This window comes from Arachis stenosperma, chromosome 1, assembly GCF_014773155.1.
Source record: "Arachis stenosperma cultivar V10309 chromosome 1, arast.V10309.gnm1.PFL2, whole genome shotgun sequence".
Classification (NCBI taxonomy): Eukaryota; Viridiplantae; Streptophyta; class Magnoliopsida; order Fabales; family Fabaceae; genus Arachis; species Arachis stenosperma.
Window position 1 is genome coordinate 129,128,312 of NC_080377.1, and position 72,089 is coordinate 129,200,400.

At 33.8% G+C, this 72,089-nt stretch overlaps 4 protein-coding genes, 1 non-coding gene and 1 pseudogene across 5 annotated transcripts; 3 read left to right on the top strand and 3 right to left on the bottom strand.

The window, feature by feature from the left end:
* The first annotated feature begins 8,225 nt into the window (after positions 1–8,225).
* LOC130934699 (pentatricopeptide repeat-containing protein At1g59720, chloroplastic/mitochondrial-like) lies at positions 8,226–9,737 on the top strand (annotated as a pseudogene).
* A 6,033-nt stretch (positions 9,738–15,770) lies between these two features.
* Positions 15,771–17,300, top strand: LOC130934708 (phosphoribosylaminoimidazole-succinocarboxamide synthase, chloroplastic-like). Its single transcript, XM_057864252.1, has 4 exons — positions 15,771–16,084; positions 16,299–16,353; positions 16,449–16,578; positions 17,173–17,300. Exons 1-4 carry the CDS (start codon positions 15,771–15,773, stop codon positions 17,298–17,300), a joined length of 627 nt encoding a protein of 208 aa, XP_057720235.1.
* A 3,785-nt stretch (positions 17,301–21,085) lies between these two features.
* Positions 21,086–23,563, top strand: LOC130961964 (pentatricopeptide repeat-containing protein At1g08070, chloroplastic). Its single transcript, XM_057888022.1, has one exon. It carries the CDS (start codon positions 21,161–21,163, stop codon positions 23,405–23,407), a length of 2,247 nt encoding a protein of 748 aa, XP_057744005.1. The 5' UTR covers positions 21,086–21,160; the 3' UTR covers positions 23,408–23,563.
* LOC130961974 (early nodulin-93-like) lies at positions 23,419–24,290 on the bottom strand. The gene is made up of 3 exons (XM_057888032.1): positions 24,111–24,290; positions 23,935–23,996; positions 23,419–23,837 (listed from the first exon to the last, which is right to left on the bottom strand). Exons 1-3 carry the CDS (start codon positions 24,208–24,210, stop codon positions 23,673–23,675), a joined length of 327 nt encoding a protein of 108 aa, XP_057744015.1. The 5' UTR covers positions 24,211–24,290; the 3' UTR covers positions 23,419–23,672.
* A 3,576-nt stretch (positions 24,291–27,866) lies between these two features.
* LOC130947122 (early nodulin-93-like) lies at positions 27,867–28,532 on the bottom strand. Its single transcript, XM_057875916.1, has 3 exons — positions 28,391–28,532; positions 28,195–28,256; positions 27,867–28,100 (listed from the first exon to the last, which is right to left on the bottom strand). The coding sequence occupies exons 1-3, from the start codon at positions 28,485–28,487 to the stop codon at positions 27,930–27,932; spliced, it is 330 nt and encodes a 109-aa protein (XP_057731899.1). The 5' UTR covers positions 28,488–28,532; the 3' UTR covers positions 27,867–27,929.
* Positions 28,533–45,878: 17,346 nt separating this feature from the next.
* On the bottom strand, positions 45,879–45,986 carry LOC130950608 (small nucleolar RNA R71). The gene has a single exon (XR_009073668.1). It is a non-coding gene; the product is annotated as a small nucleolar RNA R71 (small nucleolar RNA).
* Between the last annotated feature and the right edge of the window lie 26,103 nt (positions 45,987–72,089).

Here is a 72,089-nt window from a genome sequence, read left to right on the forward strand (position 1 = left end):
AGACTTTGGTGAGAATGGACAAGTCATATAGGTTTCTAAAAAGTGCTACAGTGGAATCAGAGTCCCTTGGACCTCTAAACTGGAATTTTATATGCAAGAGGGTAAGAAACGGATCTAGCAGCATAAACCTTAAAAATATATTTGCCTCCTCCACATCTCTCTATCTTTATTCTTCATAAATATCTGATGAAACTGTAAGCACAGATGAACACTACTCGAAGTTCAAGTTCATTGGTCTTTTTTGTATTAAAAAAATAATAAAATAAAGATGACATAAACCTCTTATCCCCAGATTCTTTAACTAGAAACTGTGTTGCTTTGATAGGCAATTCATGAAGGATATTTCATTGACTTGAAGCACGTTTCCAGAACTAGAAAGCAATGGATTTTAAGCATTTAAGTTCTAAGCTGAACTCCCTTTTCTTCATTTTTATTTTATATTTTTTGTCTTTAATATTTAGCAAAAGTTTCAAAAATACTCTTAAATTTTATTTTGTTTTAATTTTGATTTGTATCAAATATATCCTCGACGGCTAAATTTTTAAAAAATTTAAGACCAATCTAACAATAATGCATAAAAATTATACTTGATTTGCTTATATTGAGAGTTGTTCTTATGAAATTATTGAATTGGTCTTAAATTTTTTGAAAAATTAGTCGTCAAGAGTATATTTGATGCAAATCGAAAACTTTTAGGACAAAATTAAAACAAAATAAAACTTAGGAATATTTTTAAAACTTTTGTCAAATTTCAAAAACAAAAAATATACTTTACTAGTTATTTTCAGTCATGTTCTTGCAGTGTGGAAATGAATGAATTATTTAATTTCATTTCTCTACTCTGTGGATGAAAGAGTGAAAATAAAGATGAAAGAACAAGTGGGTGGTGAAATAAAAACTTTTTCCTTCTAGTATTCGCTTTCAAACTCTACCGGAAAAAAACTGGTTAATATAAAATTTAAATTACATACAATTATTTTTTCTTGTTCTTCATAATCCTTTTCTTCTCTAAAACAAAAGTAGCATATATCTTAACAGCTACGGGAAAAGAAAAGATATGTTCATGAGTTGAAAATTCCTGAATATTGTCACTCATATTTTTATAATGTTATTTGTCTTCCTACAAATTTATATAAATGTACAAAGAAAAAATTACGTGTAAATTGTAGAATAATCTTATAAAAATAGAAATAACAATATTCTCGCCCATTTAATTAACTGTTAGTAAAAATACCCACCGGAACTAGGCTGTGGTTAATTTTAAGGAGTAACGTCGGTGAATTTTAAACAAGATGGAATGCTTTCAACATATATCTATTTAATGTACTTGACTATAATTAGGAATCATATTGCTAATAAATTATAATTTAAATGACATAATTTTTTTAACTTATTTAAAGATCACAGATTGAAGTCTTATTATATCATTAATTTTAAAAAAAAAATTATCTAATAAAAATATCTGGATACTGACATGGCATGTATGGGCAAAGTGGCAGATAAGCGGAATCCTGATTGGCAACCGTGCTGGCGGGGTGGCCCTGGATTCGATAAGAATGTATCCTAATCTCACTTTCACTAGTTTTTAACATGACAAGATCAGTATTTCGCATATTTAAAAAAAAATATATATGGCTGCAATTCACGTTATAACCATTAAATATAAATATATATTAAGTTATATAAAATATATGAGTTTAATTTTATTGTATTGTATTGTATAATCAATTTTTTTAGATGATCAATTACATATAATTAAATACATATATAAAATTATTTTATATTACTGTACATTAAAATTAAATTCTTTTTATATAATCAATAAAAAATTTAAATGACATGAAATAAAACCTTAGACTGGCAGTTATCACCGCCACTTTAGTTTTATTCTGAATTCCGAATTCTCTCTCAACGCGTGGAACTATTCTCTAGAGGGGCCATGCCATGCCCAATGCTAATGCCAATGGCAATTCCAACACTGTTCAATAATACCCTAAAAAAGAAGAGAATCCAACGCTGCTTCTAAAGTATAGCCGTTCCTTTTGGATTTTCAACAACACCAACCACCACCACCACAAACTAAGCATATATTATACATACATTAATCTATGTTGTTGTTTACATATTATTAAAACGAACAATCCATGTATGTGAGCCATCTTAGTTCATGGAAACTACTTGATAAGCCACCACTTGACAACGAACTCTTCAGGATTTTGTTTTTTTTTTTCAAAGTCACATCAAGACTTTAGTACAAGTGGGAACTTTTTAATGGTTGATAATTGCCATATTTTGTGTGTTTCGTTTTAGAATAAGCCTGCTACATACATGATTTGTTATTTCATGCACGTGTTTATAAAGTTTAAGGGGTTTTAATTTGCCTCGGGTTTTAGTTAAGACCTCTTAAAAAGTTTAAATATTCCAAGTTAAATTAATAGTAAGTTGTATATGAAGATCACTCATTCTTTAAATTAGTCTTTAAAAAATTTTGTTAGTCATTTTAGTTCTTAAAAGATAAAATAGAAGTCAAATTAATCATTTCGTTAGTTAGATGATAACGGCTGATGACGTGGCAGGTTAATGCCACGTGTCACAATATAATTGGTTGACGTGTGACACCTAGCATGCCACGTATTACTTGACGTATAAAAAATATTTATAATCAAAATAGTTTCTGAAAATTTAGACGCAAGTCATTTTCATCCTTAAAATTTTAAAAATTAATCAAATTAATCCTTATATAAATTTCTTTTATTTATCTTCATAATATTAAACTTGAAGTATTTTTTATAATACTAATTTTAATATTATTCCTTAATAAATAATTTTTTTACATAAAATAATAAAAATAATTAAATTATTATAAAGTTATTTTGTCATTTATATTTTAAATTTTATATTTTCAAATTGTTATTTTTTTATAACAAAATTTTTTTATTTAAACGAATTTATCAAATTATTGTTGATTAGATATTTAAAAATTTAATATTTTAAAATTTACTATATAATATAATATTTATTTATTTTAAAATTTAAATCTTTTAAATTTCTTAAAATTATAATTTTTATTATTATTTAATATATATGGTAAAATTCAATAATTAAAAAATCGATTTGTGGGATCACTTGTTAAATCTTAATATTTTAATACATTTTTTTAAAATAACTATTATATTTATAGAGTGAGATATAAAAGATTAAAATATTTAAAATAACTATTATATTTATTTAGTGAAAATCAAAATAGTTTTAATATTTTGGATTTCACTAAATAAATATAGTAGTTATTTTAAATGTTCTAATCTTTTATATCTCACTAAATAAATATAGTAGTTATTTTTTAAAATAACTATAAACTTAAAATATTAAATTTTTATAAACTCGTTTAGATAAAAAAATATCACTATAAAAAATTATAATTTGAAAATATAAAATTTAAAATACAAATAACAAATTAACTTTATAATAATTTAATTATTTTTATTATTTTATGTAGAAAAATTTTATTTATTAAGGTCTAAAAAATAATATTAAAATTAGTACTATCAAAAAATACTTCAAATTTAATATTATGAAGAAAAAATAAAAGAAATTTATATAAGAACTAATTTGATTCATTTTTAAAATTTTAAGGATGAAAATAACTTATGTTTAAACTTTTATGGACTATTTTGATTATAAATAACTTTTTTTACACGTCAAGTAACACGTGGCATGTTAGGTGTTACTGACCTGACACGTCAACCAATCATCTTGTGACATGTGGTATTAACCTACCACGTCATCGTGTCTAGGGCTGGCAATGGGTACGGTAGGGTAGGGTTTGGACTCTACCCTAACCCTATCCGCGGGTTGAAAACTTTCTTAAAACTCTACCCTACCCTACCCGCAGGTTGAGAATCTCTCAATCCTAACCCTACCAGCACCCTAAGCCCTACCTTATCCGCAGAAAAATAAAAATTTTTTAAGCAAATATAAAATTCAACCATTTCAAATTTTATATATATTAATAAAATAGAAAATAAATAACTAACTTCAAATTAAAATTAAAAATAATAAAATCTTAAAGAAATTCAACATAAAATTACAAATAATATGATCATTAACTAATTTAGTGGTTATTTCAAATTTTTATAAGAGAAAGATTGTGAGTTTAACACTCACTTTCTTCACTACATACATAACTTTTATATATATATATATATATATATATATATATATATATATATTAAGGGTGCGGGTAGGGTAGGGTATACCCTAAACCCGTATCATATCTTACTCGCAGGCAAATTTGTACCCTACGGGTAGGGTAGACAATCCTAGCCAAACAGGTTGGTATGGGTTGGGTACCCGCGGGTAGGGTATATATTACCAGCCTATTCGTGTTACGTGGCACTTAACGTGACACGTCATCATGCCGTTATCATCTAACTAACAAAGGAATCAATTTGACTTACGTTTTATCTTTTAAGGACTAATATAACTAAAAAAAATTTTGAGGACTAATTTAAAGAATGAATGATCTTTCAGGACGAATTTGGCTATTAATTCATTTCAAGTTGGATAATTGGTAATGAGTAATTAGTATTAATTAATATACTATAATTAGAAATTAATTTTTTTTATTTCCAATTTCTCTTATTCATAAATAATAACTCATTCTTTAAAACAAAAGTCAATTTTCTAATACGATAAAATTAATTTTCAAATAAAGTGGTAGACAAATTCGAATTGATGAGTCAAAATTAGAAAAATAAGTTAGTTCGTATTTTAAATAAGTTAAGAAAATATCAAATTTAACTTGATTCGTCAAAGTTAACAAATTAGACAAGTCAACTTATTTATTTTTAAATATTATTGTATAATTTAATTTTAACAATTTTTTTTATTTAAGATTTTGTTTGATATCCATACAAATAAAAAAAATTATTATACATCTATATATTTTTAAAGTAAATTATCTAAAGTTTAAAAAACTAGTTAACAAGAAAGAGATTTTATATACTAAAAGAGACTTTTGAAAAAAAAACAAAAGAAAGTAGCCAATCCAAATATATTTAACTCGCGAATTATTTGAACGGAAATAAATCAATTGTTTTCAAACAAGTTGTAATTTTATTAAGAGAAAAGCATAAATTGACTCTGACTTTTTGGTTTGCGAATATTTAAATTTCTGAAAATTTAAAAATATATTTAAATTATTGATCTCTTTAAAATTTGGATACATTGATTTTTGGGTTTAATTTGTCCCATTTTAAAAAATCTTTTACTTGTATATTTGTATTAACCAGATCAGTATAATAAAAGTCAGGTTTGATTTTTTCATTGAATCTGACCTACCCAAATAAATACAAAGGATCAATATGTCCAAATTTTAAAACTTTCAAATTCTTGAGAACTTAAGTGTTCGTAAATAAAAAAATTATGAATTTATTTATCCTTTTCTCTTTTATTAATTTGACGCGCATATTTTTAGGCATGATATGAGCCAACTCATTACTCATGAACCACGGTTCGTTTTCACGGCTCTAATATGCGTTTGATCTCCATATGCCTTCACTTAATTAATACCTTTTATTATACCAGGAGAATTGAGTTCTTTTTAAATTAAAGAAAGCTTCAATTATATGTAGGGCTGCACACGGATCGGATCGGATCGGATATGGCCTAAAATTCTATCCGATCCGCACTATATTCATCGGATCGGATCGGATACGATATCCGCAATTTTTTAGGCCGGATCCGATCCGATTCGATCCGATCCGCATACTTGCGGATCGGATCGGATCGGATATCGGGTATATCTGCATAATTAAAAAAATTATTTTAAAATTTTGTTTGGCCTTTTTACAAAAATTTTTTTTTCAGAAAATTCATTTTTGATCTGTTTAAGCCTATTTACTCCTAGAATATTATCAATAATAGTTCTTTTGAATAACAAAAACAAAATAATAACACAAGATTTAAGTTTAATTATTCTAAGTTGAAGTACAGCATAAAAAATTAAAAACAAAATATCATAAAATTCATAAAATAACATACTAAAATTCATATCACATTAGGGTTTACTGTCTTAAACTATGCTATTTATATGTGATGTGCGGATATGCGGATTTGCGGATCAGATCCGCGGATATCACTGCCGAATCCGCAATCTGATCCGACCATAATGCGGATCGGATCCAATCCGATCCGATAACTCTGCGGATCGGATAATATCCGTAAAATTCGGATCGGATGCGGATAATTATCGCGGATATGCGGATATTATCCGATCTATGTGCAGCCCTAATTATATGCTACATTTCCCCTGCTTTAGCAATATGTTTTGTAAAATTATAAAGAGGTGGTGTATGACAGGGGCGGAGCTAGATAAAATATTAGAGGGGGGCCAAAAATATTTATCCAATAAACTAAGACTAAAATAAAATTTTAAGGGGGGGCTAAACTAAAATTTACATATAATTTACATGTAAAAAATTAAAATTAGGGGGGCCATCGCCCCCCTTTCCCACCACCTAGCTTCGCCCCTGGTGTATGAGGCCATGAAAAATAGGAGGGAAAAATAATAAAAACAAACATATATATAAATATAGTAGGGGACTACTTGAAGCAAAGGAGCAATGTTGAGAAACAATATATTATAGAATAAAGGAGCAACATGTGACTCATAAAAAGAAGATATTCGTTTGTCAACAATCATTCTCAACTCGCGCTAAAAAATAAAAAGTAAAAATAAAAAAAAAACAAACTCTGTTACAAAAGGTGCGAGACTCTTTATTGGATCAAACAAGGGTTTTAAGGAGATCATTTTACAATGAGGAATTCATTCTACTCTTCATCATCATTATCGGTGCTCTTGCTAACTATAGCTACTGCGCTTAAAGTGTGACTAAGTCTTCCATTCTTCATGTTCATACGTTATGTAGATCATCACCTCGAGAGAAAATATTTGGATTTATATTTTAACAAAATGCGTTTTAAAGTTTTATCACTTATTCAATTTTTTTAGATGAAATTGTAACTTACTTCCAGATGTCTACTGCTACTAATACAAAGTGATCATATTGATTAATTAGCCTCTGCAGGGAGATAAGTATTTGGTGCATATGATAGGAGTAGGGTTTTTTTTATAAGACAATTATTTTGGTGTCCTCCGAAAATTAAAGGATAAGTTAATTGCGTGAAAAATTTAAGTTAAATTCTTTAAAGTTGTGATAATTACATGCGTTAAAAGTGAACGTAATAAACCTATTATGCAATTATAGCAAATTTTACCTTGTAGTTTTGGGAAATATGGGAGCAATTGCCAACATATAGTTTCAAAGGATTTTTAAAAAAAATGAGGTTGAAATCGATGCATACATTATTTGAAAGTGTCTTTGAAAGACTGATATGGCTTAAAAATGAGATCAAATTGAGGTAAAATAAAAATAATATAAAAAAGAAAATAAATAAAAATGAAATTACCATTTTAAAAGTGTCTTTGAAAGACTGAAATGGTGTTTGCTACGGTACGATAATAAATTTATACGTACCGATACATTTAAAATATGGACAAATAATAATAAAACATGTGGAATTTATTTTTCACGTAACATTTAATTTTTTCTTTTTTAAATATATAGTATATCACCACTTTTACTAAAATACCCTTTTAATTAAATAAAATAAAAAATATTTATTTATTTAATTTTATAAAAAGACTTAAACATCCTTTCTTTATTTGATTAGACACAAATATCATTTTAAATTAATCAAATTTTAGAATTCAATTAATCCTAATTTTAAAATTTCAACTTTCAAATAATTAAAACAACAAAACAAAAACATATTAAAAAAACAAAAAAATCAAAATTGCTCTTCTTCTGTGTTAAACATATTAAAAAACAAAAAATCAAAATTGTTCTTCGTCTAGATTTAAAATATTCTCGTTCAACCTCTGAAGATTTCAGTCTTCTTCATCTTCTTCTCTCCTCTTCCTATCCTCTCTCTCTCTCTGCTCTTGAATCTCTCATCTGTCGCGCACAGTGCGACGCCATCGTTTTGCTGAGATGCCCTAGCCAATTACCCAACCCAACAACCTTAGCTCCACACAACGGCTAAACGCGAACCCATTCCTCCCATCACCCTCGAGCTCCTCCTTCGTCTCTCCCTCATCGATCTCACTCCCTCACCTCCGTCCATCTCCCGCCGCCGTCGCCGCAGACCAAAAACACAAGTCCATGGAACTTTACAAAGCAATGTTAATGATGGAACGAGAACAACAAAGTGCAGCGGTTATTCCTGATAATTACACATACCCTTTTGTATTAAAGGCATGTGCTTACTTGTTCTTTCTTTCTGAAGGGAAACAGGTGCATGCTCATGTATTGAAACTTGGGTTTGAATCGGATACTCATATTTGTAACAGTTTGATTCATTTTTATGCAACTTGTGGGTTTCTAGACTTGGCACACAAGGTGTTCGAGAAAATGTCCGAAAGAAGTGAGGTTTCATGGAACATCATGATTGACTCTTATGCAAGTGCTGGTGAGTATGACACTGCATTGAGAATGTTCTGTGAGATGCAGAGGATTCATGATCCTGACGGTTACACCATGCAAAGTGTGATTAGTTCCTGTGCTGGATTGGGTGCTTTGTCTTTGGGTTTGTGGGCTCATGCTTATGTCTTGAAAAGGAGTGACAAGAACATGATTGGTGATGTTTTGGTTAACACTAGCTTGTTGGATATGTATTGCAAGTGTGGCTTAGTGGGATTTGCAAAACAAGTCTTTGAAAGCATGCCTTGTAGAGATGTGAATTCATGGAATTCAATGATTTTGGGGCTTGCCATGCATGGCATGGCTGAGGAGGCGTTGGATTACTATGCAAGAATGGTGAAGGTAAAGGGACTCGTGCCGAATTCAATCACTTTTGTTGGTGTCTTGAGTGCATGTAATCACAGGGGAATGGTTAATGAAGGGGTTATGTCTTTTGACATAATGACCAGGGAGTACAAAATTGAGCCAAGATTAGAGCATTACGGATGCCTCGTTGATCTTTTCGCTCGAGCCGGACGCATTGAAGAGGCTATGAACTTGGTTTCAGAAATGCCTATGAAACCGGATGACGTGATCTGGAAGAGTCTGTTGGATGCTTGTTGCAAGCAACATGCAAGTCTTGAGCTAAGTGAAGAATTGGCCAAGAAAGTGTTTGAGTCAGAGGGAAGTGCTACATATAGTAGTGGTGCTTATGTGCTATTGTCAAGAATCTATGCTTCAGCTAGCATGTGGAATGATGTTGGATTGCTTAGAAAACTAATGACTAATAAGGGTGTGAATAAAGAACCTGGTTGTAGTTTGGTAGAGATTGATGGTGTCACTCATGAATTTTTTGCTGGGACACTACATCCTCAAAGTGAAGATATATACAAGTTTATGAGTGAAATTGAGGAGAAGCTAGAAGCAACCGGGTATGTACCTGATTATTCAGGTGCACCTTTAGTTGATGAGGTTAATGAGGGAAAAAAGAATACTATGAGGTTGCATAGTGAGAGATTAGCTATAGCTTTTGGATTACTAAGGTCAAGACCAGGCATGCCAATAAGAGTGTTCTAGAATCTTAGAGTGTGTAATGATTGTCACAGTGTTACAAGATTACTATCAAGAATTTATAATGTAGAGATAATTATGAGAGATCGTGCACGGTTCCATCATTTTAAAGAGGGAAACTGTTCTTGTAAGGATTATTGGTGACGAAAAATATGCACAATCATATATAAATGAAAAATCTATGGTGAACTAATATATCGTTAAAAAAATTTATTGGCCCGGGTTTGATGTTATGGATTTCTTAAAATTTCATGTGACAACAGAGAATCCTATCTTCACAGTAATTATTATAATCATAAATCTCTCTGGATATTAAAAGCGACACGAATGATGAATGATTTGGTTCAACTAATAATAGCCAGCTAGTTGATACCAGTGAAACTGCCGGCCACATGCATTCCATTGACACAAATTCAACGGACAAACAGTAACATAAATTGGTTTGAATATTTTTTTTGGTGACTAATTGGTTTGAATGTTTGATATAACATTGTACCAGAGAATTGAATTTTATTTTTTTTTTAGGTTCAAATTGTAACTTTACGCTCATTGATAAATTTAGTTTGCATCTCTCTGTTTTGTTTTGTTCTGTCATTTGTGAATTAGAATCTCACCCAATAAGACATACACACATAAACAGAACCTTTTCTATTAGAAAAATAAGCCTGTTTATAAGTATTGTAATAAATAAAAAAAAAATCTATACAAAAGCATACACTAACACTGATACACCTAAGAATAGCATAGTCAAAGAAAATTTACCCCAATACAAATGAAATGAAATAAATGAAACAATAGTAGTGCACATGAAGAATTGACTAAGTTATAACTATAGCTCAAATACATAGGAAGCCCAAAAACAACGACTACCAGAAGAAGGGGACAATATGCTGATATGATCCTAGCCAATGCAAAATTTAGGGCACCTCTTGAAGATGTAAATTAATGAATTGTCTTTTTCAACGCAATGAGATGGTCTAGTGCAGCATCTTAAATGCTTTCACATGTATATTGATATTTGAACCCGCTTGGATCTCTAAGTACTGCCCTTGCATTAATGTTGATTCAAGACTCCACAATCTCGCTACTCAAGTAAACCTTGTGCTCAAATCTTTGCACTGGAATGGCATAATAGAAAAATAAAAGTTAGGGAAATAATTGAAGTATAATGCGCAAATATCAAATCATGTTATATAATTCTTTTGGATTAATGTATCAATTATTCTCACATTTCTATGATGAATTTCCAAAGTTATCCTCCACTCAGATTAACAAGTACAATAGACATAAAAAACAAGTACAATAAAAGTACATCAGAAAAAAGAAGAAGAAACCACACCTCATCATATTACAGCTAAGCATGTGAAGACGGGATAACAGCAATTTCAGAGACTTTTTAATGTTTGATTACTAAAGTGCTTCTTAAATAATCTAAAATTGCAGGAAGAGTAATAATAAATATATAATAGTTTATATGAATAGCTGAATAACGTGAAGATTAATATATATACACGTACCATACAAGGAGTTACAGAAAGCTAGGAAGTACCTGCACTGTGTGATAGGCACTGCACCAGGATCTTGAAAAAACTGCTTATCATCCCGAAGATCTACACAAGTCGCATATTGGTTGTCAAGAAATCCCAAGCAAGTTAATAATGACATCTTTACAATGAAAGCATTAAATACATATAATTAAGTTAGCACTATATATGAGAGAAGACAAATTCCAAAAGAAACTATATGAAAAATTGAGACCAGAGACAAATTTCAGAATAGAAATTCTACTTTTGTTATTAACTATCAGAAATGGAAATTCTAACGAGTCAATAAGAAAAGAACTTATGGAAACACCACTCCACCACGGCAAATTACGCAATTTTCTAGATCAGCAACATAATAGATGTCACAAAATTTGATACCTTCTATCTCCAATATGTAACAATACAAGGCTATGGGATCAAAGGCATACAGATCACTACAACTTAGTGAGGAAATGAAATATATTTCACACATCAACAAACAAATTACTAGGATCAACAAACAAAATTTCGATACCCAATTTAAAAAAGAAACTAAAAGTTAATTCCTAAAGTGGGTCACAAGATTTACATCCTTAATCATCACAGGACCAACCTCAGAGAAGTCCAAGCATGGTGGTAGAATCTCTTTAGAAGCATGGATTGAGCCATACTAAACCAATAGGAGCAGTTTTAACATGGCAGGAGCAATTTTACCATGGCAAGTTCATCTTCCACTCAATGAACAATTTATTAAATCAACCACAGGAAAACACAATATAACAATCAAAAGGTAGAGTACAACACCAAACAATAATTTATCAAATTAACATTAAAGATCAATTAACTGAAATCAAATAACAAGAACAATTAACATTTTAAACTACAGCAAACTAACAACAAATAAGAACTAGAAAACATACTAACCATGAAAACAACAATAAAAAACAATAGCTGAATAATTAATACAAGAAAGAACAAGAAGAAGGAAAAATCACCGTAGGATGGAGCGTTCTGAAATTCAAACAGTACAGGGAAAAGGAGCTTTAAATCGCGACGGAGATGGCTGAATGGAGGCAGACAATGGCGAACAGAGGCTCGAACACGCGACGTAGAGGACTGAACAGAGGGCTAAGCAGCTCGAACAAGGTTGGCCAAAAAGGGCAGAACAAGGGTTGGCCAAAAACAGACGCAGAAGCTTGGCCAAAAAGGAGGCGGATGCGCGGCGAACAAGGGCGACGTTGCGCCGAAGCTGTAGCAGCGGCGGTGGCTGGACGTTGAGGACGGCGACGAGAGATGGCTGCTTCGGTGCTTCCTCCAAGCTGCGTTCGAGTTCTCTTCTGTCTTCTCTGCGTTCTTCAGTGTTTCGTTCAGAGGCCAAAGAGAGGGAAGTGAGGGAGTGAGGAGGAGCTCGATGAGAGGAAGGAGGAGAGCGCTGAGTGACACTGTGAGAGAGGAGAGGCCAAGAAGTGCTGCGCATTTTGGTTACTGGTTAGGGTTCCTCTAACCAACGGCACCGTTTTGAGCAAAGTTTAGAAAATTGGTCGGGTCCCGGTTCGGTTCGACCGAATGGTTTTTGACCGGTTCGACGGTCCAACGACGATTTTTGAATCTTTCGGTTTTGATATATGACTGATTCGTTTTTTATACCGGTTCACGGTTTGAACGGTTTTCAGAATCTTGGTCTGAATTGCTTATTTCTTCGGTTTACGATTTGACCGGTTCGACCAGTCGATTCGAACCATTTTCAGAGCTTTGCATTTTTTTCTTATTCCAAAAATCCGGCCAGGTGACGGTTCAGTTTGACCGACCAGTTCTTGGCCGGTTCGACGGTTTAATTTTTGAAATTGGGGGTTTTAACATTTGTCCGAGTTGTTTTTTTAGCGATTCATAGTTCAATCGGTTCAACCGGTCGGTCCGAACTGATTTTCAGAAGATATTAACCATTCTTTCATGTTGTTTTTATTTTAAAATGCTTAATATATTTTAGTATCAATTTTCAATTAAGCTTACAACAGAAGTGGTTTAAGGAATCTAAATGCTAGAGTGAAAATTAAACTTCACCAAAATCCAACTAAAATCGACGAAAGACAGAAAAATTAATTTTCAACAAGAGTCCATAAAAATATAGTGCATAATAATTTTTAAGTAAAAGATGAAACTAACAAGTCTTAGTAGTTAATAAACTAAACATGATTACATGACAATTACGATTATTTAATTTTTGTTTGACTCCTTTTGTTTATACTTACATTAATTCCTGGTAGCAGATTCAATGACATTACGCAGCATCAAGTTGTGGGCCTTAGAATCAAATCCAACGCGAGTCGCATCCTTGTACCATCATTAACATGAAAATAAATATTTTAGGTTACCAACAAACCATACACATTAGCAATTGAAGTACTATCTTTTTTAGCAAAAGAAAATTACATTTATTGTATAACTATACGTCTTCCTGTAGCTTGTCATCCAGGTTGCCACCCATACCTCACAATCATTACTGTGTTAATAAGACGCAGTTAGCTTTTGCAGATAAAAATTTGAAAGAGGAAAATACAAATACAGATATTCCTTACAAGCCAAGAGCTTGTTCTCCTTTTCTAGCATATCCACAAATGAAATCAAGTATTCTTGGCCTGAACGGAGTGTTGTATTTATAGAACGAGTCATACTTAAGTATATCTTCCAAATATTTTGCCTATTTATATAGGAAAAAATTAAATAAAGGCCGATATTTGAAACCTAAAAAAAATGTCATAAAAGTGAAAATGGGGAAGTTGATTACCAGCTTTACTATACTCGATCTCTTTTGCTCTTTATCTGTAGCAATCGGTATGGAGTCTAGCAGAATTGTTTGATGATTGCACAAATAAAAAACAACAGATATCATTGTGTGTTGTTCTCGTTGACAGGTAAAAAAATCTAGTACCAACTTTCACGTATTAGAATATTACTAGATACAATTTTTTTTTAAAAAATTAAAGGTATAGATCAGTTCATAAAGATAAATGCCAAAGTATATAGGTAGTTGGTGATATGTTATGCTTTCTTATTCAATGACTACTTGTTATGTTGATACCTCAACTTGGAAACAACACTAGATCCCGTTTATGGCTTGCTCAGCAAGAAGAATCTGTTGCTAAGAGAGCTCTCTTACAACAGATGAACGCAACGCTGCCTAAGATTAAACTGAAAAGGTCATCTTGCAAGGTTCAGGTTCATGTTCAGTTAGCATAATACCACAGAATGATCAACATTTTCTATCTCAACATTCTTTTAAATTGATAATCCTTTATCTCCTGACATTTCTAAATTAGAATATGAGGTGTTAAGTGATCTTGTTAACCCTCAAAGTCAAAATTTAATATTTAGATATTCTTTTTACTATTTAACTTTTGAGTTTGTATTTTGATAAGATCATATGAATTTGGTTGATGATTTTTTGTGTAGTGTTTTAAATTTGGAAGATATTTTAGGAGTTTATTTATAATTTATTTATTATTTTATTCTATAGCGATTTTTTCGGTTGAACTATCGGTTGGACCGATTGGATCGTAAACCAATAAACCAGTTAGAGCGTTTGATGATCGGTTCGATTTTTAGAACCTTATTTACAAGTATAAAATAACGGATTTGGATTCTCTAAAGTTTGAATTTCACTTTAGAGAGTAAGTGTGATCTCTCACCATTTATTTTATAGGTGGGGCCAAGAGTAAATATGAGAGAGAAACCATTCAAAGGTAGAAGATCATACTTTACCCTCTAAAGTAAAAATTCAAAATTTAGAGAATCCAAATCCTAAAAGAAAAAGTCTAGGGAGCCAATGGCCTAAGCGTACAATGTGTACAATGGAGGTTTAAGAAGTATTAGAGATATGACCATTAGTGTTACATTGTCCTGTCAGGTTTAATTTTTTATTGAGATGTTTATTATCCTTGGTATCCGGATAGTTATCCTTGGTATCGGATGGTTATTCTAGCTAGTATGGTGATGTTCATTTTATTCATGGACCAAAAATTTAGCCCATTGTACACATTGTACACTTAAGCCATGGCTCCCTAGCACTACCCATCCTAAAATAACAATTGTTGTTTTCAGAAATCAAAATCCCCTCCTCGATAGATACCCTTTGGCCCTTTCTCCCTCTGAAAACTTGGAAAGAAGTATAGAACTCAAAAACCCATCCCTAAACCCTCTTCGATACCCAGCCCCATCCCACTTCATCGCCGAACCCTTGCCGCCTGGTGGAACTGCCGTTGTCGCCATCACTTCTCATTCTTCCGTCGCGCCACTTCCTTTCCTCCCTCGCCGCCGGTAAGCGCTGCTGCTTCAATATATTTTTTGCTTGTTTTGTAATAATGCTGATTCTGAGTTGCTGAGATAATGATACTGAATTAATGATTTTGTTAATTTTTGCTTATTCTGAGTTGCTTATTCTGAAATAATATTGTTGCCGGATTTTTGATTTTCTAATTTCATGAGTTAATTTTATTGATGGTTAATTTATTTAATTTGTTGAATGCCGGTGCGATTCTAAATTCAATTTAATTTTCATTCTGAGTTTCGAATTGGATTCAATTTAGTTTTTGTTGCTTATGCGTTGAAAAAGTGGCATTATTCTTTGCAATAAACGGTACCTGAAGCCTGCAGTGCGATGAGTGAATCCATGTTTATGGCTGCTGTGTTAAACCCTCCCAAAACCCCCTTCAAAATCAACCTCACACCCGCTCTTCCGCCTCCCCCAACCTCTTCCGCACTCACTTTCAAACCAAACAACAACTTCCCCACACTCTCCGCCGCCGCACAACCACAACAACAAGAACACGCCGCTCTGCTCGACACTCTTCGCAACAGCACACACAAGAACCAAGTGCTCCAATCCATCAGAACCACCTCCCTCTTCAACTGCCTCTCCGAAACAAATCTTCACCATACGGTTCTCGCCCTCACCTCCAAACCAGGGGAAAGGTGCATTTTCCTTCTTTAATCCCTCTTCAATTTATCTACTCATTAATACAAATAATGGAAGTCGAGATTTCTAGTAAAATTGCAACAGTAATATAAAGCAGAAAAATTGTACTAAAAAAATCATTTGAAAAATTGATGAATTTGGTTACTTGTGGTCTTATGGCACAGGTTAGAGACATATATGATAGTGGAGAGTACCTTGTTTTGGTTACAGTGATTGCCAGAGTGCATTTGATAGAATCCTTGCTTCAATTCCCTTCAAGGGACAGGTTTTGTGTTCTTATTCTCTAACCTTGTTCTTTGTATGAACAGTTTACTTGGTTGATCATGGATCACACTCAATGTTCTTTATTCCCACTTGCAGGTTCTTAACCAGACAAGCTTGTGGTGGTTTGAGAGAACCCAGCATATAACTGCTAATGCCGTTGCGTCCACTCCTGATCCTAATGTTACCATAGCAAAGAAATGTTCTGTTATCCCTGTTGAGTTTATTGGTGAGTATTTTGTTAATTGGTATTTCGGATTGATGCTTGCATACACATTTTATCAAATGATTTCAATGGCTATGAATTGGCATATATGTTTGGTATAGGTTGTAGAGGAGGAGTTAGTTTGCTGGAAATAGCTTGAAAAGTACGATAGAAATAGAATATTTCCCCGGAGCAACTGGGATAAAAGTAAACATTGCATTTATCATTAAGTGCTCTAAGTTTATTCATGCTACCCAAACTTCAACATGCTATGCTCATTCTTTATTCATGTTGCTATCAATATTATCAAAATATTTTCTTTACAAAAGCGGAGATGAGGATTCTAGAAACTGTTTGTTGACACTTTATTCATGCTGGTTGGTTTACCTCTCAAACTCAGGTCATGAATGAGTCTCAAGCGAGAAACAAGAATGAAGAGATAATAGCAAAGGTCACAAACTGGAGCACCCCTAAGAGCACACCCCTCTGAAAGCCTCTTAGGTGAGGCTGCTCACAGCCACACCTAAGTTCTCCAAATTGGAAGAAAACTTGGCAAGCAGAAAGAAGGTAAACTTCCACAAAATGGTTCTGGATTGACAACTGTTAACTCCATTCTAGGTCCTGATTCACCTTCATCTCAAGCTCTGATAAACGCTGCAAAAGAATGGAACTCACCGGCAAGATATCCTACGGAAATGAAGGGGAAAAGAGGAAAGCCAAGAGCAGACCATATTGGATACAATTAGTATGTTGCTCATCAGTGGATCTTCAGAGAAAGCAAAAAACTGCCATACGATGGTTATGGTTATAGTTATAGTTATTTCAGCTATTTGGGGTATTGTCTGCTTCTAGAGTTGAGATACATCTTTTGATCATGCGTCTCATTCTATTGAACTAGGTAGCCTCCTAGAAGTTTGGTTGTATATTTGAAGCATGTTCAGTTGCCGTTACTGTTTATGTTATTTTAATGTATCATTATCATGGCTTTGGTGCCTTGTTATATATTGAAAATTAAGAAATCGTTGTGATCTTGTGAGCTTTACAAGTAGGGAGGATTTTAGTCCAATATGTAAGGACTCAACTTTTTATTATTGTTGTGTTTTGAACTTCCATCCAAAAACTGTTAGACGATTTGAAGTACATAAATAAATAATACTGTCGATAAAAGCTCGCTATTTGGTCCATAAAAATACATGTGAAGCAGAAGAAAATAAATTCATAATCATATCCTTTTTCTTCATATGTGCAACTGATATAAGAATAATCCAATGTATATACATGTAAGCAGAAGAACATCTCAACCTTGTGAACATTGAACCATTATGTTCTAAATCCAGAAGTTCATTAATCATTTAATTGCACGTATAACATTGTAGTTTGGAGCTTATGGTCACCATCTCCCCGCAATTTTCTTACTACCGAAAAGTAAAAAGTTTCTCCATTGCCAATCAAGCATGCATTCAATCTTATAACAGGGAATATCGACATGATTGATCTCACATATAGATAAAACTGATAAACTACAGACAGATACATAAGAACAAACAATGTTATTCAATCAACTTAACACAGAATCACTTGGTCGCAGAATCACTTGTTATTATTCTCATCAAACTCATTGTGCTATTTTACAAATGTCTTCATATTCCATAGCTTTGAGTACCCTGCCATCATAGGCACCTCTCTCTATCTGCACCTTTGCACAAAAATGATCCGTATCTACTCCCAAAAGTTTCGCAGTTGATCCACAATGCACCATTGACAATTTTTACACGGCCCCGACTTGTGGAATCACAGTTTCAAGCTCTTCCTGCTCGACTCTCAGCACATGCTTGCTTCAAGCATCTCAAATTCCCCAACATATTTGTCAATCACCTTTCTCACCACACTCTTTTTCTTGTAGTACCCCTTCTCTGCCAAGGCCTTGCTCATAAATTGCAGGCTATTAGATGCTTTCAAGTTTCAATAAAATTCCAAACTTTTTCACAATTGGATTTTCTATTAAAGGAAAACAGTCCTATAAATCACAATCACACATAGGATTGTGAACTACACATCATCACAATTTGTTCAGATGCTTAGCATCAAAATATCAACCACATCAAACACACATTTCTGCTCTGTGGTCATACAACATTCATTTTGTAATAGAAGTCACAACTAATCTTTGCAACCAATACTCATCGTTTCAGGATTTGTGTCCAAATTCTACATATCAATGATTTTGCCCCTACAGGAAACCAAGAAGGGCATGAAAAGCCTGCTTTATTAATCTACAAGAGTTAACAAAACCAAGGAAAGTTCATTAGCATTACTAACAATCCGACATCTTATTTGATGAAAACACTCTTGCTTCTGCTTGAGAAGAGAGGTAGCTACAAAAACTTGTAGCTTGACACTACTGCAGTTAGCACCTATCAAATGATGGAGAAAAGACTAATATAGATGAAAATATTTGTTTCCAGCCCCCACTAATTGCTGCTCTAGCACTCCTACAATACAAAGTGAATAAACAGATCGAACCAAATTTACATCCAAACAAAATACAAAAATGATATTTGCTAAGAAGTTCATCCAGATAAAACCAGGCATTACTATGTATTATCATCCTAAATTTCTAGATAATACTAACTGATGAATGCCACTACGAGCAAATAAATATTTAAGACAAATATTTTGACTACAGTTCAATCTAGTCAAAATTGAAAAATATATTTAACAAGTTTGAATTTATACCTTGCTGTATAAGGTGGTTAGATCAAGCTCATCAAAGAGAAGGTATCCAGCCAATAGGACATAGAGGATAACCCCACAGGACCAAACATCTGCCACAGCACCATTGTAACCCTTGTGACTGAGTACCTAAGCTCACAAATTCAAAAAACAGAACCCAACATAAGAATAGTTAGTATTTGCACATGACTGAAATTGAAATTTAACCAAACATCAAGCACTGCTGTGTTTTACCTCAGGGGCTACATAGTTTGGAGTGCCCCAAGTTGTCCGAAGGAGACTCACACCCTAAAGAAATTCACCAAGGTCATTGGTATCAATTCATCTACATGTACGGAAGTCATACATGAAAACTACTAGATAACAATCTCACCTGTTCTGGTAATGCGCTTAAACTAATATGAAATTTTTATATTGCCTTGTGAATCAAGTAAAAGATTCTCTGGCTGCACAAGGAGAAAACAAAAATTTAGAAGGAATCATGATTAGGATGAGCACAAAATTTCCTGAACCAACTCAACACCACCAACCTTCAAATCTCTGTGATAGACTCCCTTGCTGTGGCAATAATCTACGCCATAAGCTGTTAGAAATATCTTCTAGCTTCAGCCTCACTAAGACGTCCATGATGTATCTGCAAAATTATCTATATTCATCATCACCAATATCATATATGGTAATTAAGCAAATATATGGCAAAGAGGGACCCTCTTACGCTACTCACAATTTTATCGAATAATTCACCACCTGTAATGAACTCCAATATGATAAAACAGTAAGATTCACAGATTAATTAACACTTATTCAACAATTATTCAACCCATAACAAGTTCACAAATTAACTAACAACAATTATTCAATAATTGTTATAAAAAAAATACCTATAAGCTAGAAGTCCTAGAACAGAGCAGATCCTGAGTAAGAGGGGGACAAGAGGGGGCAAGGGCACGACCGGAGGGATGACAGGTGGAACAGATAGCGCCGGTGACGATGGAATAGAGCTGCGCGACGGTGCTTTCAAAGCTGAAACAGTAGCTGCACGATGGTGGAACAGAGCTGCACGATAACGACGGTGGCTTCGAAGCTCGTTTCGGCGACGGCGGCGGGAGATGAACGGAGGTGAGGGAGTGAGATCGATGACGGAGAGAGGAAGGAGGAGCTCGAGGGTGATGGGAGGGATGAGTTCGCGATTAGGTTGTGTGGAGTTAAGGTTGCTGGGTTGAGTAATTGGCTAGGACATCCCAGCAAAACGATGGCGTCTTGTGTGCAACGTACACTGAGACAGATGAGAGAGATAAAGAGGATATGAAGAGGAGAAAAGATGGAGAAGACTGAAATCTTCAGAGGCATGAACGAAAAGGTTTTGAATCCAGATGAAGAACAATTTTTTTTTTTTTTTTTTAATATGTTTTTTATTTTGTTGTTTTAATTATTTGAAACTATAAAATTAAGATTAATTGAATTTTAAAATTTGATTAATTTAAAAGGATATTTTTGTCTAATCAAATAAAAAAAAAGAATGTTTAAGACTTTTTATAAAATTAAATAAATAAATATTTTTTATTTTTATTTAATTAAAAGGGTATTTTAATAAAAGTGGTGATATATTATATATTTAAAAAAGAAAAAATTAAATGCTGACGTGGAAAATAAATTCCACATGTCTTATTGTTATTTGTCCATATTTTAACGTATCGGTACGTATAAATTTATCATCGTACCGTAGCAAACACCATAATAATAAGGGTAATAATATCCATATCCATGAGGCGCTAACTACCAACCTCTCCAACCACATTCCAAACTGCAAATAACTAACTCCTTATGCTTTTGCCGCCAACGGTTGCAGCGTCAGCCACCACCACCGCCAACAATGCTTCTCTCTTCACTTCCCTCTCTTCCTCCTGCTCCTGCTCCTTCTTATTCTTCTTCTTCTTCCATTCTCCACTTTCTTCCCAGCTCCACCGACCCTCCCTACACGCTCCTGGAGAACCACCCATCCCTGATTCTCCTCTCCCAATGCGAAAGCATCCACACCCTGAAGCAAGTCCACTGCCACGTCATCAAAACTGGTCTCCACAACACTCTCTTCGCCCTCAGCAAACTCATTCACTTCTGCGCCCTCTCCCCCTCCGGCGACCTCTCCTACGCTCTCTCCCTCTTCCGCTCCGCCCCCCAACAACCCAACCCCTTCATCTTCAACACCCTTATTCGCGCCCATTCCCTTACCCCTTCCCCTCTCCATTCCCTCAACACCTTCTCCGAAATGATCGCTTCTGGTGTTCAACCCAATTCCCACACTTTCCCTTCCATTTTCAAGTCTTGCGCCAAATCCAAGGCTCCCCGTGAAGGGAAACAGCTCCACTCGCAAGTCATCAAGCTTGGCCTTCAATCTGATCCCCATGTGCACACCTCGGTTATTGCTATGTACGCTAAAGTTGGTGAATTGGGTGATGCAAGGAAGGTGTTTGATAAAAGTCCTCTAAGAGATGCTGTTTCTTTTACGGCTTTGGTTACTGGGTATGTCTCGGAGGGTCGTGTGGATGATGCTAGAACTCTCTTTGATGAAATCCCCAGGAAGGATGTGGTGTCGTGGAATGCCATGATTGCGGGGTATGTGCAGAGTGATCGATTTGAAGAAGCACTGGATTGCTTTGACGTGATGAAGGAGGCAGGTGTTGAGCCTGATCAGAGCACAATGGTGACTTTGCTTTGTGCTTGTGGTCATTTGAGGAAGCTTGAGTTGGGCGAGTGGATTGGTTCTTGGGTTAGAGATCATAGGCTTAGTTCAAATCTTCAGCTTACTAGTTCACTAATTGATATGTATGCCAAGTGTGGCGAGATTGATAAGGCTCGTGATTTGTTTGATGGGGTCGAGGAAAGGGATGTGATTATATGGAATACTATGATTGGTGGTTATTCTCACCTATGCTTCTATGAGGATGCCTTGGCACTCTTTGACCTCATGCTTCGATCAAATGTGAAGCCTACCGATGTTACCTTCTTGGCTGTTCTTCCAGCTTGTGCTTGCCTTGGTGCTCTGGACCTTGGTAAGTGGATTCATGCCTATGTTGATAGGAATTTGAAGAGCATAGACAATGCTTCTGCACTTTGGACAAGTCTCATAGATATGTATGCAAAATGTGGGTCCATTGAGGTAGCAGAACAAGTATTTAGAAGCATAAGTTGTAGAAGCTTGGCTTCTTGGAATGCCATGATATCGGGATTGGCAATGCACGGGCACGCAGATCGGGCCCTCAGGCTTGTCTCCGAGATGACTGATGAAGGGTACCAGCCGGACGACATCACATTTGTTGGGGTGTTATCTGCTTGTACTCAAGCTGGTTTGGTAGATCTTGGGCAGCAGTATTTCAATTCAATGACACAAGATTACAAAATTTCACCAAAGTTGCAACACTATGGTTGCATGATAGACCTCCTAGCTAGATCTGGGAAGTTTGAAGAAGCAAAGAGCCTAATGAGAAGCATGGACATGGAGCCGGATGGAGCTATATGGGGTTCTTTGCTTAATGCTTGTAAGGTTCATGGTGATGTCGAGTTTGGTGAATATGTCGCAGAACAGCTCTTTCAATTGGAGCCGGAAAATACTGGCGCATACGTGCTTTTGTCGAATATATATGCAGGAGCAGGAAGGTGGGATGATGTAGCAAGGATAAGAACCATGTTAAATGACAAAGGGATGAAGAAAGTTCCCGGATGTACCTCTATAGAGGTTGATGGTGTTGTTCATGAGTTCCTTGTAGGCGATAAATTCCATCCTCAGAGTAAAGAGATACATACAATGTTGGATGAGGTAGATAAGCTTTTGGGGGAGGCTGGTTTTGTGCCTGATACCTCAGAGGTGCTCTATGATATGGATGAGGAGTGGAAGGAAGGAGCTTTGAGTCATCACAGTGAAAAATTGGCTATTTCTTTTGGTTTGATTAGCACAAAACCAGGGACTACAATTAGGATTGTGAAGAATCTTCGTGTTTGTAGGAACTGCCATTTGGCGACCAAGCTTATATCCAAGATTTTCAATAGGGAAATAATAGCAAGAGATAGAAACCGATTCCACCATTTTAAAGATGGGTTTTGCTCATGTAATGATTGCTGGTGAAACTTAATTTTTGTTTATATTCAAGGGGGAAACTTAATTATTTGCATTTCTGAGAGAACTAAATGATAATTGGTACATATATGCTCTCTGCCCTTGAAACTCTTTATTTATTAATACATATTTTGATGTGTTCCAAGGTTGGTAGATGCTATAAGTAAATAGTCTAATACAATGTAAGCAACCGAATCCAGCATTATCCAATGGGAAATCATGCATTGGATGGTGGCTTAAACGGGTTCTTTCTTGCAATCCACTGGGAAATAAATCATGGGTTGGTGGGTTGCTTGAAGGAGTTCTTTCTTGCAGTTGCCAAAACGGTTTTGTCAGCTACTATGAAATATGCTGCTCCAGCAACTGTTGAGATTATGAGAGCTTGAGCAGTGTGGTTGAGGTTGGCTTTTGCCCATGGCAGCATCCTTACACTAGCCAGCTGTATATGAATTACCAAGAACGACCCCAATTAGGTTGATTGTAAAACAGTAGAACAAATGAAAAAAGATTGAATAGGTGGTGAAAGAAATAATTACAGTTGGAATTGCAGTGGCAACTCCAGCAGCAATAGCTGCCTTAGCTCCTGCCATCACACCCTCTGTTTACAAAATGAAATGAACAAAGTAATTTTCAGATTTTCAAGTTTATTACCAAGTGAACAAAAGAAAAGGAAGGTTAAGTATGTTAGAGGCATAGATAAGGCATGCATTACCATGAGAACAGCGCTTGGCCATGGCCAACTTGTGATCAAGAGAAGCCAAGGTAGACCTCTCAAGAGGAGAGTGAGGAGCAACATTGTTTCCTTTTGCCATATCCACAGAAAAGGCTAATATTGTAACAATGGAACAAGTTTTATCAAGCAGATAGATGAGTAGAGTGGGTTTGAATGAAGAGGAAGAATGGTTGATGCCATATTTATAAGGGAGTCACTGATTAAGAAAACCATTAACAATTAACAATTGTTTATATTTTCTCGCCACAGAGGGGGAAGGGGGAGTGCATTTTGCATTTGCACCGTACGTGGCAGGTGGAGTTTGATGGTTTCATCCAAAATCCATCGTCTCAGGCAGCTGTTTTGAGTTTGTGTTGTTGTCTGTCCATTCTTTTGTTATTCCTAAAATACCACTACTTTTTCTAAGCTTGTACTTCCACTGTTGCACACAACATATATTGCGCCATTTTTATATATTTTTCAATTTACATGAATAAAAAAATTTGAATATGCATTAATGCAAATAACTTTATTTATTGAATTAATTAATTTTTTATATTATTCTTGGTAATAAACCACATAAGAAAAGAACTGAAAAAGATTTCATACATAATTTTTTTAAAATATTCTTCTTAAAACTAAAACTTAAATTAAAGTTGTTAAAAAATAAAATATTTAACATCTTCATTAATCGTATATTTATGCTTATATATAGCTATTGTTATTATTATTATTATTATTATTATTATTATAAAGAAATAATCATTTTTGAAAGGAAATTAGTGTTTTTCGAAACTCAAAAGAAAGGAAAATCTTTTAAAAGAGTATGTGAAAACTGAAAAGAAACATTATCCAGTATTGCAGTTGCTTGATTTAGCATCACGTTGATTGGAAGTGCTATTAGATCCAAGATCGGATCCTCCAAAAGTAAAGTATGTAAGTTTATTATGTTATCCACTGGTGTCCTAAAACACCCAAAAAATTCCATTAAAAAATTTGTATTCTTCCCCTTAACCTGTTCTCGTGGGATCAAGATAATGCAAGTATGCAACATATATACATTTTATAAAAGTTACAAAATTAATAATGTTTAATCTTTTATTTTATTATTTTATCAATTTTTTCATTTTAGAAAATCCAAATTCGTTCTTATGCCTCTTTCTTTGCTAACTTCATACATTTTTCATACATTTTACAGGACAAGTTAAAGAACACAACATTTTTCCCTTTTAGCTATGCAATTTTGAAAGAGATGATTAAATATTTAGATAAATAAATTAGGGTTTTAAACAAATTAAGATGCCTTGTCTAGAAATGTTTCACATAGTTATAATTGAATTTGAATTACCAAGTAGCTTTTACTTAAGAAACTAAGTGACAAATCATTGGGTCATTCTTAAATAGTAAAACTTTATTTAGTGTATGTTTGGGTGCCATTATTTTGTTAAAAAAAAGATCTTTTTTCATTGAAAAAAGATCTTTTTTTATTTTTTAACATGTTTGGCAAATTTCTAGTAGTAAAAGTAAAAGCACTAGTAAAATAAAAAAAAAATTTTTTTTGAGAAGCTGTAATTTACATCTTTTTTTAAAAGATCTTTTTTCCTTAAAAAAAAAAGATGTTTTTCATGTAATAAATAAACAAAAAATATTTTTATATTGTTATACCCAAACATAATTGATGGATAAAAAGACCTTTTTACATGAGATATCCAAACATAAAATTACTTTTACTTCTTTATAAGATCTTTTAAAAAAAGATAATTGAAAAAAAATCTTTTCTTAAAAGCTCACCCAAACAAGCTCTTAATATATTCTCACAACATTACAAAAGAAGTCTAGTGATAATATTAGATTTTAAATTTGTTATATGGAGAGTATGATTTTTTTATAATTATGTAATTACATCCATTCTTTTTTATTATTATTTATATAATAAATATAAAAGTAATCATTTTATTAGGAGTGTCCAATTCCGAACATTTTAGGAATTAATTTGGTGTGTTTCCATCAAATTTATGATTGGGTTTAGGTCTCAAAAATAGACCCAGTCATTATTTTGGGTCAGGTCCGGACAATAGCTCGGATCACCCGAATTCGATCTAGTGGCTCGGTTATCATACACAATTAAATTTTTGTGTTAGTAGTGATAGATGATGGCTATTCTTATGTGAAATTTAAGTATTGTAAACCTTAATATTTTGTGTTATTAGTCATTATAAGACTATAAGTTAATGTTTTATGTTTAAAATGCATAAGATTTTAGACTAATACATAATATTGTTATTTGCATTGATTTAAATATTTGGTGTTATTAGACAATATTCGTATTGATTGTGGTTATGTTTTAATTTTAGAGAAGGGTTGCTTCTTATTATATTTTTCTAAGTAAATTTTACCATGTCAAATAATAGTTTGAGTCTTGAAAATTTAGATATTTTCACATATTAGCTTACAAGAAGATATCAAGATAATGTAATATTAACGGCCCGATTTTTATCCGGTATAATCGTGGTTGGAAAGTGTTTAGAATTCATCGGGTTTAGAGTCAAATTCGAATCTAATAAATAGGTTCGATATATATTTCGGGTCGAATCTAAGACACATCAAATCCAATTTCACCCTGCCCATAGGGGTGGCAATACTACCCGAACCCGAGGGTACCCACCCGACCCCTATCCGTTCGGGGCGGGTAATTACCCGCACCTGCACCGGGGCGAGTTCTTGAGCGGGGCGGGGCGGGGTCGGGTTTAGGTTAAACCCGCCCCTACACGCCCCGGTATATATAATAGATATATAAATATATATATTTTAAATATATAATATATATAATATATATAAAATAATTAGTAAAATGATTAATAATATTGTATCATATTTAAATTTTTACTTTAATTTATGTTATGAATGTAAATAATGGTTATATAATTTTTATAAAATTTTATTTTATTTTTTGAATTTAATAATTATTGGGACGGATAGGGGCGGGACGGATACCTGCAGAGGCGGATTAGGGTTTAACATTTTACTACCCGCGAATAGAAGCGGAGCGAATTCTATGCAAACTTTTGTTGAACAAGGTAGAATCAGGTAGAGCAAAAATCCACCCCTACCTGCCCATGAATACCTACATTTTACTAACCTACATTTTACTAACATGATTAGATTATTATAAAAAATTACACTTAATAATACATACATTGAAATTCGATTCATAAAATTAACACGCGTACTAAAATTTATTAAAGAATCATTTACCAAAAACTTGCTTATATCTTTCTTGGCAAAGGGGGCCGCCTATTAAATTTATAACATTTATCATATATGAGTTTATAACTTTAAATTAAAGGTATTTAAATTTTTATTTTCTTATTTATCGAGTTGCTCACTTGAAAAAAAAAAAACTTAATCCCCATATTACATAGGTAAACAAAGTTTAGAAAATATATTAGTGAAGCACCGATTGACATAGAGATTTGAATATTAACTACCATAATCTGAAGCATGAAGATGTAAAAACTTGTTTAGTTTTGGATACAATTAATTGAAATTTGTTGCATTGTATATATAAATATTTCAAACAAAGACACTTAATTGGAATTAGTATGTCAAATTAATTAGGTCTCATCACAGTAATTAACCATCATGCTTGAAATAAAATAATCTGGTCATCAAATTTGCATTCAGATAATCAAAGATAACCATTAATCCATTCATCCATCATCAGATCAGTAGTACATATATCTGGATCTGAAATGCAAATTGAACTATTCTTTATCTACATACATGCATATATATTTTTAATTTGATAGATAACAGAGTTCATGGATTATCGGAGGGTTGTTGGTTGAAGGAGTTGTTTCTAGCAGTTGCCAAAACAGTCTTGTCAGCCACTATGAAGTATGCTGCTCCGGCCACTGTTGAGATTATCAAAGCTTGAGCAGTGTGATTCAGATTTGCTTTTGCCCATGGCACCATCCTTACACTAGCCAGCTACAATTAATCCAAATAATACATTTGCTTATTATAGTATATAATTAAATCTTAATTATTATTTGAAGGAATAATCATAATACTTAATACTTACTGTTGGAATGGCAGTGGCAATGCCGGCAACAACAGCTGCCTTAGCTCCAGCCATCACTCCCTCTGTTTATAAATCATGAACAAACCAAATAATTATAAACATTAATTAATTAATACAAGATTATTATTATTATTATTACTACATGCATGGAAAACTATTGATAGCACAAGATAAGTGTGAAGAATAATTTAATTACCACGAGAACAACGCTTTGCCAGGGCTAGCTTCTGATCCAGAGAAGCCAAGCTGGCCCTCTCAAGAGGAGAATTCGCAGTAACATTTCCCTTTGCCATGTTCAGATATTATATATCTGACTTTGATTCAACACAAAATGTATAACATTAATGGAAGAATAATAGAAGTTCAATTTTAGTAAGCAGAGCAATACAATATATATAACTCAATAGCTTTAATTTGAGTGAAGAGAGGGTTAAGTTGCTGCCATATTTATAACTGAGCTGCTCCCAAACCATCATTTACTAATATATTTCTTGTTTTAATAAATAATACGTTGAAAATTCACGTACAATTATTTTCATATAAAATTGTTAGTTGAGAATTGTTATATTATAATTTAGTTAAATATGTTAAATTATTTAACAGTTTTCAATTAATAACTTCACATAAAAATAATTATATGCGAGTTTTTTCTTTAAATAATATATATTTTATTGGTGAAAACTCAGGTGCAGTCGACTTCACGTGAAGTTGATAGTTGAGAGCCGTTAGATAAAAATTTAGTCAAATCAGTCAAATCATTTAACAACTCTCATTTATCAACTTTACGTAAAATCGACTACATCTGAGTTTTCAACTATTTTATTTCTTACAATAAATCATTTTACATAATATCACACTCTTTTTAATTAGAGAAAAATATACATTAATAACTTAGTAGACAATATAAAAAAAGAAAATATTAACACATATTTTATGATTTAACTACTTTATCTATTTTTATTACGCATAGAGAGGGAGTTGCATCGTGCATGCATTATGCATTGCACCCCGTCCTTGGCAGGTGAAGTTTGATGGTTTCTCCCTAAATCCACCGTCTCAGGCACTGGTTTTTCATTTAAGTCTTTGTCCTTGTCCCTTCATTTCTTTTGTCTTCCCAAAAATTAATGCATTATTATCTACTTTATGAAGTTGTAATTCAAATTAATCTTATTTAAACGAATAAAATCAAATGTCTGTTAACACGTGCTTTAATTGAAATTTCTTTTATGGAAATATGTAAAATTGAAGTTTTTAATACTTTTATTTTTATTTATTAAAATAAAAATTTCAAAAACTTTTCTATTAAAATAAAATTTTAAAAGAGAACTTTTTTTAGGCCAATAAATTTTAATATTTTTTGTCATTATTTGATCACTACAAATATTAAATTATCTTTAACGAATAAATTTTACTAATTTATATATGTAAACTCTAAAATAAATGTGAATACAAATTGTATTAATTTATATGTGTAAAATTCTAATAAATATAGATACAAATTATATGCTTATTATGTACAAAATTCATATAAAAATTGATTAAAATTATTACTGATTAAATACTAATAAAAAATAATAATATTTTGACTATGTAAGATTATTCGTTTTAAAACTAATATGCAATCTAACAAAGTTTAAGTTGATATCGGTACATTTTATATAATTCATAATTTTATTACTCTCTTCTTTTGAGAAAAAAAAATAAAAAACTATATTATGTAATTAATTAAAATTTTTTCATTTAACTATAAAATTGTTGGAGATGCTAAAACTTTGATCCAATAATAAATTAAAAGAAGTTAAAAACCCATATAATATAAAATTTATATTTAAAAATCGTAAGATGATTTGATATATTTTATTAAATTAACATTCAATAATTTTTATCAATAAATTTCACATAAAAATAATTACATATAATTTTTTATATATATATAATTTTTTACATATATCCATGACTAGTTTAGAATATTTATTTAAAAAGTCATCGATTTATTATTATAAAATTTATATTTTTCCCTATTAAAATAAAAATTAGAAAATCTCTGGATACATATAAAGAAACGAGTTAACCTACGTAATAATATATAGTAAACAAATACTAACATTAAACATATATATACTGACATTATCCTCTCGTGTTTCAAACATCTCACAAAAGTCATATAGAAAAGATCCCTTTATTTTCTTCCATTGAACCTCACACACATCCTTTGTTTTCTTGATATCAATTTAGCAAGTTAAAGAAAGTACACATTTTTCTTTAATCCGCAATGGCAACAGTAGAAGAAGCCAGCGGTTTAGTCCAGAGAGAAGGCTAGAAAACCATGGGCACTACTCATCCCAACAACAAAAAGAATTGAACTAAACAAAAAAAAATTATAGAAACTAAAAATAGCACTAATCAAATGAACGAAATTAAAGCATGAGAATCATTGGGATCGAGTCAATATCATAATAATTAATATGTATCTAGATAGTACAAGGGACTGATGCAGGTTAGGTTAATTAAGGCACTTTATTTATTCGTAATTTTTCAACAATCAATATAATTGTTTTGATTTCTTTTAAAAAATTTTCTTTTCCTCTCAAGTTATATGTTGTACAGACACTAACATTAACACGAATATAAATAACAAAAATTTACTAATTTTAAATTTTTGTTAGACAGAAGAAAACACATATATAAAATATAAAGAAATTATTAAATAATGTACAAACTAACTTTGTTCATTGTTTTTAATGTTGTTTTAATTATATAAAGTATTTTGATAATATTTTACATTAATAATTAATAATAATTCATTTTAAACATAACAACTAAAAATAAGATAGAATATTTGTTGTCATCCTCTAGATTTAAAGAATTTGTATCATAGTAAAGAACATTTATTTAGGTTTTTTTTGAGATTTTGGTGAATATAACGAATAAGGAATAATGATATTTTTAATCTTCATGAGACTTGGCCTCTAGAAAAAAGTAATTTGTCTGACATTAACTTCAGAAAAAAAATTTAGGAGTATTTTTGAATTACAACGTATGTTCATTCCTTCTATTCTAAGTGGTTTTTAAAATCTCTCATTTATTGATACTTTTAAGATTAATTATGATGTTAGTTATACTGGTTCTAATGATAGTATTGATTTTACTTGCGTTATTAGAGATTATTGTAATGGGAGTTGACAAAGAAAGTGTTTGAGAATGATTGGAAATAATAATATTTTTAAGGAAAATTATTTGTTATTTGGAGACAATATCTTAGTTTGAAAGGTGGGTCAACGAGATATTATTTGTGAGACGAATTATGTGAAAGCGTTTAATTTTATTACTAATCACCAATATGGTTTTAGGTTTATTGATCTGTTAGTATTTAAGATAAGAGATATCATGCATTATAATTGACATATATGTTGATTTTTATTTAATTATAAGAGATGTAAATATGATCAGTGGCGGAGCTTAGTTCAGACAAGGGGTGGCCACGGCCCCCCAAACTTTTATTAAAAAAATTAGTAATACTTTTTCAAAAAATAAAAAATAGTTTAATTGGCTCAAATATTTTATTATGACTTAAAATACCAAAGTTCAATCTTCATCTTTTGCTTTTATTGTACAATAGTTTTTAGTTTTAAACATTCAAAACATATCGAATTTAGACTGAATTGAATGTATTCACATTTCGCAACTCTCTATTCAATAAGCAACACTCCCTCTACCTTTGAGTTCAAATATAAACAATTAGATATTTTTTATTTATGTAATTTAATATTATTTATATTTTACTGTTATTTAATTTAATTTTTTTATATGATAAAAAATATTAGATATTCAATAAGTATTGATATATTGTTGTATAAATTGATAAAAAAATTCAATAAATATATAAATTTTAATATTTGTCCTTCTAATTTTTTTTTACATATTTTACCGGATATATATTCAAATTTTTATATAAAATAATCATAAAAAATCAAAGAGTTGATGATGCATTTTTTAAGAGGAAGGCTAATATTTAAGAAGGAAAACATATAACTTTTACAATATCAACATCTGTAGATAGTTCTTCTACTTTAATGAATCACGAAGAAAGTAAGATACAACCTTCAAAAGTTTAAAGAGTTGTATCTGATGAGTTTGACCTTAATTCTTTGGAACAATGTCCTGAAAATGGCTTCAAATTTGGCAATATTACCCAAATCAGAGAGATGAAGTTAGACGAATTTATCTTAAATGGGTCCATATAAAAAATATTTTGATAGTTATCTTCTATCTGACCTCCCAAAATTTCGTTTCAAGCTCCGCCACTGAATATGATGTCAAACACTATAATAAAAATGATAATAAAACTACAATTTTATCAAATAGAGTTTCGTTCTCCTTAAAAAAATTTAAGAATAATTTTAAATAGAATTGTCTATTTATTTAAGCAGTTTTTTTTTGTTTTTTGTATTTAACTTATTTAAATCAATCCAAAAAAAACCTAAGAATAAGATTGCTCTGTTCAAGAAGTAATTATGCTTTGGTGTGTTCAAATGGAGAAATATTTTGGCTCCTTTTTATTAAGATAAAGTTAAACAAATAAAATTAGGAGTATTTTATAGCCTCCGACTGATTACTTGTCAACCAAAAAATTAATTCTTAACAAAACCGTTCTTTATTAAAGGTGCATGCATTGAGATATCTGAAATTAGATCACACGGTCTAGAATAACTAGATTCGCAACACGTATACAAAATTCACGTGCAATACACAGAGCATGGATCACACTTGAAAGAAAAGCACCAGAGAGAGCTAGATGCAAATGTTACCGCAAATAATTTTATAATTCAAATTATTCATATTAAATCACTAAAAATATATGTCATATTACAAAAATATATATGTATTCATAAAAATAATTAAAAAACTTATCTCAATTTTTTAATTAAAATTTATATTTCTATAACTCTTCTAATAAAAAAAAGAGCGACGAAAGTAATTTTGATGAATTGAGAACCGAAATTCTAAAATTATTATTTATATTTAAATCATTCTAAAATTTAAATAAAATAGTATATCTAATTTTATTCTCATTTAATTTTAAATTAAAAGTAATCATAACTTATTAAATTTAGTATTTATAATAATAAATGAGATCAACGTTATATAAGTCATTTATTATAAAATAACTTAATTTGCGATTATAATTGATATATGTGTTTTCCATAAATAAGTTAGAAAATTAATAATTTTCTAACAATCTCCCACTTGGACTCATATATACTTTACATTTGAATGTTATTTCTTGATTATTTTAATAATTTGGTCTGTCTCATATATTAGTTATAGAATTACCGTAACTTTTATCAAATTAATGTCGTGACTAAACCATGATAACGACATAGATCAAATTTGGATGAGTAATATAGAAATTACATGTCAAGTGATCTTGTGCATATCTATTTCCAACTAGTCCAACTTTAAAACTTCATTGAGATCAAATACAAAATAAATATTACAAAATAGACATTGCATATAACATGAAATAAACCATCAACTTAATTTTGCAGAAAGAAAATTCAATATCTATCATAAGACATACAGTATAAAATAAGTTCCCACTAAATCAAAGCATCACATATATTGACACTCATCCGAATAATGTGCTCATGAAAGACTTTAGGGGGTCAATCTCTTGGTTAATGGGACTGCTAGCAATATTCTGTTCCTATATGTTCTATGAAAATATGTTTTTCTTGAATTTTTTCCTTGACCAATAAGAATTTAATGTCTATATGCTTCGATTTTGTCAAGCTTTTATTGTTGTTGGAATAGAGTACTGCTGATTTATTGTCATAAAATATCCTCAATGGCCTTTCAATGTCATCTACTATAGGAAGAACAGTGACAAAGTTTCGCAACTATATATCATGTTTGGATGCCTCAAAGTAAGCAACATACTATGCCCTCATTGTTGAAGAAGCTACAAGAGTCTGTTTGTTAGACTTCTATGCAATAGCTCCTCCAGCCAACATGAAGACACAACTTGAAGTAGAGTGTCTACTATCTTGGCATCCCGCAAAATCAGAATCAGAATATCCAATGATCTCCAAATTTTTTGATCTCTGATAAGTAAGCATGTAATCCTTTGCTCTCTTCAGATAACGCATTACGCGTTTAACAGCTATCCAATGATCCATGCCAAGATTGCTCAAGTATCTACTCAACACTCCCACTATGAATGATATATCGAAACATGTGCAAACTTGAACCTACGTTAAGCTCCCTAGTGCTGATGCATAAGGTTTATCATTCATAGCTATTCTCTCAAGATCATTTTTGGGACCTTGCTTGAGACTAAATTTGTCTCCTTTAGCTACAAATGTATCCATTGGTCTACAACTTTTCATGCCATATCTACTTAAAGTCTTTTCGAAATAGTTCTTTTGTAATAATTCAAGAATACCTTGAGAGTGATCTCTTAGTATCTCGACTCCTAATACAAAAGAGGCATTACCAAGATCTTTCATTTCGAATTTGATTGATAGAAATTTCTTAGTTTCATGCAACAATCCTATACCGTTATTAGCAAATAGAATGTCATCAACATATAAGATAAAAAATATGTATTTACTCCCACTGAACTTGCGGTATACACATTCATCTATAATATTTACCTTAAAACCATACGAGATAATGACTTTATGAAACTTGTGATACCATTGAAGGAAAGCTTATTTGAGATCATAGATGGATTTCTTTAACTTACAAACCATAAATTTTGAATCGGCTGATACAAAATTTTCTGATTGTATCATATACATCATTTTATCAATGTCCCTATTAAAAAATGCTGTCTTTACATCCATCTTATGTAGATCCAAGTCAAAATGAGCTACTACTGTCATTATGGTTCTAAAAGAGTCTTTTGATGATATTGGAGAGAAAATCTATTTATAGTCTATGCCTTCCTTTTGAGTAAAGCCTTTAGCGATTAGACAAGCTTTATATCTCTCGACATTATTCTTAGAATCTGATGGTAATTAGTGGCTAAGAGAAGTGTGGGTTGAATCTTAGCTTCCTTTTTCTCAAAGTATTTCTTATACTTTTTCAACTGACTTGAGGAGATATTTTTACTTTTGTCTCGTAACAAATTGAGAGACATTTTTGTTTTGTCTAGTAACAAGTTGCGAGACATTTTTCATTTCGTCTCCTGAGAACCAAAAACAGAAAAGAAGTATAGAAGAGAGAATCACACCAAGATGTATCATGGTTTAGCTGCTAAGTGCAATGCAGTCTACATCCAATCTCCATCACAACAGTGACAAAATTTTACTATCTTTCAATAGAATTACATTCACCAATTTTTTCTAGGATCTACCCAATCCTATCTGGAACAACTCCAGTATCTAACCCAACCTGAACTTGACTAGGTCTCACCCTACCTTTCAACAGCAAAGTGCTCACCCAACTTGCAAGGGAGCAAGTCCAGATTCTAACCCAACCTGAACTTGACTAGGACTCAAACCTAGCTTTCAACCGCAAAGTGCTAACCCAACTTATAAGGGAACAGGATCATGACAACAAAATAGAAATACATATAAAGAATTTTTGTGATAACTATAACTTTTTCTTTAACTCTCTGCCTTTTTCTACTCATTGGTTTTTTCTTACAAAACCTCACATTTTGTCTTTTACTAATAAAACACAGACAGACTAAACTGAGAAAAAGAAGTATTCAATAAAAGCCATGAAGGAGAAGAATAAACAACTCAAAGAGTTATGAGAACCCAAACGTGTGCTCTCACTCCTTGATCTCAACCCTTGACTGTTAACCCTTATTATAGAAGGGGAAGCTTCCAAGATTGAAATCGGTTCAACCAACCCAGCAACTTCTTCTCCAACATAGGCTAAGTCACGGTTTGAACAAAGGAAATAGAGAGAAAAAACCGAAACTACATGCATGTACCTCTCTCAATCTTTTTCATCCATTTTCTTCAATCTTGGCCATTGATCTTGACTTTGGCCCCAAAATTTGATTCTGAACGTTGACGAGCGTCTGACCCAGGCTGGCTTCAAGCTTCTCATTTTTGCTTCTTTCCTACCTGAGACTCAGAGGCTATATTCTTCACAAAAATGGAAATGAATCTTTGTTGTACCTTCAAGATAGATTTGCTTCATGAACCGAAGTCGATCTCTTTCTTTCTTGGTAACAAAATCTTGAAGCCTTTCTTCAAATCTTTCTTTCAAAAGTAAAGATCTTCAATAGCCTTTCTACTTCATCGCCTTTTTCTTCTGATATCTTCTTCTATCTTCTTCTCTGATGGATTGACATGACCAAAAGCAAGAGAGGGGAGAGAGAAGAGAGAAGCTTTCAATACACAATAAACTCAATTTAATTTTGAGTTTTGGTTACCAAGGAGTGCATTTAACCAAATTGAATTTTGAATTCTGATCACAAGGATAGTAGGTAACCGAAGCATGCTTTTAATGAAATTAAACTCAATTGAATTTTTACTTTCAGTTTCCAAGTCATGGAGTGACCGAAGCATGCCTTGAAATCTTTGGGCCATTTTCTTCTTTTCTTTTATTTTGAATTATCATTCTTGACTCTTGGTTTTTTTACCTTTGATTGGGCTTGGTTCCATTTGTTTCTTTATACTTGGCTTTTGGGCACTTGAAGTGATTGCCTTGTGATTACCGTATGGGCTCCTTCAAGACTTTGGGCCAATATGATTTTCTTTCTTTTTAATGTTCAGCCACTATATTTTGGATCAAGTATTTATGATGGAGTTTGACCAAAGAGAATATTGACTTGGACTTTACATTTGTTTCTTTTATTTTACCCTTTTTTGTTTTTCTTTCTTCAGCCACTTGTTTTCAAACAATTTGGTATGGCTGAAATTTATTTATTGATTAAGGTGGACTTGTTTAATTTGAGCCACAATTAATTTGCTTACCTGCACACTAAACCAAATTCATCAAACAAACAATTGGTAATATTTTAATAAATATTCAACTAACATTTTAATAACATTTGATCATCATTTTTAATATTTGTTTCCAAACTCAACAGAATCTTTTTTGTTTTAAATATCCATTTACAATTAATTGGTTTCACACATTCAGGTAATTCTACAAGTTACCAAACGTCATTGTCTTTCATAAATTTTATCTCTTCTTTCATGGCATCGATTCACTTTTCAGAGTTAGAACATTGCATGGCTTGAAAAAAATTGATTGGGTTATTTTCTGCAAACCAATGTCAACCTCATATTCTTTAAGATAGACTACGTATGCATTCAAAATTGCACTTCTCCTTTTTCTATTGGATCTCTTTAATAATATTTCTTGAGATTGTTAAGCTTATTGTATAGGTTGGAGTTGAGGAGGATTCTCATTATTCTTCTGTACTGTAGCAGTATCTTGAGTAACAATAATATTCTCATTGTTCTGTTATACTGTAACTGGATCTACAGTAAGATTATCATTATGCTTTTGTACTGTAACTGTAACTTGAACAATAATAGGTATGAAAATCTAATCATTATCAGTTATAGAATCCTCATCAAAAGCAACATTCCTAATATTTTCTTTCCCCCTAAACTGAACATCCTAAAAAAATCTCACATTTTTTGTTTCAAAAAAAGACTTTGATGTAGGATTAAAAAACTTGTATCTCCATGATTGCTCAGTGTAACCAATAGAGTAGCAACTAATTGTTCTCGGGTCTAATTTTCTTTCATGCAGCCTATAAGGTCGTGCCTCAGTTGGACATCCCCAAATGTGTAAATGCTTTATACTAGACATTTTTCCAATCCAAATTTTATAAGGGATTTTGTTAACTGCTTTGCTTGATATCCTATTAAAAATGTACACTGCGATCTTTAAAACTTCTCTCCAGAGTGATTCAGGCAAGGAAGAATGACTAATCATACTTCTCATAATGTCCTTAAGAGTTTGGTTCCTTCTTCTGCAACACCATTCATGCTAGGTTTGCCTGACATGGTATATTACGGAACAATACCACACTCTTATAGAAAAAGCACAAATGATCCGAAACGTTGCTCACCTGAACTGTCATATCTTCCATCGTATTCACCACCACGATCGAATTGGCCATGACGAACGGATTTTTTGCGCGGTCTAGAATTTCATAAAAATAATCACGTTATAAGTATAGTTCCTAAACCAACAGAGAATCCTTTCATACAAAAGTTTTGGTTGTCAATAAAGCAAACCCAATAAAATTTATAACCAAAGTATTGAAACCTCGGGTCATCTCTCAAGGAATTGCAAGGAGGTATGATTTATTATTGGTTATGGAAAAGTATCTTTTGGGTTTTTTTGAAAGGTTTGAACAAGGAATTTAAATGGCAAGAAAATAAATTAATAACTAGAAAAATTCTTAGCAAGGTATGAGAACTAGATTTCCTATCCTAGTTATCCTTATCAATTGTGATGAAAATTGGCTTTTTCTCCCACTTGGTCAACCTCTAACTGTGAAGGTATGTTAAGTGGATAAATCAATTTGGTTCCTTAGATCCTAGTCAACTCCTATGGAAAGACTAGAGTTAGAGGAATTTAAAACAATCAGTAAAGAATTTCAATTTTCAATCAACAAGGAGTTTGATAACTCAAGTATCTCCAATTACTCAACACAAGCTAAGAATGTAAAAAGCTAAATTAAAATCATAAATATGAAATACCTCAAATTGCATTAAATAAGAAATCAAATCTAATATGGAGTTCATAAACAAATAAAAGAGAAATTAAATTAAAAGAACATTGAATCTGGAATTGAGAAGAAGAAGAAATCCTAATCCTAAAACCTAAAAGAGAGGAGAGAGCCTCTCTCTGTAGAGAACTACATCTAAAACCTAAAATTATGAATAATGAATGAATGTCTTTCCCCACTTTATAGCCTCTAATATGTGTTTTTTGGACCGAAAACTGGGTCAAAAATAGCCCAAAAATCACTGGTTTGATTTCTGATACGTCCAGCACGTGGCAAAGTCACGCGTACGCGTTGAGTTTTCTCCAGGTCATGCGTGCACGTAATCTACGCGTGGGCATCGCTTATCTTCAGAGCAGTTATAACAAATTATATATCGTTGCGAAGCCCCGGATGTTATCTTTCCAACGCAACTAGAACCGCATCATTTGGACCTCTGTAACTCAAGTTATGGTCGATTTAGTACCAAGAGGTCAGGCTGTATAGCTTTAGCAGTTCCTTCGGTTTCTTGTATTCCTTCCACTTTTGCATGCTTCCTTTCCATTCTCTAAGCCATTCCTGCCCTGTAATCTCTGAAAACACTTAACACACATATCAAGGCATCGAATGATAATAAGAGAGGATTAAACATAACAAATTTAAGGCCAAAAAAGCATATTTTTAATCATAGCACAAATTTAGGAAGAAAACTGTAAAACCATGCAAATTGTATGAGTAAGTGTGCAAAGACTTGATAAAAAAACCACTCAATTAAACACAAGATAAACCATAAAATAGTGATTTATCAGACCGCTTTAATTTTCTTTCCAAGTTGAAGTTCAATTTCAGCTTTGAAAAACTTAAAAACATCCAAGGGTTGAAACTTTTCATGAATTAAATATAGATATCCATAATGAGATTAATCATCTATAAACGTAATAAATACCATTTTTCATTCCAAGATACAATAGGAAATGAGCCACATATATTTTTTCTTGTTTGTTCTTTTTTCCTTTATACACTCAATACAGACTTCAAAATCTACCAAATTTAAAGGTCCAAGAATTTCATCTGACACGAGCCTCTAAATTCTCTATTGAGAGATATGACCTAGGGGTTTGTGCTATAATGATGTCGAATTCTCATTTAGTTTTTGTTTTGTACCTGCTTGTAGTATTTTATTATTACAAGAATTCAAATCAAGTCTATATAGATTATCCGTCAAACGATCAGAACAAATATTATTCGAATCATAAAAGAGACCGACTTTATTGTTTTTGAACAAATAAAAATAACGTGATTTGTCCAAACAAAAAACAGAAACTAAATTTCGTCTAAACAACGGTACATAAAATGTCTCAAAAAATCCAAATAAAATCCACTCGTGGAACATAATCTAAAGGTTCCTATAGCTTCGACTGCAACTATATTACCGTTTGCCACATAAATGTATCTTTCAGAATCACTTGACGGTCGACTCCACAAGCAACTCTGCATAGTAACACTTACATGAGTAGTAGCAGCAGAATCTACCCATTAAATATCAACAGGTACATAACTTAAACTTTCTTTAGAACAAACACAAGTAAGAATTATACCCTTCTTTGTACGCCAAGTGGTATATTTGGTACAATCCTTTTTAATATGTCCCACCTTCTTACTGGAGAAACAGGTTGAAACTTGATCCTATTTCTTAACCTTTTTCTACTGAGAGGGTACATCTATAGTAGTATCACACTTTCTTTTATACTGAGAAGATGAAATCATATGAGCACTTTTAGTCTTATCTTGCTGCAATCTTTCTTCTTCTTACACAGAGTGAGATATAAGCTCATTTAGGGACCAAGTGTCATTTAGAGTGTTATAACTCACTTTGAATTGTCTAAAATGTGCAGGAAGAGAGATCAACATGAGATGCACGAGTAAATTCTTAGACAACTCTAACTTTAGTACTTTCAATTTGGAAGCAAAATGAGATATTTTCATAATGTACTCCCTTATATTCCCTTTACCTTTATAGCACATGGAGACAAGTTTGCTCGAAAAGTTACTTGCCTCTACCTTTTCATTCTTAGCAAATATTTTTTTAACATCTTTAAAAAAAATTTTGCCATCTTTATCCTCAATAATTGAGCCTTGAAATACCTCAGGAATTGAGCGTTTCATAATCATAATGCTCATTCAATTGGATCTCTCCCACTTCTCTATTTTAATCTCATTGGGATTTTCTAAAGTAGAAGTGGATTTCTCCTCTCGAAGAGTTATATCCAAATCTATACAACCGAGACAATTTTCACGGTATCCTTCCAAACTTTAAAATTTGTACCATTCAACATAAAAATACTACTAACTTGTACAGAAATATTGGTAGTTGAAGCTATAGTAACTGGATTAGAACAAAAAATATGCAATAAACATTAGTTAAATAATGGAAAAAAAAGTCCATATTAAAATATCTAGAACAACATTAATTTTCAATCTTTGGATAGAAAAATGAATTATAAGTGATACTTTCATTGCAGTAATCAAATATTGTGAAAAATTCCTGTCACACATTAAGTCTTTCTTTGTACCAACTAAATGCGCACATAGAAACTAAAACTTTGCAACCTATTTATTATCGCATATATTTTTCATTAATTGGCCAGAACAATAACTTTCCTTTAAGCCGATTATTAACCGCATAATTAATAAAAAATAAATAAAAGTGTGCAATGCTTATTATTTGATCAAACAATAAATTTTCTTTGAGTCGATTATTATTCGCATAAATAATGAATCTCAATTTATTTTTAATTTTCTAGTATTTAGATATTATTAATATATACATATAACTTGACCAAATATAAATCTTCATTTTGAATAGATTTATATTCGTACAAGTGACAAATACAATAATTTTTATATCTTAAAAAAATAATTTATTCTAAATTAATGACACACACAATTAAATATAAAACAACCAAAATTTAACAATATTCTATTAATAATATTTTAGAATAAATCATCAATTTTTATGAGTATCATTTTATATATAAAAAAATAACTAAAACATACTTATATTTCACTACAAGCACACAAATATATATGTAATCGAACGTATAATATATATAAACGGCCAACAATGTGTGTATATATATAAAGAGCAATCCAAATAGTGACAATAATATTAATTGTAGAACAATACAAAATTCATGTGTATACACGCACACTCGCACACACACATATACGTATATTTCAAAGTTCTAAATTCGAACCGTTCAAGTTATTAGTTTATTAGTTTATTGGTTTAATTGGTTTAATTATGGTTCAATGATGAGCAGATAATTTGTACGTTTTTTGACATTGTTTTTAGTATATTTTTAGTATATTTGGTTTAGTTTTTAGTATATTTTTATTAGTTTTTAGTTAAAATTCACTTTTCTAGACTTTACTATGAGTTTGTGTGTTTTTCTGTGATTTCAGGTATTTTCTGGCTGAAATTGAGGGACCTGAGCAAAAATCTGATTCAGAGACTGAAAAGGACTGCAGATGCTGTTGGATTCTGACCTCCCTGCACTCGAAGTGGATTTTCTGGAGCTACAGAAGCCCAATTGGCGCGCTCTCAACGGCGTTGGAAAGTAGACATCCTGGGCTTTCCAGAAATATATGATAGTCCATACTTTGCCCAAGATTTGATGGCCCAAACCGGCGTTCAAAGTCACCTTCAAAAATTCCAGCGTTAAACGCCGGAACTGGCACCAAAGTGGGAGTTAAACGCCCAAACTGGCACAAAAGCTGGCGTTTAACTCCAAGAAGAGTCTCTACACGAAAATGCTTCATTGCTCAGCCCAAGCACACACCAAGTGGGCCCGAAAGTGGATTTTTATGTCATTTACTCATCCTTGTAAACCTTAGGCTACTAGTTTTCTATAAGTAGGATCTTTTACTATTGTGTTTTAAAAAAATCTTTTGATCATGTTTTTATGATTGAACCCTCTTTGGGAGGCTGGCCATTCGGCCATGCCTAGACCTTGTTCTTATGTATTTTCAACGGTGGAGTTTCTACACACCATAGATTAAGGTGTGGAGCTCTGCTGTACCTCGAGTATTAATGCAATTACTATTGTTCTTCTATTCAATTCCGCTTGTTCTTGTTCTAAGATATCACTTGTTCTTCAACTTGATGAATGTGATGATCCGTGACACTCATCATCATTCTCACCTATGAACGTGTGCCTGACAACCACCTCCGTTCTACCTTAGATTGGGTGAATATCTCTTGGATTCCTGATACACGATGCATGGTTGATCGCCTGACAACCGAGCGCTCGCCTGACAAACGAGCCAGCCATTCCGTGAGATCAGAGTCTTCGTGGTATAGGCTAGAACTGATGGCGGCATTCAAGAGAATCCGGAAGGTCTAACCTTGTCTGTGGTATTCTGAGTAGGATTCAATGATTGAATGATTGTGACGTGCTTCAAACTCCTGAAAGCGGGGCGTTAGTGACAGACGCAAAAGAATCACTGGATTCTATTCCGGCCTGATCGAGAACCGACAGATGGATAGCCGTGCCGTGACAGGGTGCGTTGAACATTTCCACTGAGAGGATGGGAGGTAGCCACTGACAACGGTGAAACCCTTGCATAAGCTTGCCATGGAAAGGAGTAAGAAGGATTGGATGAAGACAGTAGGAAAGCAGAGAGACGGAAGGGACACAGCATCTTCATGCGCTTATCTGAAATTCCCACCAATGAATTACATAAGTATCTCTATCTTTATCTTTATGTTTTATTCGTATATCACCATATCCATTTGAGTTTGCCTGACTAAGATTTACAAGATGACCATAGCTTGCTTCATACCAACAATCTCCGTGGGATCGACCCTTACTCGCGTAAGGTTTATTACTTGGACGACCTAGTGCACTTGTTAGTTAGTTGTGCGAAGTTGTGTTTATGCCATGGTATTGAACACTAAGTTTTTGGGGTTCATTACCGGGGATTATGAGAGTTGTGAAAAGTATTGTTCACAATTTCGCGCACCAAGTTTTTGGCGCCGTTGCCGGGGATTGTTTCGTGTATGGACAACTGACGGTTCATCTTGTTGCTTAGATTAGGTATTTTTCAGAATTCTTAAGAATGAGTTCTAGAGTTTCATGATGACCTGTTGAAATCTGGCTGGCTGAGAAGCCATGTCTAATCTTATTGGACCGAGGTTTCAACTGATCATCACAAGAGCTTATTGATCTCTATCAATCTTGCTATTGGAGCAATGATCTGCTAAGGCTTGGCTGGCCATTGGCCATGTCTAGTGTTTTGGACCGAAGCTTTCTTTGAAAGCTTGGCTGGCTGTGAAGCCATGTCTAATTCCTGGACCGGAGTCTTAGACTAGCATTGCAATGATTCCTGGAATCCAAATTAAGAATTCTGAAACCTTTATTTTCTATTGCCATATAATTTTCGAAAAATCCAAAAAAAAAAAAATTCAAAATCATAAAAACCAAAAATATTTTATGTTTCTTGTTGGAGTCTAGTGTCTAATTTTAAGTTTGGTGTCTTGCATGCATTGTTTATTTGATCTTGGTTCTATTTTCAAGTCAATAGTACAGGGAACTGAAGATTCAGAACATGCAGCAGAGGAATTACACAGAAAAAGCTGGGCGTTCAAAACGCCCAGTGAAGAAGGACAGACTGGCGTTTAAACGCCAGCCAGGGTGCCTGGTTGGGCGTTTAACGCCCAAAAGGTAGTGCATTGGGCGTTAAACGCCAGAATGTGCACCATTCTGGGCGTTTAACGCCAGGATGGCACAAGAGGGAGGATTTTGTTTTCAAATCAATTTTTTTTCAAGTTTTCAAAGTTTTTCAAAATCAAATCTTTTTCAAATCATATCTTTTCAATCAAATGTTTTCAAAATCAATTTCTTTCCTTTTTCAAAGATACTTGCTAACAATTAATGATTTGATTGAACATTTCAAGTATGTTGCCTTTTCTGTTGAGAAAGGTTTAATGTTTGAATCATATCTTTTCTTGTTAGGCAAGTCATTAATTTTTAAAATCAAATCTTTTTAAAATTATTTTCAAATCATATCTTCTCAATCATATCTTTTTAATCATATCTTTTTCAAAACAGTTTTTAATCATATCTTTTTGATTTCTAATTTCAAAGTCTTTTTCAAAAATTACTTGATTTCTTTCCCACTATTGATTTTCGAAAATCAATTAAAGTTTTTCAAAATTTTAAAAAAAAAATCTTTTTAACTTAATTTTCGAAAAAGCTCTTCCCCTCTTCTCACATCCTTCTATTTATGGAGTACCACTCCTCCTCAATGCACAATTCGAACTCTGTCTAACTAAGTTCGAATTCTTCTCCTTCTTCCTTCTATTTCTCTTCTTCTCTGACACCTCAAGGAATCTCTATACTGTGACATAGAGGATTCCACATTTTCTTGTTCTCTTCTCTTTCATATGAGCAGGAACAAAGACAAAAGCATTCTTGTTGAAGCTGATCCTGAACCTGAAAGGACCTTGAAGCGAAAGCTAAGAGAAGCTAAAGCACAACTCTCTGTAGAGGACTTAACAGAAATCTTCAAAGAAGAAGAACACATGGCAGCCGAAAACAACAACAATGCAAACAATGCAAGGAAGGTGCTGGGTGACTTTACTGCACCTATTCCCGACTTCTATGGGAGAAGCATCTCTATCCCTGCCATTGGAGCAAACAACTTTGAGCTTAAGCCTCAATTAGTTTCTCTAATGCAACAGAATTGCAAGTTCCATGGACTTCCATTGGAAGATCCTCATCAGTTCTTAGCTGAATTCTTGCAAATCTGTGACACTGTCAAGACTAATGGGGTTGACCCTGAGGTCTACAGACTTATGCTATTCCCTTTTGCTGTAAGAGACAGAGCTAGGACATGGTTGGACTCACAACCTAAAGAAAGCCTGGACTCATGGGAAAAGCTAGTCAATGCCTTCTTGGCAAAGTTCTTTCCACCTCAAAAATTGAGTAAGCTTAGAGTGGAAGTCCAAACCTTCAGACAGAAGGATGGAGAATCCCTCTATGAAGCTTGGAAAAGATACAAACAATTGATCAGAAAATGTCCTTCTGACATGCTTTCTGAATGGAGCATCATAGGTATTTTCTATGATGGTCTCTCTGAACTATCCAAGATGTCTTTGGATAGCTCTGCTGGAGGATCTCTTCATCTGAAGAAGACGCCTACAGAAGCTCAAGAACTAATTGAAATGGTTGCAAATAACCAATTCATGTACACTTCTGAAAGGAATCCTGTGAACAATGGGACTAATCAGAAGAAAGGAGTTCTTGAGATTGATACTCTGAATGCCATTCTGGCTCAGAACAAGATACTGACTCAACAAGTCAATTTGATCTCTCAAAGTCTGTCTGGAATGCAAAATGCACCAAGCAGTACTAAGGATGCTTCATCTGAAGAAGAAGCCTATGATCCTGAGAACCCTTCAATGGAAGAGGTGAATTACCTAGGAGAACCCTATGGAAACACCTATAATTCTTCATGGAGAAATCATCTAAATCTCTCATGGAAGGATCAACAGAGACCTCAACAAGGTTTCAACAATAATAATGGTGGAAGAAACAGGTTTAGCAATGGCAAGCCTTTTCCATCATCTTCTCAACAACAGACAGAGAATTCTAAGCAGAACCACTCTGACTTAGCAACCATGGTCTCTGATCTAATCAAAACCACTCAAAGTTTCATGACTGAAACAAGGTCCTCCATTAGGAATTTGGAGGCACAAGTGGGACAGCTGAGCAAGAAAATTACTGAACTCCCTCCTAGTACTCTTCCAAGCAATACAGAAGAAAATCCAAAAGGAGAGTGCAAGGCCATCAACATGGCCGAATTTGGAGAGGAAGGAGAGGAAGTGAACGCCACTGAGGAAGGCCTCAATGGGCGTGCACTAGCCTCCAATGAGTTCCCTAATGAGGAACCATGGGAATCTGAGGCTCAAAATGAGACCATAGAGATTCCATTGGACTTACTTCTGCCTTTCATGAGCTCTGATGAGTATTCCTCCTCTGAAGAGGATGAGTATGTCACTGAAGAGCAAGTTGCTAAATACCTTGGAGAAATCATGAAGGTAAATGACAAGTTATTTGGAAATGAGACTTGGGAGAACAAACCTCCTTTGCTCACCAAAGAATTAGATGACTTGTCTAGGCAGAAACTACCTCAAAAGAGGCAGGACCCCGGGAAGTTCTCCATACCTTGTACCATAGGCACATTGACCTTCAAGAAGGCTCTGTGTGACTTAGGGTCAAGTGTAAACCTCATGCCTCCCTCTGTAACAGAGAAGCTAGGGATCTTTGAGGTACAAGCTGCAAGAATCTCACTAGAGATGGCAGACAATTCAAGAAAACAAGCTTATGGACTTGTAGAGGATGTTCTGGTGAAAATTGAAGACCATTACATCCCTGCTGATTTCATAGTCCTAGAGACTGGGAAGTGCATGGATGAATCTATCATCCTTGGCGGACCCTTCCTAGCCACAGCAAAGGCTGTGATTGATGTTGATGGAGGTGAACTGATCATTCAAGTGAATGAAGAATCCTTTGTGTTTAAGGCTCAAGGATATCCCTCTGTCACCATGGAGAGGAAGCTTGAAGAGCTTCTCTCAAATCAGAGTCAAACAGAGCCCCCACAGTCAAACTCTAAGTTTGGTGTTGGGAGGCCACAACCAAACTCTAAGTTTAGTGTTGAACCCCCACATTCAAACTCTAAGTTTGGTGTTGGGAGGTTCCAACATTGCCCTGAGCATTTGTGAGGCTCCATGAGAGCCCTCTGTCAAGCTACTGACATTAAAGAAGCGCTTGTTGGGAGGCAACCCAATGTCATATTTTATCTATTTTTCTTTGTTATTTTATGTTTTCTGTAGGTTGATGATCATGAGAAGTCACAAAATCAATTAAAAAAGCAAAAAACAGAATGAAAAACAGGAAGAAAAATAGCACACCCTGGAGGAAGAACCTACTGGCGTTTAAACGCCAGTAAGGCTAGCAGGTGGGCGTTTAACGCCCAGTCTGGCACCATTCTGGGCGTTTAACGCCAGAAAGGGGCACCAGACTGGCGTTAAATGCCAGAAAAGGGCAAGAACTTGGCGTTAAACGCCAGAAATGGGCACCAGCCCGGCGTTTAACGCCAGAATTGGCTAAAAACGCAATTTTGCATGCCATTTGGTGCAGGGATGACTTTTCCTTGACACCTTAGGATCTGTGGACCCCACAGGATCCCCACCAACCCCACCACTCTCTCTCTTCTTCAACTATTCACCAATCACCTCAACACCTCTTCCCCAAAAACCCTTCACCTATCAAATCCCATCCTTCTCTCATAAAACCCCACCTACCTCACCCTTCAAATTCAAACCACTTTCCCTCCCAAACCCACCCATACATGACCGAACCATGAGCCCCCCTCTCCTATATAAACCCTTCCTCACCCCTTCATTTTCACACACCCTAAACAACACTTCTCCCCCTCTTTGGCCGAACACAAAGCCATTCCCTTCTTCCTCATTTCTTCTTCTTCTACTCTCTTCTTTCTTCTTTTGCTCGAGGACGAGCAAACCTTTTAAGTTTGGTGTGGTAAAAGCAGTGCTTTTTGTTTTTCCATAACCATTTATGGCATCCAAGGCCGGAGAAACCTCTAGAAAGAGGAAAGGAAGGCAAAAGCTTCCACCTCCGAGTCATGGAAGATGGAGAGATTCATCTCAAGGGTGCATCAAGACCACTTCTATGAAGTTGTGGCCTTGAAGAAGGTGATCCCCGAGGTCCCTTTTTCACTCAAAAAGAGTGAATATCCGGAGATCCGACATGAGATCCGAAGAAGAGGTTGGGAAGTTCTTACCAACCCCATTCAACAAGTCGGAATCTTAATGGTTCAAGAGTTCTATACCAATGCATGGATCACCATGAACCATGATCAAAGTGTGAACCCGGATCCAAAGAATTGGCTTACTATGGTTCGGGGAAAATACTTGGATTTTAGTCCGGAAAATGTAAGGTTGGCATTCAACTTGCCTATGATGCAAGGAGATGAACATCCTTACCCTAGAAGGGTCAACTTTGATCAAAGGTTGGACCAAGTCCTCACTGACATTTGTGAAGAGGGCGCCCAATGGAAGAGAGATTCAAGAGGGAAGCCGGTTCAACTAAGAAGGCATGACCTCAAGCCCGCGGCTAGAGGATGGTTGGAGTTTATCCAACGCTCAATCATTCCCACTAGCAACCGGTCCGAAGTTACTCTAGACCGGGCCATCATGATTCATAGCATCATGATTGGAGAAGAAGTGGAAGTTCATGAGGTTATAGCCCAAGAACTCTATAAGGTGGCGGACAAGTCCTCCACCTTGGCAAGGTTAGCCTTTCCTCACCTCATTTGTCACCTCTGTTATTCAGTTGGAGTTGACATAGAAGGAGACACCCCCATTGATGAGGATAAGCCCATCACTAAGAAAAGGATGGAGCAAACAAGAGACTCCTCTCATCATGAGATCCCTGAGATACCTCAAGGGATGCACTTTCCTCCACAAGACTATTGGGAGCAACTGAACACCTCCCTAGGAGAATTAAGTTCCAACATGGGACAACTAAGGGTGGAGCACCAAGAACACTCCATTCTCCTCCATGAAATTAGAGAAGATCAAAAAATCATGAGAGAGGAGCAACAAAGACAAAGAAGAGACATTGAGGAGCTCAAGCACTCCATAAGACCTTCAAGAGGAAGAACAAGCCGCCATCACTAAGGTGGACCCGTTCTTTAATCTCCTTGTTCTTTATTTTCCTGTTTTTTTTTTTGAAAATTTATGCTTTATGTTTGTCCATGTTTGTGTCTTATGATTATTAGTGTCTTAGTGTCTATGCCTTAAAGTTATGAATTTCCTATGAATCCATCACCTTTCTTAAATAAACAATGTTCCTAATTGAAAAAGAAAAAGAATTGCATGAATTGTGAATTTTATAACAGTTTAATTATTTTGATGTGGTGGCAACACTTTTGTTTTCTGAATACATGCTTAAACAGTGCATATGTCTTTTGAATTTGTGATTCATGAATGTTGGCTCTTGAAAGAATGATGAAAAAGGAGACATGTTACTGAGGATCTGAAAAATCATCAAAATGATTCTTGAAGCAAGAAAAAGCAGTGAAAAAAAAATGAAAGAAAAGAGACGAAAAAAAAAGAGAGAAAGAAAAAGAAAAGAAAAAGAAAGAAATAAAGTTGTGATCCAAGGCAAAAAGAGTGTGCTTAAGAACCCTGGACACCTCTAATTGGGGACTTTAGCAAAGCTGAGTCACAATCTGAAAAGGTTCACCCAATTATGTGTCTGTGGCATGTATGTATCCGGTGGTAATATTGGAAGACAGAGTGCTTTGGGCCACAGCCAAGACTCAATAAGTAGCTGTGTTCAAGAATCATCATACTTAGCTAAGAGAATCAATAACACTATCTGGATTTTGAGTTCCTAAAGAAGCCAATCATTCTGAGTTTCAAAGGATAGAGTGAGATGCCAAAACTGTTCAGAGGCAAAAAGCTAAAAGCCCCGCTCATCTAATTAATACTGATCTTCATAGATGTTTTTGGAATTCATTGCATATTCTCTTCTTTTTATCTTATTTGATTTTCAGTTGCTTGAGGACAAGCAACAATTTAAGTTTGGTGTTGTGATGAGCGGATAATTTGTACGCTTTTTAGCATTGTTTTTAGTATGTTTTTAGTATATTTGGTTTAGTTTTTAGTATATTTTTATTAGTTTTTAGTTAAAATTCACTTTTCTGGACTTTACTATGAGTTTGTGTGTTTTTCTGTGATTTCAGGTATTTTCTGGCTGAAATTGAGGGACCTGAGCAAAAATCTGATTCAGAGACTGAAAAGGACTGCAGATGCTATTGGATTCTGATTATAGAAAACCTTTATACCTGCATTCTTTGTAATCTATTCTTTGTAATCTATTCTTTGTAATATATTCTTCTGATCTCATGTAATCAAGAAACAAATATAGCTGTATATGGCTGGTATTTGGATCTATTTCAAGTGATTTGGAGTGTAATTGGTGTTCTTTTTTGTAGGAGACCTATTTCCTGAAAAAGTAAGTTTTAAAGACCTTTCTGACGAGAACAAAGAAATTTTTAGAAGGTTCCAAGAGAAAACATTAAAGAATCTAACTGATCAGATGATGGATATCGGTGTTAGCAACAATCAAGATCGCCTAATGTTCAAGAGGATTTTCATCCTCTATATTCAAATGGCGTTCTTGTTGTCAACGACCATAAACAAAGTATCTCATGTCCACATGCCTCCAATTTTTTGATTGGACAATATAATGGAGTAGAATTGGGGTAGCCATGTCCTCGATTTCATCATCAAGGGCATAACCAATTACCGTTTGAAAAAGAAAAAATTAATTGATGGCTGCCTCTATGCCTTGATGATAGTATATTTCTATCAAACAAAACACACACACAAGAAAGAAGAAGCGATCCTTGAATTGCCCTGGGTTAGTCATTGGAATAGGGAGCTACTAGTTCAGAGTAGAAATTGACGGTTATATGGTAACTGAACAGAATACTTTCTCTAATTCGGGTGTATTTGATTTATGTAGATGATGTAAACTAACGTTTTAATTGTTTTAAGGCATCGTCAAGAGGACAGAACTGAAAAAGAAACTGAAAAAAATAAAAGATGAAGAAAAGAAAGAAAAAAGAAAAGACAAAAAAGAAGAAGGAAAGTTCATTGGAGAGTGATTCATTCGAGAGTAAATTTGCTATTTCTTCTGAGTCTGAGCCTGAAAAAGACTCAGAGGAACCAACAGAAATAAGAAAATAACCTACTAGAACAGCTAAAAATTAAGTAATATTTTTTGGTTTATTTTGTCATTTTTAGAGTGTAGTTTTCTAATGATTGTTTGCTGTCTATAATAGTATCCAGAAAGAGGAAGAAGATTGTGGAGGATTCCTCTTCAAAAAGTAAAAGCAAATCCGATGATGAGTAAGATTCTAAAATTCTAATTGGATTGGTTTCTTTTCTATTTATATCAAAATTTTATCTATTAACAGAGTGTTTCTCATTTATTATCAGAAGTGAAGAATTGGAACCAATAATAAGACAAAAATCAAAGAAAAAATTTCAGACTCCACCCAAAAAGTATGCATTTCTTTTGAGGGTATTTTATTGTAAAATTTATATTTGTGTGATAGATAATTCTTTCCTTTTCAGGACGCAATCTAGAAAAAGAAAGCATATTGTTGAGGATTCGTCTTTCAAAAAAGATACCGAATTCTATGATCTGTAAGATACGTTGTAAAGCTAACTTCCTCTTTGTCATAAAAAAATTTAATTTGTTAACTTTTTCTCTTCCATGTACTGTCAGAGTTGATATCAATACTGAAGAAATACAACAAATTTTTAAAGATTAAAAAAAACAAATGAGAAGGCTACACAGGGGTATATTGAATTTGGGTGTATATTGCCGATTTTAAGGTATTTCTGTTTCTGGTGATTGTTTTTGCTTTCCCAGGATGCTGAAAAAAAGGGCAAACTTACCAGAAGCTGGAATCCCCTCAATAGAAGCTCACTATGATTCATCTGAAATGTAAGGTCCTTTATTTGATAGAATTTCATAGATCCTGATGTAATTAAATAGTCTACTTATATTGAATAATGTTTATTTTATGCTTAGAATGCCAGAGATCAACCTGGAAAGTAAAAATGATCCTGTGTTTCAAACACAGACGGAGTAGAGCAGTGTAAACTAACCCGGTGATAGCATGTAATTTCTGTTTCTATTGCCATTTGCTTAATTCTTGTGTTACCATCTTCTGCTTCTGATTGTGTGTATATGTTTTTTTAGAAGAAAAAGCCCTTTAATATTTTATTCAAGAAAAAAAGACAGAAAAAAAAAAGAAATATCTGCAACTATGCAAGTTCTCATAATAACAGAGGCTGTGTTTCGATTTAATGATTGGGGTGTATTCTGACATGATTTTGGTGAATTTCAGGTTGGATGTAGAAGAAGAATAATTCACTGACCCGTTTGGAAGGACACACATCCCTAATCTGAACCTCTTGAGACGCGAGTTTTACAACTAAATTTTAACATTCTAATGTTCTATTTTATTGGAGTTTGTTAACTTTTTAATTTTGTCTTGGTTAGAGTTTCGTTTCAAGTATGTATGCTTCCATCGGAGACGAGAGCACCAAGTCCTGTGGAGACTGAACCAACCCCTCCGAAGTCTTCGAGCAAAAAAATTAGTGAAAAAACAATTAAGGGGTAAGGGATAATATTTGGTTACATATCTTTTATATAAAAGTGTATTTGGTACTTATTGGAGTGTATCTCTGCTGAATTAAGGTGGAATTTGTTTTTTTTTTCTTATTTAAAAACTTTTCTTTAACTGTGCAACACTCCACAACCCCATCAACCTTCTGATGGCACACCTGCAGTAGCTCCTTCTAAAATGTAAGTTGTATACAATATAACTCTCTTTTGATATTATTTGTAATTTTTATTCTTATACTATTTTATATCTCACCATGCAGTCAACTACTCCCTCAAGCCACTACTGCATTGATGATGATCACCAAGACAGCATCCTTTGTACCAAAAGAATTTCTGGCGCTATCATTCATTCTTAGCTTCACTGATTCGAGTCAGGAAGAAACTCTGACTCAGGAGGGACGGGCGGGATCGAAAAGGGGAAGAGTCAAGAGAGCCCGATTCAGGTTGAAGATTTAGAGGAACTGGTAGAGCAAGTTGCAAACACAGGGGTTGCGGCAGCCTTAAAATTTGCAGAGGATAGAACTCTCCCGCTCCAAAAGGTGCAGCCTGACGACCACTTTTTTGAAAAGTTTGAAACTCTTGCGAGAAGGACGAAAATGTCAGATGATCTGAAAGAAAAGTGCTACTTCTTGACAACACATGTAAAGACATATGAGGATGAAAGCACTAATGAGTGGGGCCAGTGTGCATCCTCAATGCCGAACAACCAATTCAATTGTCTAAAATCCACTTTGCGTCTCTAAAAGTTTGTTCACATATTGAAACTAAGGTAATACTAGAATAAGATTGATGATTTTGTTATGAGCTGTGACTGCAATGTTGATGTAATTAAATTGGATTTTTGGTTTTTTTTAGATTGTGACTGTTATGTGTCTGATTCTGAACAAACAAAAAATTAAAAAATTTGAAAAAAAAAATTACTGTCTCCTCCTAGTATTGTCGTAAGATGTATTGAACTCAATTTTGGGTGTATTTATGTAATGTATTGGGTGTAGTAACTATTTCTTTGGGTGTTATACAAATTCTACAGAATATGGCTATTGGGAACCATGCCAGCGGCGAGTTCTTACATACAAAATCACAAAAGCCATTTGACATTCAAAACTATAACATGTTCATCCCTTTCTTGGACTTGAAAAAATTGGCATCCCATCCGTTCGTAAGTTTTTGTTTCAAAAACTTTTTATCACAATTCTTTCGTTATGTGCCAATTAAACTAAATATTGTGCAATCTAGCCAAATTTCAGATATTTGCACCTGTTTGCTACGCGGATCATTAATGGATATGGATGGCTGATGTCAGAAAGAAAACATTTTGTATTCTTGACTCCTATAACAAGAAGTGTCCCGCCCCATCCAGAATAAAGCTTAATACATTTGTTGTAAGTTGATTCTATTTTTTCAAAAAATCCTGGGTATAACACTGTTGTTAGCATTATAATATTTTGGTGTGGTGCTGTTCAAAATAAGGTGTACTATGGAATCCTTTAGGTGTAAACAGATTTTAAATGTAGTCTTATATTTTGCTCTGTTTTTTGTTTTAGGGGTATGTAATTTCTAGAATGAGGGTATATGCGGATGGGCAATCTCTCAAAAAAGATGATGATAAAATTCAACTACCGTATATCAACATTTCTAGCCAGAAAATAAGGTATAAATCTTTCTCTCTAAAACTTTTGTGTTTTTTCTTATTGTCCAATTTTATTATGCTAATTTATTTTTTGTTTTCAACTTCGATTGTGCCATTTATGTAATGAAATGACTTGAGATAATCAAGCCAGAAAATATTAAAAAAGCGAGATATGACTGGGACAATCGGACACAGGTAATTGTATTTAAAAATATATAACTCTATATTAATTTACTAAATTAACAGAGTTCAATAAAAAAAAATTTCTTTAAACTGTAGGTAGAGGTGGACCACTTCAGGGTCGAATACGCTTGGCAGATTCTGTTTGATGAGATGAATCGAGATAGAGATACAGCCATCCAAAAAAGTAAAGCAATAAGATTGTCCAAACCATTTACATCTTTGTTGAGTCCGTATTGTCAAATAAATTTAGATGATTTTGACACTGATTAGTGTGAATGTTGTGTAGTATATGAATAGTTTGAACACTTTTTGTATAATTTGTGAATATTTAATCCAATCTTAGTATAAAGTTTGTTTGCATAAATTTTGTTTGTCAAAGCTGTCTCTGCTGTATTAAAAAGTTATCAATTACAGATTCAAAAAAATCTAGGAAAATAAGACCAAACATGCTAATACGTCGAATTACTTTTATAATACACCCAAAAATAACCGGAATACATCCAAATTGTGTGCTTACATATTTCCGTGGAAAATTTATCCAGGATTTATGGGAATTCAGAAATTTGAATTGTTATCCTCCTTAGGAATTGAATTGTATATGTATTGTAAATTTAAAATAAACAAATCCCTTCAGATAGTTTAAGACACTAATTTTCAACATAAACAGCAGCATCTCAAAAAATATAAAAAAAGGAAAATGTCAAAAATAAGAGAATGCATAAATACACCCAAAGAATTCATCGGTACACCAAAATACTGTCACTTTACACCCAAAAATCTATCCTGTATTACTGGGTCTCTGAACTGATAATTCGTAACATGTCCATGATATTGACTGGAATTTAGTTGCACCTCTGATGCGCCATCAAAATGGTTCAACTGGAAAAAATAAACTCACATATTAGCAAAACTATTAACAAAAATGAACTCAATTACCCTCTATTTAAAGAACATCACTTTTACCTCGCTAAGAGCTTTCGGTTTTTTTTCTTTGAGGCATTTGTAATCTGTTTGTCCAACTTTGAACCTAGTCTATTTTTGGGACGTCTTCTTATTCTCACCCGTGGAGGGCTTTAAAGCTCGTTAATGGATTCCAAGTTAGCATCTTCATGAGATAACAAACATGTCCCCTTGCTTTTGACTTTCAATTCTTGCATCTCAACCACGATGTTATCGTAGGCGTGGTGCGAAATCGCAGTGAGCTCCTCGGATTCTGATGTAAATTTGCATATATTTTGCAAACGAAACACCAATTTTTTAAATCTCTTGCTTCTTGGCTCCAACAGTGGCTCGTCATGACTGCTGTTGATGTGTGTGTGTCTCCTCTTTATGTTCTTGCTCTATTGTTCTAATATGTATCTTGATGACACTTTATTTACTTATTCAAAGCTTAACATGCTTAGGGCGTGATGGTACAATAACCCTCTTGACTCAAATAATAAGCACTGACATTTCACTTGGGCTGCTACCGTGTTGTATGTAACCGCAAACTTGTTTAATGTTGAGTTGGAATCTTGTTTTATAACTTTGTATACCGAATAGCCTAGAGCAGATTTCTTTAATCTTGTGATGCAATTCACCTTCCCTCTGAATTGTGCTTGAACTTTTCTGAACTTTTGTTGAGTATACACGTGTTGAAACTGAGCTTCTATTGAGGATTTTGTTGCATACGATATGACGGTGTGAAAATCTGTAGCATCCGATTCTCTCTCTCTTTGCTCCCTGCTTTCAAGGCAATTATCGTATTGTTTAACAAATTGGATAAGTGAGTTGTTTCGTGTAATGAATTTGTTAAAAAAAGCATGCATGCTCTTGCTCCTTTGTGTGCTTCTCATCCCGACCCAGAAGTGGTGATCAAGATAAACTGAAATTCATATATGACGGTCTTTGTAAAGTTCTGCAAAAAATACCTAAATCAGAACTATAATACACTCAAAAATATGCAATTTACACCTCTGCTGTAGATTTTAAAAAACATTACCTGAAAGCCACTTGTTATCCACAAGACCACACTTCATCAGAAAATCATTCCAATTCCTATCAAATAATACTTTGGTATTCCAAACAACATAGCTCATGTCTTGTTTGATTTCTAGGTATCTTTTATAGCTGTTTAATTTGCTTAGAATCTTTTTCATGATGTGCCAAATACACCAACGGTGAATTATTTTGGGCATACAAGTCTCGATAGCCCTTTGCATCGATGTGCATTGATCGGTAAGAATTCCTTTTAGAGGATTTCCTCCCATGCAATGAAGCCAACAATCAAATAATCATTTGAATGATGGAATATTCTCATTTTTCATCAAAGCGTATCCCAGAAGTGTTGACTGACTGTGGTAATTCACCCCGATAAAAATCTAAAAACCAGATTATACCTGAAACAGATTACGATGAAAAAGAAATAAAGTCGTTAAATACATGGTGGACGAAATTGTGATCAATGTTCTAACTATTTTGAGAGAAATCATTATTATGGCACTGGTTGAATTCACAACTCTGTTCAACTAACCAGCAAGTGTACTGGGTCGTCCAAGTAATAAACCTTACGTGAGTAAGGGTCGATCCCACAGAGATTGTTGGTATGAAGCAAGCTATGGTCACCTTGTAAATCTCAGTTAGGCAGATAAAAATTGTTTATGGTTTCGGAAATTAATAATAAGAAAATAGAGGAAATAATAAAAGGGATAGAACACTTATACAGATTCATTGGTGGGAATTTCAGATAAGCATATGGAGGTACTGTAAGGTTCAAGGACGCCTGCTCTCCTACTGCTTCAACTCAATTCTTCTTACTCCTCTCCATGGCAAGCTGTATGTAGGGCATCACCGTTGTCAGTGGCTACATCCCATCCTCTCAGTGAAAATGGTCCTCTGCGGCTGTCACTCGCATGGCTAATCATCTGTCGGTTCTCAATCAGGTTGGAATAGAATCCATTGATTCTTTTGCGCTTGTCATCACGCCCAGCCTTCAGGAGTTTGAAGCTCGTCACAGTCATTCAATCCCAGAATCCTACTCGGAATACCATAGACAAGGTTTAGACTTTCCGGATCCTCATGAATGCCGCCATCTATCTAACTTATACCACGAAGATTCTGTTGGTGAATCTAAGAGATACGCATTCAAGCTCTGTTGCATGTAGAACGGAAGTGGTTGTCAATCACATGCGTTCATAAGTGAGAATGATGATGAGGGTTATCTAATCATCACATTCATCATGTTCTTGGGTGCGAATGAATATCTTGGAATAAGAATAAAAGAGAATTGAATAAAAGAAAATAGAATTGCATTAATATTTGAGGTACAGCAGAGCTCCACACCCTTAATCTATGGTGTGCAGAAACTCCACCGTTGAAAATACATAAGTGAAAGAGGTTCAGGCATGGCCGAATGGCCAGCCCTCTCCATGATCAAGTGATCGAATATTCAAAGAGATTAAAGTGGTCAAAAGATGTCTAATACAATAGATAAATGTCCTATATATACTAGACTAGCTACTAGGGTTTACATGAGTAAGTAATTGATGCATAAATCCACTTCCGGGGCCCACTTGGTGCATGTTTGGGCTGAGCTTGATCAATCCACGAGCTGAGGCTTCTCTTGGAGTTGAACTTTGAGTTATGACGTGTTTTGGGCGTTCAACTCCGGATCATGACGTTTTTCTGGCGTTTAACTCCAGACAGCAGCATGAACTTGGCGTTCAACGCCAAGTTACATCGTCAATTTCCGAATAAAGTATGGACTATTATATATTGCTGGAAAGCCCTGGATGTCTACTTTCCAACGCCGTTGAGAGCGCGCCAATTGGAGTTCTGTAGCTCCAGAAAATCCATTTCGAGTGCAGGGAGGTCAGATTCCAACAGCATCAGCAGTCCTTTTGTCAGCCTTTTTCAGAGTTTTGCTCAAATCCCTCAATTTCAGTCAGAATTTACCTGAAATCACAGAAAAACACACAAACTCATAGTAAAGTCCAGAAATGTGAATTTAACTAAAAACTAATGAAAGCATCCCTAAAAGTAGCTTAGACTTACTAAAAACTACCTAAAAACAATGCCAAAAAGCGTATAAATTATTCGCTCATCACAACACCAAACTTAAATTGTTGCTTGTCCCCAAGCAACTGAAAATCAAATAGGATAAAAAGAAGAGAATATACTATAAATTCAAAAATATCAATGAATATTAATTATAATTAAATGAGCGGGACTTGTAGCTTTTTGCTTCTGAACAGTTTTGGCATCTCACTTTTTCCTTTGTAGTTTAGAGGGATTGGCGTCTCTGGGGAACTTAGAATTTGGGATAGTGTTATTGACTTTCTTAGTTAAGCATGTTGATTCTTGAACACAGCTACTTATGAGTCTTGGCCGTGGCCCTAAGCACTTTGTTTTCCAGTATTACCACCGGATACATAAATGCCACAGACATATAACTGGGTGAACCTTTTCAGATTGTGACTTAGCTTTGCTAAAGTCCCCAGTTAGTGGTGTCCAGAGCTCTTAAGCACACTCTTTTGCCTTGGATCACGACTTTAACCACTTAGTCTCAAGCTTTTCACTTGGACCTTCATGACACAAGCACATGGTTAGGGACAGCTTGATTTAGCCGCTTAGGCCTGGATTTAATTTCCTTGGGCCCTCCTATCCATTGATGCTCAAAGCCTTGGATCCTTTTTACCCTTGTCTTTTGGTTTTAATGGCTATTGGCTTTTTCTACTGCTCCTTCTTTTTCTATATACTCTTTTTAGCTCCATTTTTTTTCCCGAATGCTTCTTCTTTTTCACTGCTTTTTCTTGCTTCAAGAATCAATTTCATGATTTTTCAGATCATCAATAACATTTCTCTTTGTTCATCATTCTTTCAAGAGCCAACAATTTTAACACTCATAAACAACAATATCAAAAGACATATGCACTGTTCAAGCATTCATTCAGAAAACAAAAAGTATTGTCACCACATCAATATAATTAAACTAAATTCAATAGCTATTTTCGAAATTTATGTACTTCTTGTTCTTTTGAATTAAAACATTTTTCATTTAAGAGAGGTGAAGGATTAATGGAATTTATTCATAGCTTTAAGGCATGGTTACATACTAATGATCATGAAATAAAGACACAAAACATAGATAAACACAATAATTAAAAACCGAAAACAGAAAGAAATAAGGAACAAGGAATGAATCCACCTTTAGTGGCGTCTTCTTCTTGAAGGACCAATGATGTTCTTAAGCTCTTCTATGTCCCTTCCTTGCCTTTGTTGCTCCTCCCTCATTGCTCTTTGATCTTCTCTTATTTCTTGGAGAATGATGGAGTGTTCATGATGTTCCACCCTTAGTTGTTCAACATTATGGCTCAAATCTTCTAAGGAGGTGTTGAGTTGCTCCCAATAGTTGTTGGGAGGAAAGTGCATTCCTTGAGGCATTTGTTGATGATGAACTTCCTCATGTTCTTCTTGAGGGCCGTGAGGAACTTCTCTTGTTTGCTCCATCCTTTTCTTGGTGATGGGCTTGTCTTCTTCAATGGAGACATCTCCATCTATGATGACTCCAGCTGAGTAACATAGATGGCATATAAGGTGGGGGAAGGCTAGCCGTGCCATGTGTGAAGGCTTGTCAGCTATTTTGTAGAGTTCATTGGAGATGACTTCATGAACTTCTACTTCCTCTCCAATCATGATGCTATGAATCATGATGGCCCGATCCACAGTAACTTCAGATCGGTTGCTTGTAGGGATGATGGATCTTTGGATGAACTCCAACCATCCTCTAGCTACAGGCTTGAGATCCAGTCTTCTTAGTTGGACTGGCTTGCCTTTGGAGTCTATTCTCCATTGGGCGCCTTCCACACAAATGTCCATTAGGACTTGGTCCAACCTTTGATTAAAGTTGACCCTTCTTGTGTAGGGGCGTTCATCACCTTGCATCATGGGTAAGTGAAACGCCAACCTCACATTTTCCGGACTGAAATCTAAGTATTTCCCCCGAACCATTGTGAGATAGTTCTTTGGATTCGGGTTCATACTTTGATCATGGTTCTTAGTGATCCATGCATTAGCATAGAACTCTTGAACCATCAATATTCCAACTTGTTGCATAGGGTTGGTTATGACTTCCCAACCTCTTCTTTGGATTTCATGTCGGATTTCCGGATACTCATTCTTTTTGAGCTTGAAAGGGACCTCAGGGATCACCTTCTTCTTTGCCACAACATCATAGAAGTGGTCTTGATGGCTCTTGGAGATGAATCTTTCCATCTCCCATGACTCGGAGGTGGAAGCTTTTGCTTTCCCTTTCCCTTTTCTTGAGGAAACTCCGGCCTTAGGTGCCATTGGTAATGGAAAAAGAAAAAAAAGCTTATGCTTTTTACCACACCAAACTTAAAATTTGCTCGTCCTCGAGCAAGAAAGAAAAGAATAGTAGAAGAAGAAGAAGAGAATATGGTAGAGAGGGAGAGAGTAGGTTCGGGTATATGGGAGAAGAAGGGGTTTGTGTTGTGTGAAAATGAAGAAGAATGAGAGGTTATTTATAGGGAGAGGGAGGGTGGGAGTTCGGCCATTTTGGGTGGGAAAGGGTGGGGAATTGAATTTGAATTTTATGAGGGTAGGTGGGGTTTATGGGGAAGGGGAGGTTGATGTGAATGGTGAATGGGGTAATTGGGAAGAGGACTTGAGGTGATTTGGTGAAGGTTTTTGGGAAGTGTGATATGGGGAAGAGTGAAATGAGATTTGGATTAGGAGAGTGTGATTAGGATTAAAAGGTAAGGTGAGAATATGGTAGGTGGGGATCCTGTGGGGTCCACATATCCTGAGGTGAGGATCCTGTGGGGTCCACAGATCCTGAGGTGAGGATCCTGTGGGGTCCACAGATCCTGAGGTGAAAACAAATACCATTCCTTCACCATATAGGCATGTAAATTGCCTTCATGCATCATTCTGGCGTTCAAACGCCCATTGGTGCATGTTCTGGGCGTTCAACGCCCATGTAATGCATGTTTCTGGCGTTGAACGCCAGTTTCATGCTTGTTCCTGGCGTTCAGTGCCAGTTTGTCCTCTCTGTGCACCATCCTGGCGTTTAACGCCAGGTTGTTGCTTGTTTTGGGCGTTCAGCGCCAGAATGGTGCTCTGTTCTGGCGTTGAACGCCGGCCAGATGCACCTTACTGGCGTTGAACGCCAGTCTGCGCTACCTCCAGGGTGAAAATTTTTTTCTTCTGTTTTTGAGTCTGTTTTTAATTTTTTTGATTTTTTTCGTGACTCCTCCTGATCATGTACCTAATAAAACACAAAAATAACAAAGAGACAAAATAAAATAAAATTAGATAAATAAAATTGGGTTGCCTCCCAACAAGCGCTTCTTTAATGTCAATAGCTTGACAGTGGCTCTCATGGAGCCACTTGGTGATCAGGTCAATTTAGTGTGTAGTCCCAACACCAAACTTAGAGTTTGGATATGGGGTTCGAACACCAAACTTAGAGTTTGGTTGTGGCCTCACAACACCAAACTTAGAGTTTGACTGTGTGGGCTCTTCTTGACTCTGAACTGAGAGAAGCTCTTCATGCTTACTCTCTTTTGTCACAGAGGGATGGCCATGTGCCTGAAACACAAGGTAGTCCCCATTCAATTGAAGGACTAACTCACCTCTGTTGACATCTATCACAGCTCCTGCTGTGGCTAGGAAAGGTCTTCCTAGGATGATGCATTCATCATCTTCCTTCCTAGTGTCTAGGATTATGAAATCAGTAGGGATGTAAAGGCCTTCAACCCTTACTAGCACGTCCTCCACTATTCCATAAGCTTGTCTTATGGACTTATCTGCCAATTGTAATGAGAACAAGGCAGGTTGTACCTCAATGATTCCCAGCTTCTCTATTACAGAGAGTGGCATAAGATTTATCCCTGACCCAAGATCACATAGAGCTTTTTCAAAGCTCATGGTGCCAATGGTGCAAGGTATTAAGAACTTGCCAGGATCTTGTTTCTTTTGAGGTAGAGTTCTCTGAATCCAAGTATCTAGTTCACTAATGAGCAAGGGAGGTTCACTTTCCCAAGTCTCATTACCAAACAGCTTGGCATTCAGTGTCATGATAGCTCCTAAGTATTGAGCAACTTGCTCTCCAGTCACATCTTCATTCTCTTCAGAGGATGAATATTCTTCAGAGCTCATGAATGGCAGAAGGAGATTTAAAGGAATCTCTATGGTCTCTAGATGAGCCTCAGATTCCTCTGGATCCTTAATAGGAAACTCCTTCTTGCTTGAGGAACGTCCCAGGAGGTCTTCCTCACTATGATTTTCGTCCTCCTCCTCCTTAGTGCATTCGGCCACTTTGATTAAATCAATGGCCTTGCACTCTCCTTTTGGATTCTCTTCTGTATTACTTGGGAGAATACTGGGAGGAGTTTCAATAACTTTCTTACTCAGCTGGCCCACTTGTGCCTCCAGATTTCTAATGGAGGATCTTGTTTCATTCATGAAACTGAAAGTGGCCTTTGACAGATCAGAGACTATATTGGCTAAATTAGAATTATTTTGTTCAGAGTTCTCTGTCTGTTGCTGAGAAGATGATGGATATGGCTTACTATTGTTCAGCCTATTACGTCCACCATTGTTAAAGCCTTGTTGAGGCTTTTGCTGATCCTTCCAGGAGAAATTTGGATGATTTCTCCATGATGAGTTATAGGTGTTTCCATAAGGTTCACCCATGTAATTAACCTCTGCCATGGCAGGGTTCTCAGGATCATAAGCTTCTTCAGAAGCTGCCTCTCTAGTACTGTTGGATGCATGTTGCAATCCATTCAGATTGTGAGAGATTATGTTGACCTGTTGAGTCAACATTTTGTTCTGAGCCAATATGGCATTCAGAGCATCAATTTCAAGAACTCCTTTCTTTTGAGGTACCCCATTGTTCACGGAATTTCTCTCAGAAGTGTACATGAACTGGTTATTTGCAACCATGTCAATGAGCTCTTGAGCCTCTTCATGCGTTTTCTTCAGGTGAATGGATCCACCTGCAGAATGGTCCAATGACATTTTCGAAAATTCAGAGAGACCATAATAGAATATATCTAATATGGTCCATTCTGAAAACATGTCGGATGGACATCTCTTGGTCAGCTGCTTGTCTCTTTTCCAAGCTTCATAGAGGGATTCACCATCTTTTTGTTTGAAGGTTTGAACATCCACTCTCAGCTTGCTCAGCTTTTGAGGAAGAAAGAATTTATCCAAGAAGGCAGTGACCAGCTTATCCCATGAGTCCAGGCTATCCTTGGGTTGTGAATCCAACCATATTCTAGCTCTGTCTCTTACAGCAAAAGGGAAAAGCATGAGTCTGTAGACTTCAGGATCAACTCCATTCGTCTTTACAGTCTCACAGATCTGCAAGAACTCAGTTAAAAACTGGTAAGGATCTTCAGATGGAAGTCCATAAAACTTGCAGTTTTGTTGCATTAAAGCAACTAGCTGAGGTTTCAGCTCAAAGTTATTGGCTCCAATGGCAGGAATGGAGATGCTTCTTCCATCAAACTTGGACGTTGGTTTTGTGAAGTCACCAAGCATTCTCCTTGCATTATTATTATTATTTTCGGCTGCCATGTCCTTCTCTTGTTCGAAAATTTCTGAAAGGTTGCTTCTGGATTGTTGTAATTTAGCTTCTCTTAATTTTCTCTTCAGAGTCCTTTCAGGTTCTGGATCAATTTCAACAAGAGTGCCTTTATCCTTGTTCCTGCTCATATGAAAGAGAAGAAAACAAGAAAAGAAAGAGAAATCCTCTATGTCACAGTATAGAGATCCCTTTATGTTAGTAGAAAAAGAAAGGGGGTAGAAGAATGAAGAAGAGGGTTCGGATTTTGGATGAAGAGATGTGGAGAGAAGTGTTAGTAATTAAATAATTAAATAAAAGAAGAAAAGAGGAGGAAGAATTCGAAAATAATTTTGAAAAAGAGTTAGTGATTTTCGAAAATTAGAGATAAATGTAATTGAAATTAAAATTTGAAACAATTAGTTAATTAAAAAGAATTTTTGAAAAAGAGAGAGATATTTTCGAAAATAGAAGAGAGAGAAGTAGTTAGGTGGTTTTGAAAAAGATAAGAAACAAACAAAAAGTTAATTAGTTGATTGAAAAAGATTTGAAATCAAAATTGAAAGGATAAGAAGGTAAGAGGTTTAGATAAGATATTTTGAAAATTTTGAAAAAGATAAAGTTTTTGAAAAAGATAAGATAAAAAGATAAAAAGATTTTTAAGAAAAAGATATTTTGAAAAAGATTTAATTTTTAAAATTACTTAACTAACAAGAAACTACAAGATAAGATTCTAGAACTTTAAAGATTGAACCTTTCTTAACAAGAAAGTAACAAACTTCAAATTTTTGAACCAATCACATTACTTGTTAGTTAATTTTCGAAAATTAGATATAAAAGATAAGAAAAAGATTTTTGAAAAATATATTTTTTTTTTTAAATTTTCGAAAATAATAAAAAAATGAAAAAGATATGATTTTTGAAAAAGATTTTGAAAAGATAAGATTTTTAAAATTGAAATTTTGACTTGACTAGTAAGAAACAACTACTTTTTAAAAATTTTTGACCAAGTCAACCCAAAATTTCGAAAATTTGGAGGGAAATAAGGAAAAGATATTTTTTTGATTTTTGAATTTTTTAATTATGAGAGAGAAAAACAACAAAATACTCAATGCATGAAATTTTTAGATCAAAACAATGAATGCATGCAAGAATGCTATGAATGTCAAGATGAACACCAAGAACACTTTGAAGATCGTGATGAACATCAGGAACACAATTTTGAAAAATTTTTGATGCAAAGAAAACATGCAAGACACCAAACTTAGAAATCTTTAATGCATGGACTCTAACAAACAAAAAATGCATATGAAAAACAAGAAAAGACATAAAACAAGAAATCATCAAGATCAAACAAGAGGACTTATCAAGAACAACTTGAAGATCATGAAGAACACTATGAATGCATGGATTTTTCGAAAAAAAATGCAAGAAAAATTTTTAAAGCATTCAATTGACACCAAACTTAAAAATTGACTCAAGACTCAAACAAGAAACACAAAATATTTTTGGTTTTTTATGATTTTATGATTTTTTTTGTATTTTTATTATATTTTTCGAAAATATACTTTAGAAAAACGAAAATAATAATAAAAAAAATATTTTTGAAAGATTTTTGAAAAAATTTTTGAAAAGAAAATTACCTAATCTGAGCAACAAGATGAACCGTCAGTTGTCCATACTCGAACAATCCCCGGCAACGGCGCCAAAAACTTGGTGGACGAAATTGTGATCAATGTTCTAACTATTTTGAGAGAAATCATTATTATGGCACTGGTTGAATTCACAACTCCGTTCAACTAACCAGCAAGTGTACTGGGTCGTCCAAGTAATAAACCTTACGTGAGTAAGGGTCGATCCCACAGAGATTGTTGGTATGAAGCAAGCTATGGTCACCTTGTAAATCTCAGTTAGGCAGATAAAAATTGTTTATGGTTTCGGAAATTAATAATAAGAAAATAGAGGAAATAATAAAAGGGATAGAACACTTATACAGATTCATTGGTGGGAATTTCAGATAAGCATATGGAGGTACTGTAAGGTTCAAGGACGCCTGCTCTCCTACTGCTTCAACTCAATTCTTCTTACTCCTCTCCATGGCAAGCTGTATGTAGGGCATCACCGTTGTCAGTGGCTACATCCCATCCTCTCAGTGAAAATGGTCCTCTGCGGCTGTCACTCGCATGGCTAATCATCTGTCGGTTCTCAATCAGGTTGGAATAGAATCCATTGATTCTTTTGCGCTTGTCATCATGCCCAGCCTTCAGGAGTTTGAAGCTCGTCACAGTCATTCAATCCCAGAATCCTACTCGGAATACCATAGACAAGGTTTAGACTTTCCGGATCCTCATGAATGCCGCCATCTATCTAACTTATACCACGAAGATTCTGTTGGTGAATCTAAGAGATACGCATTCAAGCTCTGTTGCATGTAGAACGGAAGTGGTTGTCAATCACATGCGTTCATAAGTGAGAATGATGATGAGGGTTATCTAATCATCACATTCATCATGTTCTTGGGTGCGAATGAATATCTTGGAATAAGAATAAAAGAGAATTGAATAAAAGAAAATAGAATTGCATTAATATTTGAGGTACAGCAGAGCTCCACACCCTTAATCTATGGTGTGCAGAAACTCCACCGTTGAAAATACATAAGTGAAAGAGGTTCAGGCATGGCCGAATGGCCAGCCCTCTCCATGATCAAGTGATCGAATATTCAAAGAGATTAAAGTGGTCAAAAGATGTCTAATACAATAGATAAATGTCCTATATATACTAGACTAGCTACTAGGGTTTACATGAGTAAGTAATTGATGCATAAATCCACTTCCGGGGCCCACTTGGTGCATGTTTGGGCTGAACTTGATCAATCCACGAGCTGAGGCTTCTCTTGGAGTTGAACTTTGAGTTATGACGTGTTTTGGGCGTTCAACTCCGGATCATGACGTTTTTCTGGCGTTTAACTCCAGACAGCAGCATGAACTTGGCGTTCAACGCCAAGTTACGTCGTCAATTTCCGAATAAAGTATGGACTATTATATATTGCTGGAAAGCCCTGGATGTCTACTTTCCAACGCCGTTGAGGGCGCACAAATTGGAGTTCTGTAGCTCCAGAAAATCCATTTCGAGTGCAGGGAGGTCAGATTCCAACAGCATCAGCAGTCCTTTTGTCAGCCTTTTTCAGAGTTTTGCTCAAATCCCTCAATTTCAGTCAGAATTTACCTGAAATCACAGAAAAACATACAAACTCATAGTAAAGTCCAGAAATGTGAATTTAACATAAAAACTAATGAAAACATCCCTAAAAGTAGCTTAGACTTACTAAAAACTACCTAAAAACAATGCCAAAAAGCGTATAAATTATTCGCTCATCAATACACCTAAATAATAACTCTCTACACCCAAAAACATCCAATATACACCTCTGCTGCAGATTTATAAAACAACATTAATTCAACATCATAAACTAGAACAGCATATTACCTCTTTGTATTGTAGGTGATGTCGAATGAAATAACATCTCCGAAATCCTCACAGGCGGCCCTGCTCTTTGCGTCTGCCCAAAAAGTAAGCATAATCGACTGATCGTCCTCGAGTTCGAGCTCAAAAAAGAAATTTCAATTTAACTCGCGATGCCCCCCGGCTGTTGTCACAAATGATTGGTAAGTTTTGCTTGGTCTGATTCTGGCTTCCTCGTTATTCTCTATTGTACGACGCACGGACATGATTAGTTCCCTGTGCTGTTTAAATATCTCTACTTGATTTGTACAACAAGGATGTGAATGATGCAACACGACCTTGGAAATGATCCAAATACCGATGTCCTTCAATATGTGTATGTAAATTCTTGTGGGACAATTTAATCCTGCTGAGGGGTTTTTCTTCTCCGTCGGAGATATTTTCGATTTCCATTTCTCCTCTCTACTACATGTAATCAATTGGTTCTTAATTTCGTTTCCCTTCTTATTTGTGCTTCGAACTCTTGTAAAAAAAACTTGCAGCTTTCGAATAATCCTTGTAGAATTTTGCAGCATCTTCAAGGGTGTTAAAAGTCATCCCAACTTTGGAAATAAACTGCTCATCAACATCACAGAAGAACTGTAAAATACACCCAAAATAGTCCACAATACACCATATTAAAACAAGCATAAACTATAGAATGCAAATACAACTATAAAACCATCATAAAAAATAACAAAAATCATATTCATGACTCATCATCAAACAGAAACTAAAACAATTTTTCAACTAAAACAATAAGACAATCTACCCTCAGTCAATTGAAAAATCAGAACCTGTAAAATGCAGAAGATTCATCAAAACTAGTACATGACATTCAATTCAAACAATAAACAATGAACAAGAAATTTCACAGGCAAGGTTCACAACATTATTAAGCTCCATAATCATAAACTACTAACAAAAATATTAACTGGAATTAAACCACACCTTAGGGATTTTATTGGATTCAAATTCAAAATTCACTTCGCTCTGGTTCAGTTGGCAATCTGAAGTTGAATAATCCATTATCTTCAAAATGATTTCAGAGCTTGATTTCAAAACAATTTTAGAGCAGAGCTTGATTTCAAAACAATTTCAGAACTTGATTTCATAAACAATGAAAATCAAGAAAAACGAACAAAGAGAATGCATGTAAACGCCAAAAGAGAACACAGAGAGAAACGCACAAAAGAGATCGCAGAGAGAAGGCACGAAAACGCAGAAGAAATTCGAAAAAAGAAATGAAATCCTTTCAAAAAAGGAAGTTATATATTCACGCGTTGATTGAAAAAATCTGTTAAGAGGTGCGTGGATTAGACGTGCCAGAAGATGCGCGTGTTAGGTGTAATTGAGTATATAGACTTATAAGACTTGTATAGCAAAAACGCTTGTATGTGGAGAATAACTGAAAAATATATTGATATTAAAATAAAAACGAAAAGGACAAGTTAAAATTAAATATACAAAGAGAAACATTTAATTTTTTATCTAATTTCTTAATACAACAAAAAATAAAATTCTTAATCTAACTTGTTTATACTATAGTTATCACAAAATCCAAAATAGGAGGTTTTTATATCTCTAATCACTTAATATGACGACTACAATAGTTTAGGAGATATTTATGATCTTTTATTAGATTAAAAAAAAATCTTATGTCTACAAACATAAAAGCCAATTTAGTAACTAAATAAACAAAATCAAAATATATAAAATTAAATTAAATATTCTAAAAATATAAACTAATAATTTTTAAATAATATTTGAACTTTTCATATCATGAATATTTGAAACACATATCATTCTCCTCCTCTTTAAAAAAGATTCGTTCTTAAATCTTGCTGTTGAAAAAATAGTAAATGAAAAGAACAAATACAATTTTTTTCTTTTTTCGTTTTTCTTTTTTTTTTTGCACAGTATTGTTATATTTTTTTTAAATAATAAAATCAATAAGAATGACAAAATAATAATAAAACACAAACAAAAAAGATAGAGATGACAATAGCACAAAAAAGGACCCAAGAGATTCTGGATTTTTTTTTAACACAAGAAGAATAAATATAGATTAATAAGGATTAACCTAATACTTGAAATTTGATATCAAATAATAATAAACAAAAAGACATGAATTGAAATTGAATAAAAAATTAAAATTAAACTTAAAATAAAAATAATAAATCGAAATTGAGTACAAAGAGAATTTTTAACTTTTATATAATTTTTTGATGCAACAAAAAAAAAAGAAATTTTTCAATCTAATTTATCTACACCATAATTTAAAAATTAAATTAAAAGGACTCACTCAATCTTCTATCTAATTTTTCGAGCTAACGAGACTTACTAAACTTCATTTGTCCACATTATAGTTTTATTATGAAACCTAAAATTCTCCTTTAATTACTCAATATGACGACCATAATAATTTAAAAACTATTTATAAATTTCTTATTAGATTAAAACAAAAAAGATTTAAGCCCACGAATATAAAGTTTAATTTAATAATTAAATAAATAAAATAAAATTAAAAATTTTAAAAATATAAATTAATAATTTTGAAATAATACTTAATTTTTTTATATTATAAACAGTTATAGCATGTATCAGTAAACATTTAAAGCATGTATCGGTACATTAATCCCACGGTTTTAAGTTTTGACCCATCACGATGTGGAAAATGTTGAAAGAAACGAACAATGAAATTAATGAAATGGAGAATCAAGTAATAATAAAGTTAATGAAACCTTGATGACATTGGGCTTCGCTCATTGGGTTTCCTTAAATAGCTTCAATCGGTTCTAACTTCTAAACCCTTAATCCTCTTATTCATGGACTCCTTATTTCTTCAATGATAATCAAATGAGTCTATTTCACCTTTATGTTTTTTATATTTTAGCTGAAGATGAGTCTATTTACAATAAAAAATTTAGTATAATACAATAGAACCTGATGAATATACTTTAGGTTTAATATACTAATAAAATCATCAGCTATTTTTACTGTATATAATGAGAAATTAAATAAGAAAGATTTACTGTACAATTTTTTAAAATACTATTTATTATATATAATTCTTAAAAAAATATACTTTACAATGTTTAATATTTAAATTCATGACTTTTAGTATTTACCATCTTAACTAACATTTATTTTTTTATTATACACAATTAATTAATAAAAAAGATAAATTAAAAGATATATTAGTGCCACTTCTTATACTCTAAGATAATATTTGTTTTGAGGTACTGGAATAGAGATTAAAAGACTGGAACTCAACATCATATTTGTTGATCCAGAGATTGATATTAAAATTTCAGTCACTGTCTCAAAATTTCATTATTTTAATATCTCCAAAAAATGAAAATACAGAAAATTGAAATTTTTAAAAATATAGACTAAAACTTTAATAACATTTTATATCTAAAATATCTCATTTTAATTAATTAATTTCAACTTTACTTTTTGTGCAAATTAAATTAAAGTTTCATTCTTATTTCATTCTCTGTCTCCCACTTTACACCAAACACAATACTGAAATTTATTTCAGTTTCTGTCTCTCAATCTCAGTCAAAGGTAGCATTTGTTTTGAGGTAGTGAGACGGAGAGTGTGAGACTGGGATTCAGTATTATGTTTGTTGGTCTAGAAACTGGTACTAAAATTTCAATTTTTGTTTCCAAAATTTCAATATTTCAGTACCTCCAAAAAGTAGAGACACAGGGGATAGGGTAAGGTACAGGTTCAGAGTATACTCTACCCTATCCTATATATATATATATATATATATATATATATATATATAAGTTATGTATGTAGTGAAGAAAGTGAGTGTTGAACCCATAATCTTTCTCTTAAAAAAACTTGAAATAACTAATAAATTAAATTAATTTATGATCATATTATTTGTAATTTTATGTTAGATTTCTTTAAGATTATATTATTTTTAATTTTAATTTAAAATTTTTTATTTTCTATTTTATTCATATGTATGAAATTTAGAATGATTGAATTTTATATTT

Coding starts and splice junctions, on each gene's coding strand:
- LOC130947122 (XM_057875916.1), bottom strand. CDS start 28,487: ATGGCAAAGGGAAATGTTACTGCGAATTCTCCTCTTGAGAGGGCCAGC. Junction 28,257..28,390: donor GGCAAAGCGTTGTTCTCGTG/GTAATTAAATTA, acceptor ATTTATAAACAG/AGGGAGTGATGGCTGGAGCT. Junction 28,101..28,194: donor TTGCCACTGCCATTCCAACA/GTAAGTATTAAG, acceptor GATTAATTGTAG/CTGGCTAGTGTAAGGATGGT.
- LOC130961974 (XM_057888032.1), bottom strand. CDS start 24,210: ATGGCAAAAGGAAACAATGTTGCTCCTCACTCTCCTCTTGAGAGGTCT. Junction 23,997..24,110: donor GGCCAAGCGCTGTTCTCATG/GTAATGCATGCC, acceptor TTTTGTAAACAG/AGGGTGTGATGGCAGGAGCT. Junction 23,838..23,934: donor TTGCCACTGCAATTCCAACT/GTAATTATTTCT, acceptor ATTCATATACAG/CTGGCTAGTGTAAGGATGCT.
- LOC130961964 (XM_057888022.1), top strand. CDS start 21,161: ATGCTTCTCTCTTCACTTCCCTCTCTTCCTCCTGCTCCTGCTCCTTCT.
- LOC130934708 (XM_057864252.1), top strand. CDS start 15,771: ATGAGTGAATCCATGTTTATGGCTGCTGTGTTAAACCCTCCCAAAACC. Junction 16,354..16,448: donor CAATTCCCTTCAAGGGACAG/GTTTTGTGTTCT, acceptor TCCCACTTGCAG/GTTCTTAACCAGACAAGCTT. Junction 16,579..17,172: donor TATCCCTGTTGAGTTTATTG/GTGAGTATTTTG, acceptor ACTCCATTCTAG/GTCCTGATTCACCTTCATCT.